Here is a 72089-nt window from a genome sequence, read left to right on the forward strand (position 1 = left end):
TCAATTCTTCTAGCCTTCAAGTTTTACAAAAAAGATCATCTTATGTGCATTATATCTTCGTGTGTGTGTGTGTGTGTGTGTGTGTGTGTGTGTGTGTGTGTGTTTTCAGACAATGTCTCCCTACATAGCCTTCCCTGGCATGGAGCTCACTATGAAGACCAGATTAACCTCAAACTCTTACAGATCCCCTTGACCCTGCCTCTGGAATACTGGGATTAATGGCATGCACCACTACATATACCCTACTATTTTTAAGTGTAAAATTAAGAAGTCTAATACTCCCATGACTTAAACTAAGTTAATTACTAACAGTAGTATGTTATGTATTTTTCCAGATTCATAAGTGTGTGTGTGTGTGTATGTGTGTGTGTGTGTGTGTGTGTGTGTGTGTGTGTGTAAAATGTAGTGGTGTTACCAATTATATTATGGACTCACACCAACAAATATTTACTGGAGAAGAGGTAAATATGTGTAACCACTAAAGGATTGCCTTGAAATAATTATTATTTATTTATTTGGGGCACTTTAGTGGGTCTTTTTGAATTGAACATCTAAGAACTAATGATTTCATGCAGAATATGGACTTTGTTTCAATTATAATTCAAACAAGCCAACAACAAGGGACATTTTGTAGAAAAGTGGAAGAGGCCAAACAGACTGAGTTATAAGTTATAACCAAAAATTGTGCCTAAATACATCGATTATGATAACAATATTGTAATTAAGTTTTTTAAAGGCCTTGCTAATTAGAAATAGTTAATGAATATTTAAAGATAAACATAGTCTGTGTGAAATTCGCTTTTAAATAATCTACATAGATATATTCACAAAATTTTAGGAGATAAATATTAAATGAAAAACTTCACAGAGACACATGGTGGCGCTATAGGATAACATGAAACAGTGCATAGCCAGCCCTGTGGGCTCCATTATCCAGAGGACCAGGGAACAGCCAATCCGTTGAGAAGGGAGGTATCACAGGAGCTTTACCGACAGAGCTGCCAAGGGATTTTCAATAGAAAAATCGGAAATTCCTCTATCAAAATTGGGGCCAAATTTAATTTTTGCAACAAAAGAGATTGCCTGAAGGAACTCTGGGAACCAGAAGGATGATGATTCTGCAGAAAAGGCAAGTCTTGGTTTTCTTTGTTTTGCTGGGATTGTCTAGGGCAAGTACTGAATCTTTGCACTATTCTGTAGCAGAGGAAACAGAAATTGGCTCTTTTGTGGCTAACCTGGCCAAGGATCTGGGGCTGGGAGTAGCGGAGCTGTCCTCCAGGGAGGCCAGAGTAGTGTCAGATGATAATAAAAAGCGTTTACACCTTAATTTGCTGACGGGAGATATGCTCGTGAGTGAGAGACTGGACCGGGAAGAGCTGTGTGGCTCCTCCCAGCCCTGTGTGCTGCCTTTTCAGGTGGTTCTGGAAAACCCTTTACAGTTTCATCGAGCTGAGCTGCATGTCAGAGATATAAATGATCACTCCCCCACATTCCTGGACAAGGAAATATCTATTAAAATACCGGAAAGTGCATTGATCGGAGCCACATTTTTAATTGAGAATGCACAAGATCTGGACGTAGGAAGCAAAGGTCTCCAGGACTACACCATTAGTCCCAATTCTCATTTCTATGTTAAAATTCACGACAGCAGTGATGGAAAGATGTATCCGGAGCTGGTTCTAGACAGAGCTTTAGATCATGAGGAGGAATCTGAGCTTAGACTGACACTTACAGCCTTGGATGGTGGGTCTCCACCCAGGTCTGGGACAACATCGGTTCTCATAAAGGTTATGGACATCAATGACAACGCTCCCGAGTTTGCTCAGAGTTTCTATGAGGTGCAGGTCCCAGAGGACACGCCCGTTGGTTCCAGTATTATTGCTATCTCTGCTACAGATTTAGATATGGGAAATTATGGGAAAATATCATATTCATTTTTGCATGCATCAGAAGGCATTAGAAAAACCTTTAAAATCAACCCAACATCTGGGGAAGTCAACTTGAGATCATTACTGGATTTTGAAGTAATACAATCCTACTCTGTAAATATCCAAGCAACAGATGGTGGAGGTCTTTCAGCAAAATGCACTCTTTCAGTTAAAGTATTGGATATAAACGACAATGCACCAGAAGTGACCATATCATCGATTACAAAGACAGTTCCAGAGAATGCTTCAGAGACCCTGGTCGCTCTTTTCAGTGTCCGAGATCAAGATTCTGGGGACAATGGAAGGATCCTTTGCTCTATTGAGGACGACCTTCCATTTATCCTGAAACCCACCTTCAAGAACTTTTTCACTCTACTCTCTGAAAAAGCACTGGACAGAGAGAGCAGATCTGAGTACAACATCACGATCACAGTCAGCGACATGGGCACACCCAGGCTCTCAACCCAGCACACCATAACAGTGGAGGTCTCTGACATCAACGACAATGCCCCCACCTTCACTCAAAGCTCCTACACCCTGTTTGTCCACGAGAACAACAGCCCCGCCCTGCACATAGGCACCATCAGCGCCACAGACTCAGACTCAGGCTCCAATGCCCACATCACCTACTCGCTGCTGCCCACCCACGACCCACAGCTGCCCCTCTCCTCGCTCATCTCCATCAATGCCGACAATGGGCAGCTGTTCGCGCTCAGGGCGCTGGACTACGAGACCCTGCAGAGCTTCGAGTTCCGAGTGAGCGCCAAAGACCAAGGCTCGCCTGCACTCAGTAGCCAGGCGCTGGTGCGCGTGCTGGTGCTGGACGCCAACGACAATGCGCCCTTCGTGCTCTACCCGCTGCAGAACGCCCTTCACAGAGCTGCTGCCCAGGGCGGCAGAGCCTGGCTACCTGGTCACCAAGGTGGTGGCTGTGGACCGCGACTCTGGCCAGAACGCCTGGCTGTCGTTCCAGTTGCTCAAGGCCACGGAGCCTGGACTGTTCAGCGTGTGGGCTCACAATGGCGAGGTGCGAACCTCCAGGCTGCTGAGCGAGCGCGATGCTTCCAAGCACAGGCTGCTGCTGCTGGTCAAGGACAATGGCGATCCTCCGCGGTCTGCCAGTGTCACTCTGCATGTGCTGGTGGTGGATGGCTTCTCTCAGCCCTTCCTGCCTCTGCCTGAGTTGGCGCGCGACTCCACCCAGGACGAGGATGCGCTCACGCTGTACCTGGTCATTGCCTTGGCGTCTGTGTCTTCGCTCTTCCTCTTGTCTGTGCTGTTGTTCGTGGGGGTGAGGCTGTGCAGGAGGGCCAGGGCGTCCACTCTAGGTGACTACTCTGTGCCTGAGGGACACTTTCCTGGCCACCTGGTGGACATCAGCGGCACGGGAACCCTGTCCCAGAGCTACCAGTATGAGGTGTGTCTGACGAGAGGTACTGGGACTAATGAGTTCAAATTCCTGAAGCCAGCTCTCCCCAGTCTTCAACTCCACGATGCTGGTTCTAATATGCAGGAAAAGGAGAACTTTCGGAATAGTCTTGGATTTAACATCCAATAAAATCTCCTTTAAACTCTGAATATTAGCCGGGCGGCGGTGGCGCACGCCTTTAATCCCAGCACTCGGGAGGCAGAGGCAGGCGGATCTCTGTGAGTTCGAGACCAGCCTGGTCTACAAGAGCTAGTTCCAGGACAGGCTCCAAAGCTACAGAGAAACCCTGTATCGAAAAAACCAAAAAAAAAAAAAAAAAAAAAAAAAAAAAAAAAAAAAAAAAAAAAAAAAAAAACTCTGAATATTTTACCTTCATTGTCAAATTGCAGGTGATTCTTTTCCTTGATCTGCAGTGGATTTTAGGGTTTTACTGATGTTGCATGCGTTTTCATTTCACATGTATCTCTCACAGTTGCTTTAAAAATCGCTATGGGGTTTAGGGTGTAAAGAAACAATCCTCACTTTTTGTTTATTTTGTCGGAGTTTTATGTTAATGGTTCTACTGTTTGTAAGACAGCGCAAGACAGAGAAATGGAAATGCTGACTAAAGTATTGAGGGTAAATGTGTTGCGCTGGTGGGTACTGTACCTGGTGGGGTCCAAGGCAGGCAGTTCTGGGTGGATCTACAACAAAAGAAAGCGGGGGAGGAAGTGGAGGAGGGAACTAAAAGGGGGCAAATGCCACCAAATAAGGGAGTTGTTCCAATATACTATTAAAATCCAGCAAGTAGGGATCTGGGTAGAAATTATATTGAATTATTAGTATTCTTTGTTAGATTATTTCATCATAAAATATTTTTTAATACTGCCCCTCCATATCCAGCTGTGGAGGACTTTGTGTCCTCGTGTTTTCATGAACTGATTTCTGTTCATGTGCCCTGCGTTAAATACTGATTGCTCAAGTAGTTTTTCTTTATCTATTTTCTAATCGTTCCTTCTAATTCTCAAAATATTCTAGGTCTTGATACTGCTGTTGCTTGTTTTTAAATACACATTTGCTTGGTCAAAATTCATGGTACTCCTTATCATTTATTGCTAAAGCAGAAAATAAGTTCATAATCTTATTCTAAGTAAAATAGTCTTTTACCAGAAGAAAACAGTATAAAAAGTTCCTAGGAGGACTGGAGAGATGGCTCAGAGGTCCTGAGTTCAATTCCCAGCAACCACATGGTGGCTCACAACCATTCGTAATAAGATCTGGTGCCCTCTTCTGACCTGCAGGCATACATGCAGGCAGAACGCTGTATACACAATAAATAAATAATTCTTAAAGGAAAAAAACCTCCTGGGAATTAAATATTTTAATGTAATTTTTTTCATTTTGTGTGAATTGGTGTTATGCCTGAATGTTTGTCTGTCTCTGTGAGGATGTCTGATCCCCTGCAACTGGAATTATAGACAGTTGCAAACGTTCAAATTGGTCCTGAGGATTGAATGTGGGTCCTCTTTAAGCGCAACCAGTCCTCTTAACTGCTGAGCTATCTTTCTGTCACCTGAAATTAAGGTTTTAAACCATTAAAATGACTTAGATTTACATTTCCTAACCATTAATAAAAGTAATATAAGCCAAATATGGAAGAACAAATCTGTAATCCCAGCACTCAAGCAACTAGGGGTGGAGAATAATCCATTCAAGATTATTTGGGGGCTACACAATAAGAATTTTCCTTAAAAATAAATAAAGAAGGAAACAGAACCTGATATATGGGTATATATCTATAATTGAGGCACGTAAGAGCCTGGAGTGTGAAGCCAGCCTGAGCTCTGTGAGACACAGTCTCAAAAATTACGAAGAGGCAGAATGGAGAATTGGGGTTGGAATCCTCACACTTGAGACTCTGAGGTAGGCGGCTGTCATAAGTTGGCAGGACTTATGACATGCTATGGACGTGACATAACAGAAACAACCATGCTATGCAGTGCCCTCAATACCAGCCTCTACTATACGGACTGAGACTCTATTTCTAAAGGACTCACTATGATCTTAAAGAATGAACTGTGAAGTACAGCGTCTAGTTGTGTGGGCCCAGCAGGTGGGTACAAAACTTTGGCTTCATTCTCAGCTCCTAGTTAAAAGAGTAAATATAGGTATGTGTGCACACTGAGCGCTTTGGGTGCCCAAAGATCAATTTTTGGCATGCACAAAAATGTAACTTTAAAATATTATTAATACTTTGTGATCTCTCTCAGATAGCTATGAAGAATAAATCTGTATTTATAATTGATAAATTCCTGAATATATTTTAAATTATAGGGTCTCAAATCTGTAGATGGAGAGTTCAGTGGAGGAGTATAGACAGAGCTGCTAATAGCTACTATGTAGCTATGTGGATATATGACCAACATTATTATGTCAGCCTCTGCATTCATAGGAAACGATTAGCTATTAAGAACTTGTATATGCCCTGGGCAGTGATGGTGCACACCTTTAATCCCAACACTAGGGAAGCAGGGGCAGGCAGATCTCTGTGATTCTGAGGCCAGTCTGGTACAGAACGAGTTCCAGGACAGCCAGGCCTACACAGAGAAGCCTGTCTTGAACCTCCCCCCAAAAAGACTTTAGTATATTATCAGTTCAAATTTATTGTTGAAATGTAGAGAAAGTGATAATTATGAAGTCTATATTTTCCTGGGACCACTTAGAATCTTGGAAAATTCAATGGTTTGTATAATGGAAACCAAATTCTAACAAACTTGAGAAATTCAAACCTTTCTATCAATGGTTTATATAATCGAAACCAAATTCTAACAAACTGAGCCATTTACTGTAGCCCTTCCTAATAGTCGGTATGGTTCCTTAAGAGCAACATTTGTGAGATAAGAGCAAACTGGAAATGCACCAGCCCTTGTGTGGAATTTTAGCCTTGAACTTGACTTTTTAGCCTTAAGTTTAATTAGCTATCACTGTAGCAGTAATCTTAGGTACCGATAAAATCAAATGCAGGTTTATATAAAATAAATTATTCCCTAAGCGTAGATTACTCACCCTATTGCTTGGATTTTTAATACTCTGCATACACTAGGAAACATGAAGCCAAGAATGAGAGTCAGCAAGAAACAAAACAATGGTGAGATAACTTAAAAGAATGTAAAATTAGTATCATTATCAGGCAATCTACAATACAATAAGCATGTTAATTGAAATAGAAGTTAAACGTGAAAATGTATGGGTAACAAAAAATCTGTAAAATATGACAGATGGGGGCTAGAGAGGTTGGCTCAGGCATTAGGAATGGGAATTCCATGCCCACCACCCATCTCTCGCTGCTCCCAGGAAACTGACTCCCTCTTCTGACCTCTGCCGGCCCCTGCACTCACACGTGCACATGTCCACATGCAGACAGACACGCCAACACTAAAATGGCATATTTAATAAGAACAAAATTAAGCTTCCATATGTAAAACACATTAATCAAAAATCAAATTTTGAAACAGAATAAGACAATAAAATCACAACAAAATATTTATTCACCAAAAAAGATATTCAAATACAATCATACATTATGTAACTCAAAAAGTTAATACAATGAAAATACAAGAGGAGATGATTAAAAACACAGGCAGGCATGCCAGCTGTGGTGGCACACAGTGGTAGGATTGTCTAAGGAGGCAGAGGCAGGAAGGGCACAAGTTTGAGGTCAGCCTGGGCTACACATTTTAAGAACTTCAACAAAAAAAGAAAAACCAAACACAGGACAGAGTAAAAGTTTTAACAGACATACAAAGAGAGAGATGAGATTTTCTTTTTCTCTTCTTCTTCTTCTTCTTCTTCTTCTTCTTCTTCTTCTTCTTCTTCTTCTTCTTCTTCCTCTCTCTCTCTCTCTCTCTCTCTCTCTCTCTCTCTCTCTCTCTCTCTCTCTCTCTCTCTCTCTCTCTCTCTCTCTCTCTCAGTTTTTTAGGACAGAGTTTCTCTGTGAAGACCTGGCCATCCTGGAACTTGTTCTATAGACCAGGCTAGCCTTGAACTCAGAGATCTGCTTCCATCAGATAAAGTTAAAAGTGTACACCACCACTGCCCAGCAAGACAGATGAGCAAATTTTAACCAGAGCAGAATCTGAAGAAATAAAGAAAGACTGAGGGATTTCTAGAATTAATGAAACATCAGCAAACAAATCTAAGAGATTGCTGTAAATATAAATGAAAATGTTACAGAGATGTTTGTCTATAAACATCATACTGGAATTTCAGAAAACCAAAGAAAAAGAGAAATTTTATTTTAAAAAATTGCAGGAAATGGGGGCTGGAGAGATGGCTCAGAAGTTAAGAACGCTGACTGCTCCTCCAGAGGACCTGAGTTCCATTCCCAGCAACCGCATGGTGGCTCACAACCATCTGTAGTAAGATCTGGTGCCCTCTTCTGGTGTGTAGGCATACATGCCAGCAGCAATACACTGTATGCATAATAAATAAATTTTTTAAAAAACTGCAGGAAATAGAAATTTAACTTCAACACATGATGATTACACTGTCCAATCTGATCTGTGTTTCTCAGGAGAAGCAATGGAAAATAAGAAACCTTCAATATACTGACAGAAGTTAGCAAGCCGTTCTATCCCGTCTTCTTATAGAGTCATCGAAGGAGAAAACTGAACAAAATTGACATCATTTTAGTTTTAATTAATAAAGATTACAGGGAAGAAACAGTATAGATTTTATCTTTATGGACCCATACCTTGCCACAGATGTGGTCTAGGAGTTTGGCATGTCTTTGTTTCTAGCAGAAAGCCACATTCTTTCTCTCCTCCTCTCCTGATAAAGTCTCAAAGTGTGGTCCAGACCCGGTTCAAATTGGTGATTCCCAGGCCTCGGCTTCTGGAGTGCAGGAATTATGAGCGTGTATCGTCAGGCCTGATTCTGTAGTCATTTTTACTCTAGGATATCAACATCGGACCACAAGTACTTTCTAGAAGTGGTAGTCTCCTATGACTGCAGAGTCTCTCCTCTCTTGCTTGCCCCCCAAACAGGACTCCCCAGAAATGAATGCAAAGACAGATAAAAGGCCTTTGTGCATTCAAAGGAAGCACTGTACCTCTGAACTACATCTCCCAAACACAGCATCCTTAAGCTGTGTTTTATTATTTTCTTGGAGGGTTTCAAACACCAATTATGTCAATAAATCCCAAATTCATCACTGAAGCTCAATTCTTTTCTCAGTTTCATTTATATGATGGAAGAGCATGTGTGTGGCTATAGGGATGTTCTGTGTTCACCTTAAACTTTTTTTTCAAGACAGGGTTTCTCTGTAGCTTTTTAGAGCCTGTCCTGGGACTTGCTCTGTAGACCATGCTGGCCTCAAACTCACAGAGACCCACCTGCCTCTGTCTCCCGAGTGCTGGGATTAGAGGTGTGTGCCACCACTGCCTGGCACACCTTAAACTTTGTTGTTGTTGTTGTTGTTGTTGTTGTTGTTTTCCAACTCACATTTTAAAAATTAAAAAAAAACCTTTTTTTATTTTACATACCAATCCCTGTTCTCCCTCCCTCACCTCCTGCTCCCACCACCTTCTCCCCACCTCACCCCCAGACACTCCTCAGAATGGGTAAGGCCTCCATGGGGAGTCAACAAAGTCTGTCATATCACATTGAGCCAGGACCAATGTATCTAGGGGTAGGAAGGAATCCCTCCATAGGGAATGGACTCCAAAAAGTCAGTTCATGTTCTAGAGATAAATCTTGAAAAAAATTTAATGTCCTACATGGGTTTAAAGTTAAAATTCTCCCTTCCCCTAAACTGAAAAATGTTCCCCTTCCAGCTCCATGTATATCCCTCTTCCTTATCTTCTTTCTATGTTTACACCACCAGTTAACATTGCTAACATCATATGATACTTAATTCTTGTAAATGGAGTAATTTTTCCTCACTAGAACACTCCCCGTATGACTGAACTATCACTTCATCCCGTATTATCCTACAGTGTGGGTGCAAATGCATTACTGCATTTTCAGTTGAGGCCCCATCATCTCCTACCTCTATTATTGCAACAAGCTCTTTTCTGTGTCCAGTTTCTTTTAAATATATAATTCCTTCCTAGTTTATTCTCAACTCTGAAACACGTTTATCTTTAAAAAAATAAAACCTGGATTATATTACTTTTCTGTTCAGAAAACTTCAGCGTTCTTGCATTTCCACTGACATGCCTTATAAATTCTTTGCTTGCTTTTCCAGTTTCAGCTTTTACCAGGCTCCTCTTGTTCTGTGCCGTTGCCACGGTCCTTACTTCAGTTCTTTCAAAACACACCTTTCATTTTATATTTGCAGCATGACGTTTTCGCCTTCCTGAAGACCAGGGATTCGCATGTGCTCTCTTAGCACTGAGCTAGGCCTCCAGCCCGGCCAAATGTAATTTTTTGTTTAGATTACTTCCACCTATTTCTCACGTATCAGTTTAAAATACACTTTCCCCAGGAAAGCCTTTTATCCACCTCCAAACTGTGGTTAGTTGATCCTCTTCTATGATCTTATATTAGCATGAGCCTCCTCATCAAGACAGTCGTTATGCTTCATGTTAAGTGTTCATTTCTTTCTCTCTCCCCTTTTCATAGCTGAAATAGCTTCTACCTGATTATCATTCACTCCCTAATACTTACCACATTACTAGCTCAAGTACGTACTTAATAAACAGTCACTGAGAAAATCAGGGAATAGATAAATAAAATACTTGGAACCATGCCTTTGGAAGCCCTGAATGTGCAAATTAGCGAAGTCCTGTTTCACGGTTTTTTTGATGTCAGAATCTGGACACATCATACCCTATTCTATTCTGAGAATGTACTTTCTACTGCAGCCAAGAAAGTCTCCTTTGAGAATTCCTATGGAAACGGTACCGTTTACCTGACCCAAAGTATCCAAGTTCCCCCACACAACCATTTAATTTTGCACATACCAACTTCAAGTGCATAAACACATCCTTCCAGCCTTTTCTGAGAGCATCTAATAATGACTGGGAGAGATCTCTAGGATGCCATTTTCAATTTTCCTAAGAATCTCTTGCTCATCTTTGTAAAGTCATTGACATGGGAGCCCTTTGTACTATCTTTAGTTTTACTGTTGCCTTTAAGGAGAGGGCAGGGACTGTTTGAAACAGGATTCTATTTTAAACCATTTCACCAGCACGGCTCTATCGGAGAGTGATTTTTTGTGTTACTCACAAAGGCTACAACTCGTAAATGGAAATGGGAATAAAGAAGAACATATAATTTAGGTTCGTTAACCAATACATTCGATAAATTAGTATATTGTCTCAAACTTACTCGGCTTTGTCAAATCCTGACATAGTCACATGGTGGCGCTGCAGGATAAGATGGGAGACAGTTTCCTAACTGCCGCTCAGTTTTCCCTTAACCAGCGGAAGTGAAAGCACCGGATGAAACAGTACACCGGCATTCTGAAAAGGTGGAGCACTGACAAGACCCTCCTGAAAGGACTGCACATCTACACATTCCCAAAGGTCTAGATGAGCAAAACCACCCTCTGAGCAGCCGGAGACTGAGCTGAAAGAGAACAGCAGAAAAGCATCTTGTCTAAGCGATGATGGAGCCAGGAGTGAGGAGGGCTGTTCAGCATATAAGGCAAGTGCTGCTTTATTTTGTTTTCCTGGAAGGGTCCTTGGTTCTTTCTGAGACCTGGAGCTATTCTGTGGCAGAAGAAATGGAGACCGGCTCCCCTATAGCCAATCTAATTAAAGATATGGGTGTGGGAGACCTGGCTGCACGGGGAGCCAGAGTTATATTTGATGACTATCAGCCTTATTTGCGGTTAGAACCTGAGACGGGCAACTTGCTCTTGAATGAAAAACTGGACAGGGAGGTACTCTGTGGTACCAGTGAACCCTGTATATTGCATTTCCAGGTGTTATTGGAAAATCCTTTGCAATTTTTTCAGGCTGAGCTTTTGGTTGAAGACATAAATGACCATACTCCCACATTCCTAGAGAAACACATATTTCTAAATATCTCAGAAGGTGCTAGTCCAGGAAGTTCATTCCAAATGGCTAGTGCTCAGGACTTAGATGTAGGAATGAATGGTGTCCAAAATTATACAATAAACGCTAACCCCTATTTCTACCTTAAGTTAAAAGACAATGGTAAGGGAAGAAAATACCCAGAGTTGGTACTGGATGGATCTCTGGACAGAGAAAAGGAGCCTTCAATTAGTTTAATACTAACAGCCCTGGATGGTGGGTCCCTGCCCAGGTCATCGACAGCACTGATTCAAGTTGTGGTTGTAGATGTCAATGACAATGCCCCTGAGTTTGAAAGAACGCTGTATGAGGTTCAAGTACCAGAGAACAGCCCTGTGGACTCACTGGTAACCAGAGTGTTGGCTACAGATCTGGACACAGGGGTAAATGGAGAAATATCTTATTCATTTTCTCATGTATCTAGAGAGGTATGGAAAACATTCAGAATCCATCCAGTTTCTGGTGAAGTCCATTTGAAAGCACCCCTAGATTTTGAGGTAATTCAGTCTTATACAATAAATGTTCAAGCTGTTGACGGTGGGAGTCTCTCAGGAAAATCAGCCATTATTGTTCAAGTTATAGACGTGAATGACAACCCGCCAGAAATAGTCCTTACGTCTCTTATGAGCCCCATTCCCGAAAACTGCCTGTCAGAAATGGTAGTCGCTGTTTTCAGTGTAAGAGACCAAGACTCGGGAGACAATGGCCGAATGTTGTGCTCAATTCAAGACAACCTTCCTTTTCTCTTGAAACCTACTTTCAAAAATTTCTATACTCTAGTAACAGAGAAAATACTAGATAGGGAAAGTAGAGCTGAGTACAACATCACCATCACAGTCACCGACATGGGCACACCCAGGCTCTCAACCCAGCACACCATAACAGTGCAGGTGTCTGACGTCAATGACAACGCCCCCGCCTTCACACAAAGCTCCTACACCCTGTTTGTCCAAGAGAACAACAGCCCCGCCCTGCACATAGGCACCATCAGCGCCACAGACTCAGACTCAGGCTCCAATGCCCACATCACCTACTCACTGCTGCCCAACCATGACCTGCAGCTGGATCTCTCCTCGCTCATCTCCATCAATGCTGACAATGGGCAGCTGTTCGCGCTCAGGGCGCTGGACTACGAGACCCTAAAGACCTTCGAGTTCCACGTGGGCGCCACAGACCAAGGCTTGCCCGCGCTCAGCAGCCAGGCGCTGGTGCGGGTCCACGTGCGGGACGCCAACGACAATGCGCCCTTCGTGCTCTACCCGCTGCAGAACGCCTCTGCGCCCTACACAGAGCTGCTGCCCAGGGCGGCTGAGCCTGGCTACCTGGTCACCAAGGTGGTGGCTGTGGACCGCGACTCGGGACAGAACGCCTGGCTGTCGTTCCAGCTGCTGAAGGCCACGGAACCCGGACTGTTCAGCGTGTGGGCTCACAGTGGCGAGGTGCGCACCTCCAGGCTGCTGAGTGAGCGCGATTCGCCCAAGCACAGGCTGCTGCTGCTGGTCAAGGACAATGGCGATCCTCCGCGGTCTACCGGCGTCACTCTTCATGTGCTGCTGGTGGATGGCTTCTCTCAGCCCTTCCTGCCTCTGCCTGAGGTGGCACGAGACCCCACGCACGACGATGACGACTTGCTTACGCTGTACCTGGTCATTGCCTTGGCGTCTGTGTCTTCGCTTTTCCTTTTGTCTGTGCTGCTGTTCGTGGGAATAAGGCTGTGCAGGAGGGCCCAGAAGGCTTCTCTGGGTGGCTGCTCTGTGCCTGAGGGACACTTTCCTAGACACCTGGTGGACGTGAGCGGAGCGGGTACCTTGTCCCAGAGCTACCAATATGAGGTATGTCTGACTGGAGTATCAGATACCAAAGATTTTCAGTTCCTAAAACCTGTGTCTCCCAACCATGAGGTTGTGAACTTCATGGAAGAGACCTCTACTTCTGTCAATGGTTTTGGATACAATTAAGAATCCGTTGACTTGCCAGGCGGTGGTGGCGCAGGCCTTTAATCCCAGCACTCGGGAGGCAGAGGCAGGCGGATCTCTGAGTTCGAGGCCAGCCTGGTCTACAAGAGCTAGTTCCAGGACAGGCTCTAGAAACTACAGGGAAACCCTGTCTCGAAAAAAACAAAACAAAAAAAAAAAAACAAAAAAAAAAACAAAAAAAAAAACAAAAACAAAAAAAAAGAATCCGTTGACTTTGCAGATGGTTCCAGATGGTTCACTCTTTCTAAACATTGTTGTTTCCCGTTGTTTTGTCTTCATAAGGAATCTCTAGCTCCTTGCATACTGTTCCAGGTTAGTCTGTTTTATAAAATCACTTCTGGTGCAGACAGAGAACTTGGCTCATTCCTGACAAGTCAGTGTTTCTTCAACTTGTCAGATATCAACATGAGTCATTATTGATTTGAAAATGCTCACTTTCATTTTATTTCATTTAATTTTGCACAGAAACATTCTCAAAAGTTTGAAATGCGATAGAGATGTCATGATATCAGTGTGTTTTCTGTCCAATATTATGCTTCCCTAACTAGAAAAGAGTATCTGAAAATGCATGATTTTGTTGTACAACAGTATTAATTGGGAACGACAATATGTCTGAAGTACAAAGGCTTTTATTGTCTTCATATATACATCCAATATATATAATACACATAAATATTGTTAAAATGTTTTTTAGATATTTCAAAATTTGTTAAATGCCAGATCCCTCTTAAGACATCTGGCTAGCCCACCTTATGTTTTCTGAAAATATCTCTCTCTTCAGCATAGGTATAGGACCAAAGCTGATTTCGTTTTGTACAACTCAGGTCCCTCTATGTTCAGACAATTGGATGGCGTGATGAGCACGGCTAATCTAAACTGAGCCAGGCTGATCCTGTTTACTTTCATAATCACTTTAGAAAACAAATGTATGCTAGTCTTTCTGTTAAGAATGAAACAAGAAAGTGATGTCATCTTTTGGGGACACACCAGAAGTCACACCTCTGAGAGAGGAAAGGACGGAAACAGACAAGTGGTCCTGTGGAAGACATTCTTGTCAGTAATCCCCAAGTCGGCTTTCACTGTTGGGTGGGACTGGGGACAGAGAACTAAGATGTGCTCCTTTAATAGATTTTTCTAGTCCGGCTGAGAAATTCTTGCCTGGATTGGTGAATTGTTCCTGTTAATTTTGTATTTTCTTTGAATCGTGCATGCTACTATAACACATCCAAAAGCTTTGTAAACTATTACAGAAACATGAAAGGGGACTGTGAAGTCTTTCTCAAAATGGGTAATTTTGAAGTCAGAAGTGGTGGTAATCTCAGGAAACTGAGGCAAGTTCTTGAGTACAGAGCCAGTAAAGACCTTCTTTAGTTAGGACAACTACGATGTTTTTCCTTTAAGGGAAAGATGGCTTAGATATGCTGTGTTATTTCAAATGACTACTGAAAGAATATAGAGTAGGAAGATGCTGTCTTGTTCCTTCAGCTTATTATAAAATGAGTTAGGTTCCCAACAAAGCAAGAGGCAACTGCAATGGGAGGAAAATCCACACAATTGTGTGCTTTATTCTATGATGAATTAAACATCTTCTCTGTCCCAAGGATTATTTTAGATGTTGGGATGCAGCAGTGAAGCAAACAATGCTGAAGTTCTTACAGGGTACCCAAAAGAAATACTCAAACATTCATCTACGGTACCTGTGATGAAAAACACCAGGGAGAAAGAAAGGGGTGAGAAGTGCTTTCATCTAGTTTTCCCCTAGGCGAAAAGTTTTACAAATTTTTAAGTTTCTGGAAATAAGTAGAGAGTGTATCATAAACTGGATCTAACATGTAGATTTTTTCCTTTATGAAAAATCAACCAATGTGAACCACAATTGTGTTACCTGGAAGACATAAACTTACAAAGAAGCCCCGAAGTACTGACCCCACTTTATGCTAAATTTGAAACTGCATGCCTATATGTTACAAATTTTACAAGATGACTGATCAATCATTTCTATGTCTTCTTTCATTTCTCAGTTTCCCCTAGAGTGTCCCAGCACAGTTGCAGGGTTTCTAGTAGGGAGGCAGCTCGTCTGGGTTGTTTACTCATGTATTTTTCAGACTCTGACACATTAATAACAAGAATTCCTTTTGCTTAGTGAAGGACTGCACAATCAAAATACCATTAATTTCTTGATTGAATTTATTTTCTAACTTCTGACAACCAAAATAGACTACATAAAAAGAATGGAACCATGTAGCGATTTGTTGAGAAGCAAAAATCAACGCATGGTGGCGCTGCAGGATAAGGTTTAAAAAAGGACGCCTGCGGAAGATGGAAAAATGCTTCTTCGGGTCTCTGGCTAAAAAAAGACCTTAGACAGAGCTCAAACCATTATGTCTCCAGAGAACGCTGCCGACCTACACTTAGGAACAGACTATAAACTGACAGACTGACCGCTGTCTGGGTGCCCTTGCACCCTGGGTGCCGAAGCAAAGATGAAGATTGGAAAGGAGCACAGACAAAGGCAAGTTCTGTTGATCTTTCTCTTATTGGGAATGGCTGAGGCGGGCTGGGAACCCCGCCATTACTTTGTATTGGAGGAGACACCCAGCGGCACGTTTTTGGCTGATCTGCTCAAGGACTTAGGGCTGGGAGTTGCAGAGCTAGCTGCTAGAGGAGCCCAGGTGGTCTCTGAGGATAACGAATCCCGCTTGCAGCTTGATCTACAGACTGGGAAGCTAATATTAAATGAAAAATTGGACCGGGAGGAGCTGTGCGGCCCCACTGAGCCCTGTGTCACACATTTCCAAGTGTTACTGAAAAAACCGCTGGAAATATTTCGAGCTGAGCTACGAGTGGGAGACATAAATGATCATTCTCCCAAGTTTCCTGACAGAGAAATGACCATGAAAATCCTGGAGAGTAGCTCTGTTGGTTCTGTGTTTCTACTTAAAAGCGCTCAGGATTTGGATGTGGGCAACAACAGCATTCAGAACTATAGCCTCAGTACCAATTCCCATTTCCATGTTTCTACCCGAGACCAAGGTGATGGGAGGAAATACCCAGAGCTGGTACTGGACAAAGAGCTTGACCGCGAGGAGCAGGCAGAGTTCAAATTAACTCTGACAGCGCTGGATGGAGGTTCTCCGCCCAGGACTGGCACCTCACAAATCCGGATTATTGTCTTGGATGTCAATGACAATGCCCCTGAGTGTGCGCAGGCTCTCTATCAGGTGCAGATCCTAGAGAGCAGCCCCGTGGGTTCCCTGGTTGCTAAGGTCTCAGCCGAGGATTTAGATGCTGGGACAAACGGAGAAGTATCATATTCCTTTTTTCATCGGTCTCAGGAGATGAGTAAAACTTTTGAGCTAAACGCCCTGTCAGGAGAAGTTCGAGTAATTAAAACACTGGACTTCGAGACAGCATCTTCGTATGAAATAGACATAGAGGCATCTGATGGCGGAGGGCTTTCTGGGAAGTGTTCTGTTTCTATTCAGGTGGTGGATGTCAATGATAATTACCCGGAACTAACTATTTCGTCGCTCACCAGCCCCATCCCAGAAAATTCACCAGAGACAGAAGTGGCTCTATTTAGGATCCGGGACCGAGACTCTGGGGAAAATGGAAAGACAGTTTGTTCCATCCAAGATGGTATTCCTTTTGCACTGGAACCTTCTGTTGAAAACTTCTATAGACTGATGACAGAGAGCGGGTTAGACAGAGAGAGCAGAGCTGAGTACAACATCACCATCACAGTCACCGACATGGGCACACCCAGGCTCACAACCCAGCACACCATAACAGTGCAGGTCTCTGACGTCAATGACAACGCCCCCGCCTTCACACAAAGCTCCTACACCCTGTTTGTCCAAGAGAACAACAGCCCCGCCCTGCACATAGGCACCATCAGCGCCACAGACTCAGACTCAGGCTCCAATGCCCACATCACCTACTCGCTGCTGCCCACCCACGACCCACAGCTGGATCTCGCCTCGCTCATCTCCATCAATGCCGACAACGGTCAGCTGTTCGCGCTCAGGGCGCTGGACTATGAGGCCCTGAAGACCTTCGAGTTCCACGTGGGCGCCACAGACCAAGGCTCGCCTGCGCTCAGCAGCCAGACGCTGGTGCGCGTGCAGGTGCTGGACGCCAACGACAATGCGCCCTTCGTGCTCTACCCGCTGCAGAACGCCTCTGCGCCCTACACAGAGCTGCTGCCCAGAGCGGCAGAACCCGGGTACCTGGTCACCAAGTTGGTGGCTGTGGACAGTGACTCAGGACAGAACGCCTGGCTGTCGTTCCAGCTACTGAAGGCCACGGAGCCCGGACTGTTCAGCGTGTGGGCTCACAGTGGCGAGGTGCGCACCTCCAGGCTGCTGAGCGAGCGCGATGCGCCCAAGCACAGGCTGCTGCTGCTGGTTAAGGACAATGGCGATCCTCCGCGGTCTGCCAGTGTCACTCTTCATGTGCTGCTGGTGGATGGCTTCTCTCAACCCTACCTGCCTCTGCCTGAGGTGGCGCGCGACACCATGGGCTACAATGAAGACCTGCTCACGCTGTACCTGGTCATTGCCTTGGCGTCTGTGTCTTCGCTCTTCCTCTTGTCTGTGCTGCTGTTTGTGGTGGTGAGGCTGTGCAGGAGGGCCAGGGCGACCTCGCTGGGTGGTTGCTCTGTGCCTGAGGGACACTTTCCTGGCCACCTGGTGGATGTCAGCGGCGCAGGGACCCTGTCCCAGAGCCTCCAGTATGAGGTTTGTCTGACCGGAGACTCTCAGAGTAATGAGTTCAGATTCATGAAGCCGGTGTTTACCAATATTCTAAACCAAAACTCTGATGGGCAATCAGAAGATTATCCACCCTTCTCGAGTATTTTAGGCATGTGAAACTTCACGTTTCATTTGCTGTGTAATTAATTCTCTTTTGATTTAGCATTTTCTTTTCAAATTTGGTGGTAATGTTTCATTGTATTTGTTTTTCATTTCTCTGCTAGTTTAAGGAATGTTATCGTTTGTTTACTAGCTTGTTAACTGTGTGAGTATTTTTCCAGTTCTGTTGTTACTGAGCGTTTTACATCAGGGCACTTTGTGTTCCTGATTGAATTTGCCATACTCTCTCTCAAAGGATGTGAATCTCTTCTAATGCACACAAGAGAACAGATTAGTTTATAGAGTGCTTGTGCAGTTTGTTAGAGACCCTAGGTTGGATCCCCCTGTAATTCCAGCCTTTGGAGGTGCAGGCAGGCTATCAGGAATTCAAGGTCATTTACTACAAAGAGAATTCAAGCTCAGCCTGGGCTATATGATGAACATGGCATATTAATTCTCAAAAAATAAAAATACATTCCTGGAGGTGTGGCACCACAGAAGAATATATGATTTCTTTTAAATCATACTTCATTTTAAAATTGGAAGTCCATAGGTTTTTGTTTGCTTGGTTTTTTTGGGGGGGAGGGGTGTTACTAAGAGTTCAGTCGCCTCCTTTATGTTATTTTTGGAAGAAGTTCATATTCATTAATACCAAGTGTCTTTCAGGTCCTCTGTTTATGTTTTCATTTCTCCAACAGGAAGGAGCAAGGTAATTTCAAGTTTTTTAATGTTCACTGTAAATATCTCATAAAAATGTATCCATATTGCCTCTTCTTTCTTGTCTAAATTAATACAGAAACGAATAAAAGCCTCCCTGTCATCTTTAGTTGATGGGAGCCCTTGGCATGCTGCTCCCGGAAGGTCTGTGGTAAGGAAGCTGCTGTGGAATCAATAGATTCCAGGAACAATGATGTATTTCTTGCTGTTATCACTTATAGTGGGGGATATCTTGATGTAAACCCCCAATTCTGGGCTCAGGTTACCTCCTGGTGGCATAACATTACCAATATCTACTTGATTTGGATGATGACAATGTTGGAATAACAAATCTTCTGGCCTGCCCTGTTACTTGAGTACCCTGTCCCTTTAAGAGACAAGCCCTGCCCACTCCCAATCTCCCCCTTCCTACAACTGAGGCGAGGGGATCTCAAGTCTTCTCTCCTTCCCCTCTCCTCTGTCCCTTCTTCTGAAAAGGCAGATTTTGCTTCTCCTTCCTCCCTTCTTTCCTCTCTCTTTTTCCTCCCTGCTTAACTCCTTATCTTTATACTCTTCCCAATACCTACTAAATAAACTCTATATCCAAGCTCTCTCTGCATGTTGTAACTGTCTGTCTCCCACCCACCTCAGTCTGCCGCCCACCAGGAGACCTGCCAGGGTTGTGCAGCCATGAATCATAACAGACATTGCTCTGACTGGTAAGGAATTTGGAACAAAATGTATTATAGAATTAACATTATTTTGTCAAACAATTTTTAGTAATGGATATGTTGATGATGTGTTGAATGATTTGGAGAAATAGTTAAAAAATAATAATGACCTCAAAGCTGTTCAGTACTGGTTCCTAGAACCTATGAATATTACTTTATATTGTAAAGATAAAATACAAATGAAATTAATGTTGTCAATAAACTAAACTTGAAATAGGGAGTGTATCCTAAATCATTTGGGTGGGTCTGATAGGACCAATGAAAGGTTTTAAAAGCAAAGATGAGTCTACTTTGAGATGAAGAATAGCCAGGCATTGTGGCACATGCCTTTAACCCCAGCACGTAAGAGGCAGAGTTAGGAAGAGTTCAAGGCCAGCCTTGACTAGTGAGGACCAGGATAGCCAGAGTTGCATAGTGAGACCCTGTTTTGAAAACATACATGCACGCCAAGAGAGAGGGAGGGGACAGAAGAAGAAATTTTCTAAGGACTGTAGATGTGGTTCACTATTTCAACCTGATTTTGAACTTCCTAGCAAATTCCCACATAGAATAAGTCACTTACTTGTGATATGTTTTTGGAAGTCTCTATTTCTCTGGTTGAAACCTGACTGATACAAATTTTGGTACCTGGACTAGGATGAAGTTGATAGAATGACTTAAAATATGGAAATGGGGCCAGCAGTGGTGGCACACACCTTTTAATCCCAGCACTTGTGAGGCAGAGACAGCAAGATCTCTAGGTAGCCTGTAGCCTGGTCTACGGGGTGGGTTCCAGGACAGTCAGGGCAACACAGAGAAACCCTGCCTCAAAAATAAACCATATGTATTTATAGAAGTGAATTTTAAACTGGGCTGTGGTCAGAGGACAGATGAAATTGCAGATACAGAATAGAAAAAGTTCAGATTGCTTTGTACAGACTTGGTAGAAATGTGATAGTAACGAGTGTGTTAGTGAAGGTGCAAAGGGAACTGAGGAGCATGGTGCTTATAGAACATGTTCGCACACAGAACTTATAAATCATTTAAAGGAAACTATGAAGAGAAATATAGACATTAAAGTTACTATTAGAAAGAGCCCAGGCAGGGAGAACATTTTGAAAGCCAAAGGAAAATTAATACTTTTATTCTTATATAGTAGCAGAACCCTTAGCTGAATTGTGACCTACATTATATGAAGAAAATCATATATTCATTTGGATGTTTGGCTAAGGAAATTTCCAGGAAAAGAGTTGGAAGTACATCCTGATTTCTTCTTGTTGTTTATAGTAAAATATGAGATGGTTGACTAGAGGAAATTTTCATTCTAATTGCTTTGTAACGTATGTTAAAATCAGGAGATTCACTGCCAGACATGCTTGCATTGGAGAGAAAGTTGTAGGTACAACTGGGAAAGCTTTCACTAGGGCTGGGAAATTCTAGCATAGTTAGTAACAGGGAAGCCTCTTTAAAGGGGCAAACAGGTTTTCTATTAACACGCTTTTAATGACTTTTCCCTCGTGTACCGAGACAGCTATGTGACACTGACTGCAGAGATCACATGTACCACACCCTCTGACTGATAGAACTTTCAGAAGTTGGTCTCATCTTTCTAGTCTCCAGTATGCCTGGTAATGGGTTAGAAAAAGAAAGTATTATTTTCTTCAGACTAATGTTATTAACAGCCAATGAGTAGGAATAGTTCCTGACACTTGGAAGCACTAATGACAAATTTCAAAATAATGTTGGTTTGAATACAAACTGGGAGAAAGAAGTTTATTACTGGTACATTTAGATTTGCTCTTGCTCTCGATTTTTCTAACTGGCATACTTGGGTTAATCCCAACAGTCTTCTCATATGTTTTGAAGTAGGCCCAGAGATTCAAACTTGTTAGGTCAGTTCATTCAAGTTTCCATTGTCTCACAAATTGTTTGGCAACTGTTTCTTCCTCTTCTATATAACGAAGTGTTGTGTGAAGTATTTGTGATACTTTGAATGAAAATTGTCTCCCATACGCTCGGATTGGTCTCTGGTTGGTGGAGCTCTTTGTGGGGCTGCTGGAGAAAGTACCCACTGGGTTGGGCTTGAGAGTTCATAGCACTGCACCCCATGAAGTTTTCTCTCTCCACTTGGTGTTTGTGGTTGAAGATGTGATCTGTCAGCTTTTTGCACTGGATCCCTGCTTCTATAGCACCCCCAACCATTATGGTCTCTCCCTCTCTCTCTGGAAACATAAACAAAAATAAACTTTCTTCCCACAGTCTCATTTGGTTATGGTCTTCTATCACAGCAACTGAAGAGTAACCCACAAAGTTTTTGTTATTTTCCTTTTATGTTTATGAACTTGATATAATTTAGTATTAAAATAATCCATGTGTGAATTTTTTCCTTAGCGAAGACTGCATTGCATTCTCCATTTTTTAATCTCAAAATTTATGCAAGTCATGGAATATTTGAAAGATATTATTTATTTATAATATTAATTTGATCTTTTGATCTATTTAGGCTATACAATGATGCTCTCCTTTTTATTATAGATATTGGTAATATGTGCTTTCTCCTCTCTTATCATAAGCATTAATATGAGAGTATCACTGTCTTTGATTTTTTTAAATAAGCCAGCATTCCCTTCGATACATTGCCTATTTCTTTTTATTTTCTGTTCCAACAGATTCTACTATTATGCTATAAATTCTCATATCTCCTTTGGGTTTAGCTTTCTCTTTTGCTAGCTTTCTTATTTACTCTATGCCTTACTTTTCAAATTTAAATCAAAACACATAAAATACAAATAAGTTGTATATTTTCTCTGTGTGGTGCTTATGTTTTAATGACCATTCTATTTGAATTTGTAGTTTCCATCTTATTTGACAGGTAGGTCAATTATGAGTGTATTACTTGATTTCAAAGTACTTTTGGAATACTATTTTAATACTCCCCAATATTTTTATTTGAGGATATATTCTGTGTAACTGCAGTCCTTGAAAAATGATTGAATTATTTTATTCAAAGTATTGTTTCCTCCAGACTATTGTCACTAACAGCCAAACATCAAGAGTGGTTCTGGAGCATATTAGCAAACCTCCCCATCTACATTTGGAAGAATGGATATTGTGTTGAGGTGATATTTTGTTTGTGCTATAACAAATAAAGCTTGCCTGAAGATCAGAGTGCAGAGTCACCTGCTAGTTAGCCACAGAAACCAGGCGGTGGTGCACACACCTTTAATCCTAGCACTCCTGAGGCAGAGGCAAATGGATCTCTGTGAGTTCAAGGCCACCTGGGCTACGTAGGATTGTTCCAGTCTAAAAAAGAAACACAGCCAGGACGGTGGTGGCTCACACCTTTAATCCTAGCACTTTGGAGTTGCACGCCTTTAATCCCAGCACCAGGGAGGTAGAGACAGGATGGGATAAGGCTGGGTGGAGAAAGGAATATAAGGCAGGAGACAGAAGCTCACTGCATTCAGTCTGAAGATTCCTAGAGACAGGCTCACCAATTTGGTCTGAGGATTCAGTAAGGTTAAGAGCTAGTGGCTGGCTGCTCTGCTTCTCTGATCTTCAGGCAAGCTTTATTTGTTATAGCACAAACAAAATATCACCTCATTGTGTAGTTTGTCAGGATGAAGATTTATTAGCTAAAAGTTGTTTCATGTGTTTCAGTATTATTTATGCATAATTTCCTATTATGCATAATTTACTAAGAGAATGTGTTAATTTCTTCAAGTATGATAGTGTATTTATTTGTCCATCTCTCTGTTCAAGTCTAGCATATTTTTAAGCCTTATCACTTTGAATCTGTTATTTGATTCACATGGGTAAGGGTTTTTTTCTTGTTGTTTGTTTTGTTTTAATGTGATGAGTTCACATTTGTCATTGTGAAATGTCTCTCTTTTGTATTATAGTAAACATTTGTCTGATGAAGACATCCCATAGTTATCTTTTTAAGTTATGATCATTTCTTTACTGAGCTATACAAAAGAAGGAAGATAATGAGCTAAACTGTCAGGCTTGCTGAACTATGGTCCAACCTTGCCCTGGCCCTATCTGAGATGAGGAGACCTGAGGGAGACTGAGTGCCGAACAAGAGACGGGTGGAGCCTTGGGTGGAGAGTGTGTGGTGGAAAGGCTGCTATAGGAGACCAGGACAAAAGGAAATGTGGAGCGAGGCAGGAAGGGAGCAAAGAAGTGGGAAGGGGAAGTTGAGGCAGTTGGGGAGCTCAGAGGAAGCAGGTCAGGAGTAGTAACATCGGCAATGAGGGTAATTGACAAGTCAGGAAGAAGCAAGAGACTAGCAACTCTGGGGCAGGTCGGGAGCAACATCTAGGGGAAGGCAACTGTATTCATCTGTTCCCAGCTTAACTCCAGACCCCAAGGGGCCCCACCGCTAGCACATTAGCAGAAACTCAAGCTAAAGCCCCACTGTCCTGCTTTGCTCTGCTGCTGTTGTGCTAAAACACTGGGCCGGAGCTGGACTAGGGCTGGTGGGGAAGTGGGCTCCTGGGACTGAGATGGAGAGATCCTAGATCGTGGATATTTGCCATGGTCGGAACCCAGCATGAGAGTTTCTAGGTAAGCTGGTTCTCCTGAAGATGTGGCAGGAGTAGAAGGGATAAGAGAAGAGTTACGCCAGATCAGAGACCCGCAGAGCTGAAGTCATATGAAGACCGAAAGGCAGTAGGGCAGTGGCTGAGTCCAGTTTACAGGTCCTAAGTCTTAGTCTTTCTGCCCTGGTGTCAACCACTCAGTTTCATAGTTCTTGTAATTTTAGTTTTTCATGATGTATCTTTCTCCGTAATTTCAGGCTTAACCTGCATTTACACTTAACGTAAATATTCTGTAAACAGCAGAATTGGGTTTTTGATTTTTTTTATCCAACTTTATTGGTTCTGTCTTAAAATTTAAAAGGTCATTCAATTGATATATAATATGTAATACTTCTATGGGTCTATCTGTTTAATTTTGTATTCAAACAGTCTGTTTTCAGTCCTCTGTTCATAATTTTCTGTTTCGTGAATTTTTAGTATTCATTTATATATCCAGTTGCCGTTAGCTGAAATTTTTTTCTTAAGAAATGATCAAATAGTCATTTCTTTGCAAAATTTACCTTAAGTTGGCATTAGATTGATTCACATAAAATACAAAATAGTTTTACGCATTTGATCTTCATCCATTTTGCTATGGCACAGAAGATTAACATAAGACAGAGGAGATATATTTGAGAATTCATATGGTAGTAAATCCCTGTATATAAAATCAAATTGGAAAACTCTCAAAAAATATTTTATATCTACTATATAGAGGATCTTTTAACTGGAAAGAAATAAAAGTGAAATTAATGAAAAGAAATAGGCCTGCACCCAGATTCCAAGCCAAAACGTTCTCTAGAGAACTCATACTGGAGAGAAATAATAGAAAATCAATGAATGTGAATGCATTTATTGACTTTTCAATTAAGACACATACGGGATAACACATTGGTCATAAACTCAATCAACATGAGGTTTGCATGTTTTAAATGTTTCTTGAATCTTTGGAGTCATATAGAGAACACATTGGAGACAAATACTATGAGGATACAAATGTCGAAAGCATTAATTCTTCATCAACCACTCTACATATAACAGCCACGGAGAAGAAAAGTCTTATTAATATAAGAATAGTGAAAATTCATTCCAACTTTTTTGATGACAATTAATTCTGAGTGTAAAAATTGGGGGAAAACCTTTATTTGTTAAATATCTATTAGGACGTAAGTGAGAACTCATATCAAATTTGTAACCTATGGATATAATAAAATGTGAGAAAGTCTTTATTTATTATATCCCTAATGTGCATGTAAAACTTGTCATTGAAGAGAAGACTTAAGGATATGAATGTGGGAAAACCTTTATTTAATCTTCCTTAAAATTTACACAAGTGAGAAAAATGGAAGCGTTCTACAACTATAAAAAATGTAGGTTCTGGTCTTCCATTTATAACTATGTGAGTACAAACATGAAATAGGTCTCTATGATTTGAACAATATGACAAATCTTCCAGTTATTTTTAATATTTTACTATATATTATATACTATACTTTTGTGTATAGTATATACAGAGAAAACTATACATAATGGATAGCTTTTAAAGCCAAGGTAACTGGATTAAGAACTGATAAAGCATTATTCCTGGGTGTGTCTACATTTCTGGAAGAAATGAGAATTTGAACCATTAGTCCAGATAGAGAAGATTCAATTTCACCCAAGCTGGTCCCAGCTGTCTTCTGCCTCTGGAACACCAGCTGTCTCCTGCCTCTGGAACACCAGCTGTCTCCTGAATCTGGAACACCAGCTGTCTCCTGCATCTGGAACACCAGCTGTCTCCTGCCTCCTCTGGAACACCAGCTGTCTCCTGCCTCCTCTGGAACACCAGCTGTCTCCTGCCTCCTCTGGAACACCAGCTGTCTCCTGCCTCTGGAACACCAGCTGTTTCCTGCCTCTGGAACACCAGCTGTCTCCTGCCTCTGGAACACTAGCTGTCTCCTGCCTCCTCTGGAACACCAGCTGTCTCCTGCCTCTGAATAGCAGAACTCCAGTATTTGGACTCCAGAACTTCCAGTAGTCAGCTCACATAGTCTCGGGCTTTTGGATTAGAACAGAGCTTTACTACTAGTTTAGCCGGTTTTCTAGATTACATGTAGCATATTGTGGGCTTCTCAATATCCATAAATAAATAAATAAATAAATAAATAAATAAATCCTCTTTTCTCTCTTTTATTTGAGTGTTTTTGCCCCCTATGTAGTTCTTTGCACCATATAAAGTAACTGCTGCCCACAGAAGCCAAAGAAGGGGCTGAGAACTCATGGACCTGAAGTTACAGATGATTGTGAGCTGCTATGTGGGTGCTAGGAATAGAACCCAGGTCCTCTGGAAGAGAAAAAAGTACACTTAACCGTTACTCAGCAATCTCCTCGGACCCTCTTTCTATTTCTTATAGAGGGGAAAAACCTGGAAAAATCATGTTCAGCTGCTCCTCATCCCTTATGAAATATAAGAACTCACACTAGATGGAAAGGATTTTAATATAAGGAACATTTATATATATATATATATATATTCTTTAAAATCTATATAAAGGTTTTTGCTAAAGAGAAATTATGTAACTATAAGAAATGTGATAAAGTGTATTTTATCTTTAGAACATAAGTAAGTACGTACACTAATGAGAACTCATACAAACAGAAACATGTAAGACTTAAAATATTTCTTACTCTTTAGTCAGAGAATTAGAATCAATAGTTAAATGCCTATCAAGATTATAAAAAGTCTGCCAGGCCAACCCAGGCCTGAATTAGTGATGGACACAGAGAGCGCTCCCCTGACACTCTCAGGGCTTTGGTGGCCACACTGAAGCAGGAGTTACCAGCCCAACCCGGGCCTGAATTAGCAATGGACACAGAGGGAACCCTCCAGACTCTCAGGTCTGGGAGGGCCACATTCAAGCTGGAGCCACCACCCATCCCAGGCAATGGACCTAACAGAAGAGCAGGGTCGGGGGATTCTAACACTGGCCTGTAGAGAATTTTAGCCAAGCATCCACTCCATGTCATGTGGCTGGGGTGCATGGAACCAAATGCACCAACCAGAATCCTGCAGTAAGTGCTGCTTGGTTGGCTGCTATAACAATCTCCTTGTGATGAAGAAACATGGCCCAGCCCTGTGTCACAGTGACCTGAGTGAGACAGGGAGATGCACACACAGGCCTGGGGTTGCCCACCCCAAGCTCCAAGGAGAAAACATAGGCCCACCCAGGCCCTTGCAGCACCATCCAGAAGGCCATTATTAGAATGAGCAGAGGTATAGTATGGTGCTTTATGGGAGAGGGAGAGAGAGAGAGAGAGAGAGAGAGAGAGAGAGAGAGAGAGAGAGAGAGAGAGGCACCTGTGGACAGAAGCAAATCTCAAGAGATGAGAGAGGAAGGGAGAGAACTGAGATGCTGAGGGAGCTGACCTCTTGACCAGCTGCAACACACAGGAAAGTAAGACCTGTACTTTGTCTGAGCAGCAAAGCAGAGATCACCTTGTTAATAAAAGCATAGATGAGCCAGCTCAGAGGATGGGAACATAAGAGACCTAGCCCCATTCCTCATCTGCCCTTTCCCATTAATGCCTGGAGCAGGTAGGAGAGCTGGTCCAGTGGTCATAAGAGTGGAAGAACTGCCACTGGCCCCTACCAGCTGCAACACTTGAGAAGCAGACCCTACACCTGACCAAGGCAGCACAATAGAGCAAACCCTGTTAGTGCATGTGTGGGTGAGCCAGACCCAAAGATGTAAGCAAAGGAGGGCTCTCCCCATTTCTCATCTGTCTTGTGACAGCATAGGCAATGGAAAGATGCCCTCTCCCAGCCCATCAACACCTGAGGCAGGTGGGAGAGCTGGTCCTAAGGTCACGAAAGCAGGAGTTGTCCCTGCTCCCTACCAGCTGCAGCAGCAGGGAGAGAATACCCTGCCTCTTCCTTGAACAACACAATAGAGCCAACTCTGTGGAGGTGTGGGTGAACCAGCCCCAAAGTAGTGAACAAGGGAGAGCTGTCTCCATTACTCATCTCTTATGAGACATCATGGGCAAGGGAGGGTTGCCCGCTCCCCCAGCACATCAAAGTCTGAGGCAGGTAGGAGAGCTGGCCTGTGATCATAAGAACAGGAAGGCCATCCCTAAATGTCCAACAGATTCAACATTCAGGAGAGCAGGCCCTGCACCTCAACAAAGCAGCAAAATGGAGCCAATCCTGTTAGTGTAGGTATGGGTGAGGCAACCCTGACATTGTCAGCATAGGAGAGACGTCTCTACTTCTCATCGTGGTATGAGTGTGGTGGTATGAGTGGGGCAATGATGCCCTCCCCCATCAATGTCAGAGGCGGATGGGAGAGCTGACCCTGTGTTCGTAAGAGAGGGAGAGCCATCCCTGAACCCCTCCAGCTGCAACATTCAAGAGAGCAGGCCCTGGGCAACACAATAGAGTCAATTGTGTTGGCAGAGGGTGAGCCAACCCTGAAACCATGAGCGTGGAACAGCTGTCTCCATTACCCATCTGCCTTGTGGTAGCATGCGTAGAGAAGAGATCTGCCTTCCATCAACGCCTGAAACAGGAGGGAGAGCCGGCTCTCTAGTCATAAGGATGGGAGATCCATCCCTGACCCCCACCAGCAGCAACACCTGGGAGAGAAGGCCCTGCACCTCGTCATGGCAGCACAATTAAGCCAATGCTGTTAGCACAGGTGTGGGAGAGCCAGCCTTGAAACTGACAATAATAAAATTGTTCCCATTATCTATTTTGTGGTGGCAGGGGTGGGAGAGAAGTGCCCTCCCCCATGTCCTTTAAGGCCAGAGACAGGTGAGAGAGATGGCCATGTGGTCATAAGAGTGAACTAGGCCTGAGCCAGGAACTCTGCCAGACTGGGCATGAATCTGGGACCTCCAAGGAAGTAGACAGGAACGAGAGATCTCTGTGGGGCCAGGCATGAGTCTGGGACCTCAGAGGGAGTAGGCCTGAGCCAGGACCTCTGTGGGTCCGGGCATTGGTGTGGGACATCAAAGGGATTATGCAGGAACCTGGAACCTCTGTGGGTCCAAGCATGAGTCTGGGACCTCTGAGGAAGTGATTCTGAGCCAGGTCCTCTGTGGTTCTGAGCTCACTTGAGCCTGGGAATTCTGAGGCAGTAGAATGGAGCAAGAAACCTTTGCAGAACAAACTCCAAGCCAGGGACTTCTGCAAGAGGGGATCCAGACCAGGATTTACAGGAAACAAGTCAAACCCAGTAACCTAGACCAAAGAAGGCCTGAGACAGCAAATTCCAAGAGAGCAGAGGAAAGCACAGGAACACTGAGCTGTCTCCAGGAACACAGAGTAACCAACGGGGTAACCAGAACTGTGGCACTGACTGTCTCACAAGGAACAACCATCTGAGCTTTGACCTATCAGAATTTTACACCTGACTTCTCATTAGAGACAATAAAAGCCAGAAGGTCATGGTCAAGCATTATGCAGACATTAAGAGACCACAAAAGCCAGCCCAGACTACTATACCCAGCAAAACTTTCAATCACCATAGAAGGACAAAACAAGGTATTTCATGACAAAACTAGATTTCACCAATACCTAGCCACAAACCCAGCCCTACACAAGATACTAGGAAAACTCCAACCCAAGGAAGTTGGCTACACCAACAAAAACACAAACAATTGATGGTCTCATAGCAGCAAATCCCAAAGAAGGGAAAAAGGAACGAATTAATATGACAAACAATGAAAACTAAATTAACAGGAGATAGCAATCACTTGTCATTAATATTCTTAAATGTAAATGGACTCAACTCACCTATAAAATGGCACAGGCTAACAGACTGGATGTGAAAACAAAATCCGTCCTTCTGCATACAAGAAACACATCTCAAAATCAAAGACAGACATTGTCTCAGAGTAAAGGGTTGGAAAAAAAATATACTAATCAAATGGACCTAAGAAACAAGCAGGTGTAGCTATCCTAATATATAACAAAATAGATCAAGCTAAAATCAGTCAAAAGAGACAAAGACAGTCATTTCATATTAGTCACAGGAAAAATCCATCAAGAGAAAATCTGAACATCTAATGCCCTAAATACAAGGACACCCTCATATGAAAAAAAACACTCCTAAAGCTTAAATCATGTATTAAACCCCACTAATAGTGGGAGACTTCAGCACTCCCCTCTCACCACTGAACAGGTCAGTCAGATAAAAAATGAACAGAAAAGTAAGAGAACTAACAGATGTTATGACTCAAATGAACTTAACAGACATCTATAAAATATTTCATCCAAAGAGTAAAGAATATTCATTCTTCTCAGCACCTCATGGAACCTTCTCAAAAATTGACCACATACTCAGTAACAAAACAAACCTCAACAAATACAAATAAATTGGAATAACCAAATGTACCTTATCAGATCACCATGCTTTAAAACTAGAAGCCAACAGCAATACTAATTCCAGAAAACCCACAAACACATGGAAATTAAACAATGCTCACCTGAATCATCATTGGGTCAAGGAAGAAATAAAGGGAGAAGTTAGAGACTTCCTTAAATTCAATGAAAATGACCAAACAACATACCCAAATTTATGGGGCACAATGAAAGCAGTGTTAAGAGGAAAGTTCACAGCACTAAATGCCTACATAAAGAATCTGGGAAAATACCACACTAGTGAATTAACAGAACATTTGAAAACTTTAGAACAAAAAGAAGCAAACTCACCTAAGAGAACTAGACAACAGGAAATAATCGAATTGAGAGGTGAAATCAACAAAATAGGAAAAGAAAACAATACAAAGAATCAATTAGACAAAGAGCTGGTTCTTTGAGAAAATCAACAAAACAGACAAACCTTTATCCAAACTAACCAAAAGGCAGAGAGAGAATATCCAAATTAACAAAAATCAGACATGAAAGGGGGGCATAACAACGGACATGGAGGAAATACAGAAAGTCATCAGGTCATATTTTGAAAACCTGTACTCCACAAAATTGGAAAATTTAAAGGACAACCTTCTGGATAAATATCACTTACCAAAATCAAATCAAGATCAGATAAGCAAATTAAACAGACCTATAACTGCTGAATAAATAGAAACAGTCATCAAAAGTTTCCCAACCAAAAAAAGCCCAGGACCAGATGGTTTCAGCTCAGAATTCTACAAGATTTTCAAAGAACTAATACCAATACTCCTCAAATTATTCCACACAATAGAAACAGAAGGACCATTGCAAAATTCTTTTTATGAGGTTACAATTACCCTGATACCCAAACCACAGAAAGACATTACTAAGAAAGAGAATTACCAGTCTCACTCATAAACATTAATGCAAAAATACTAAATAAAATACTGACAAATCGAATCCAAGAACACATCAGAACCATCATCCACCATGATCAAGTTGGCTTCATCTCAGAGATGCAGGGATGGTTCAACATACAAAAATCTGTAAGCGTAATCCACCAGATAAACAAGGAACATACCTAAACATAATAACGGCAATATATAGCAACATCAAACTAAATGGAGAGAAACTCCCAGCAATTCCACTGAAATCAGGAACAAGACAAGGTTGTCCACTTTCTCCATATCTATTCAACATAGTTCTTGAGATCCTAGCTACAGCAATAAGACACCAAAAGGAGATCAATGGGATTCAAATTGGAAAAGAAGTCAAACTCTCACTGTTTGCTGATGATATGATAGTTCACATAAGTGATCCCAAAAATTCCACCAAGGAACTTCTACAACTCATAAATACTTTCAGTAATGTAGCAATATACAAGATTAACTCAAAAAAATCATTAGCCCTCCTGCACACAGATGCTAAAAGGGCTGGGAAAGAAATCAGAGAAACAACATCCTTCACAATAGCCACAAATAGCATAAAATATCTCAGAGTAACTCTAACCAAAAAAAATGGAAGACTGGTATGACAAGAACTTTAAATCTTTAAAGAAAGAAATTGAAGACACCAGAAAGTGAAAAGATCTCTCATGCTATTGGATAGGCAGAATTAACATAGTAAAAATAGAAATCTTACCAAAAGCAGTCCACAGATTCTATACAATGTTCATCAAAATCCCAGCAAAATTCTTCACAGACCTCAAAAGAATAGTACTCAACTTCATATGGAAAAGCAGAAAACCCAGGAGAGCCAAAACAATTCTGTACAATAAAAGAATTTCTGGAGGCATCACAATCCCTGACTTCAAACTCTACTACAGAGCTACAGTACTGAAAACAGCCTGGTATTGATTGGCATAAGAACAGACAGCAGAGGCCGGGCAGTGGTAGCACACGCCTTTAATCCCAGAACTCCGGAGGCAGAGGCAGGCAGATCTCTGTGAGTTTGAGACCAGCCTGGTCTACAAGAGCTAGTTCCAGGACAGGCTCCAAAGCTACAGAGAAACCCTTGTAGAACTCTAAAATAACTCTAAAGCCATTTCTGACAACTCTGAGGCCTCTTAGCAGTAGTGTCCCCCTCCCCTGGGAACCAGGAATCTAACAATCACCCACACACATACTGAAATGTTGGGAATTTTCCATTTCCCTGAGTCTTTGTGAATGTTTTCCGGAAATTGGGGCAAGATAACCTTTAAGATGTTGACTCAGTTCCTGACGTATGTGCCAGGTGGGAGGCCTCCCAGAGACTTGATTTGGCTCAGCCCCTGGGAAAGGGGACAAAGTGACCCTCAGATGTTTCCTCTTACCTGGCAACCACTCTCCAGCCAATTATTAGTAATATCCCTCTTGAATAAGCCAATCATAATAGTCAAAGAACAGCCCCACCAGACATCCCCCCTTGCTTCTGTGGCTTTTTCCTTTAAAAGTAGCCTGTACCAGCTATTCAGGGTCTTTCTGGCCCCTCTAATGCTGAAAGACCCTGTCATGACAGAATTAATAAAATCCTCATGCTTTTACATCAGCTGTGGTGTGAGAGATGGTTTCTTGGTGCAACTCCTCCTTGCTGACTGGACTCTGGGGTCCAAAACCCTGTCTTGAAAAACAGAAGAAGAAGAAGAAGAAGAAGAGGAAGAAGAAGAAGAAGAAGAAGAAGAAGAAGAAGAAGAAGAAGAAGAAGAAGAAGAGGAGGAGGAAGAGGAGGAGGAAGAAGAGGAGGAGAGGAAGAAGAAGAGGAAGAAGAGGAAGAAGAGGAAGAAGAAGAGGAAGAAGAAGAGGAAGAAGAAGAGGAGGAAGAGGAGGAGAAAGAAAGATCCAGATATTAATTCACACTCCTTCGAACACCTGATTTTTCACAAAGAAGCAAAAAATATCAAATGGAAAAAAACTTATTTAACAAATGGTACTGGCATAACTGGATATCAACATGTAGAAGAATGATAGACCCATATATATCACCATACACAAAACTCAAGTTCAAACTGATCAAAGACGTCAACATAAAGCCAGCCACACTGAACCTCATAGAAGAGAAAGTGGGAAATACACTTGAACACATTGGCAAGGAGACCACTTCCTAAGTATAACCCCAGTAGCACAGACACTGAGAGAAATAATTAATAAATGGACCTCCTGAAACTGAAGAGATTCTGTAAAGCAAAGGACGTGGTCAACAAGACAAAACGACAGCCTACAGAATGGGAAAAGATCTTCACCAACCCCACATTGGGCAGAGATCTGATCTCCAAAATATACAAAGAGAGCAAGAAATTGGTCATCAAAAGAACAAATAAATAATCCAATTTAAAAAATGGAGTACAGACTTAAACAGAGAACTCTCAACAGAGGAATCTAAAATGGCTGAAAGACATTTAAGGAAATGCTCAATATCCTTAGTCATCAAGAAATGCAAATCAAAACTCTAAAATTCCATCTTACACCTGTAAAAATGGCCAAGATCAAAAACACTGATGACAACTTATGCTGGAGAGTCTATAAGGACTCTATTTTCAGAACCCACATGTAATTCTAGTTCAAGGGAACCCCGTGCCTTCTGACTTTTGCAGAATCGAGCACGTACATGGTGCACATACATACACTCAGGAAAAACATTTGTACATAAAATAAAAAGAATACATCCAAATCTTAAAAAAATTAAAGATCCTCTTCCAAGGGAATTCTAGGCTGTGTCAAACTGACAGTCAAAACTAACCAGTATAGACGCTAAACCCAAAAAGGAACTCCCTGATAACTACCCTATATGCTATCTCAGAATCTGCTTCCCTGAAATGTTAGCACTGTGACATAACCCCTCACCTAATATTGGGCTATGGTAGAAGTTGAATATCTGACTATGGAAAGCCAAATGATTGTATGATCTGAGCTGCCTGTAAGGTTCTAGATGTTCTATGACACATCTAAACTTGACTGTGTGTGACAGGCGCTCCATGTTCAACTAGAAATAACTGTGTTGAAAGTCTGAAAAACATAAGGATGCTATTATCTACATGAGTGGGTAGTTTACATGCTAGCAATGCACCTGCTGCTGATGCTTTGCTGTGACTCGAGTGTGGCTAGACTCATTGAAAGTTTCTTGTAAGCAGATAATGAAATAAAGAAAGCTAGATCCTGACTGAGAAATGGTGCCCCATGAAAACTCTGGCATAAATCACAAGGAGTCTGCTAGTTCATGTCTTCCAGGACTGGCACAGAACAGAAGAGGGACTCTTCCCTCTTACAGAAAATAACACTTTGTTCGTGTTTCCCGGAAGGAAAGAATGCCATGAGCGTTTATCTACTAAAACCGCCTTACAGAGCACCACCAACTGAGTTACTGCATTGAGTTAAACAACAGAAATCATCTCACAGATCTATAGTTAGCCGTCCAAAATCCAAGTGTTGGCACACTGGGTTCTTTCTGGAGGCCACAAAGAGGAATCTGTCCTGAGCTTCTGTCCTTGCGTTAAAGATAGCCATCATCTCCCTGCAGGCCTTCACACAATCCTTCCTCTGTGCACAGAGGTCTGGGTTCCCTAACTGCCTTTTGTAGTTTGTTATTTTAGACAGGGTTTCAATATGTAGCCCTCACTGGTCTGGAAGTCACTTTAACATACAGAAATGCTCTTACTTCTGCCTCCTGAGTGTTGGGTTAGGTATGTGCCGCCATCCATGCCTGGCTCCAAGTTTTCTTCTGAAAAGCAGTCAGATTAGACTAAGGCCTACCTTAACCATCTCAGTTTAATGTGGTTATTTCTAGTAAGGTTCTCTCCCCCCAATAACATCACATGCTGAAATACTGGGGATTGGAACACTCCATTGCTTATTTGAGGAGACCTAATTTCCATTCACAGGGTCATTTGTTCCTGACCAGTCACTAATAGTTTGTCCTATTTGTCATGTAATTAAAAGGTAAGACAAGGGCAGGTGTGGAGGCATAGGAATTTAATTCTAGCACTTCCAAGAGATAGAGGCAGGCTGGTCTCTGTGAGGTCAAGGCCAGCCTGATGAACATAGCCTAAAAGCAGCCAAGACTACATAGGAGACCCTGTCTCAGACAAACAAAAAACAAACAAGCAAAATAACTAAAAACTGTAAGTTGTCATGTATGGGAGACAAAGAAACACAAATCATTTAATAAGCCCTGGTTCACAGTAGTTGGGGCTTTATGTTCTCACACAGGAGTTTGCCTGAGCCTGTGCATTTACAATAAAGCTATTTTCCAGAAGCCTTTGTGTCCTGTCTCTTTGTTCAGAACCCTATAACAGGAAAAATGCTGACACCCTTTTCAGGGGCATGTCCCCTAATAACCTAACTTCTCCCCAAAAGACTCCCTTTGGAGATTCAACTCCAAATAACACTAACAGTGAATGACAGACTTCAGCACAAAACCTAAGCCATCAGACCATGTAAAACTTCAAGATGAAGGAGTGTGGTTGTTTAAACAAGATGTACCAAATATTATTGGGTATCTGAATGCTTGAACCATTTTTTGATAGGTTTAGGAGGTATGGTTTTCCTAGACCAAGTAGGCCCCTGGGTGTAGGCTTTGAGGTTTCAAAAGACTGAGCCATTTCCAGGTTTGCTGTTTCTGTTGTCCGCTTAAGATTTAAAACACTCTCATCCTGCATACTTCCCCACCATGACGGTAATGGACTCTTAACTCTCTGGATCTGTAAGATCAGATAAACCCTTCCTTCTGTAAGTTGCCTTGGTCATGGTGCTTCATTGCAGCAAGAGAAAGCTAGCCGGGCGGTGGTGGCGCACACCTTTAATCCCAGCACTCGGGAGGCAGAGGCAGGCGGATCTCTGAGTTCGAGGCCAGCCTGGTCTACAAGAGCTAGCTCCAGGACAGGCTCTAGAAACTACAGGGAAACCCTGTCTCGAAAAACCAAAAAAAAAAGAGAGAGAGAAAGCTAAATAAGGTGTAAGACTTTAAGACAATTCTGAAGCCATTTCTGACAATTCTGAACCCTCTCAGCCTCCGTGCCTTAATGCTTCCCCTCCTCCCCTGGGAACCAAGGACCTAACAGCTACACGTGCACATATGTTCTCCAGAAATTGGGGCAAGATAACCTTTAAGATGTTGACTCAGTTCCTGAACAATTACTCATACACGTATGTTTTGATTCAGTCCCCTGGGAAACGGAGTCAAAATGACCTCTTACCTTATCTGATCTGACAATAGCTCTCCAGCCAATTATTGGTAATAGCCCTTTCTTTTTTTTTAAGTTTTTTTTTTCAATAGCCCTTTCGAATAAGCCAATCATAATAGTCAAAGAACAACCCCCCTTTCTTCTGTGGCCTTCTCCTTTAAATTAGCCTGTACCAGCTATTCGAGGTCATGACAGAATTAATAAAATCCTCATGCTTTTGCATCAGCTATGGTGTGAGGGGTGGTCTCTGGGGGTGACTCCTCCTTGGTGTTTGGACGCTAGAGTCCAACAAAGGCAGGAAGGGTCCGTCAAAGAAGCTGTGCTCACTCCACCTAGTCACAGCAGACCAGAGTTTGCTGAGACAGATATCCACTTCTGGGAACTGAATAATTACCGGATTCTTGGCCTTCTTGTCAGGAGACAGCTTTGTTGGACTAGCTAGAAGACAGCTGTAACACAAACAATAAAAACCCAGAGTCAGATTTGGGGGTTCAACATGAAAACAAGAAAAGCAAAGCAGCCCAGCCACTAGAGAATTCTTACCTTCACCAAAGCTGGGTGATTGCAGACTAAGTGGACTGAGCCTTTCTCTCCTATCATTTTATATTCCCTCTAGTGCAGGGATTAAAGGCATATGACTAGTACTGGTATTAAATGTGTAGGCCACCATCACCTGGATATGTTTCTCCATTGATTTTGTGTAGCCCAGTGTGGCCTCGAACTCACAGAGATTCATTTCCCTCTGTCTCCAAAATCCTGGGATTAAAGGTGTGTGCCACCATTGCCTGAACCCTAGTGGCTTAGCTTTGCCATTTTAATATTTTAGACAAGCTTTATTTATTAAAACATAAATAAAATATCACTATAGACAACCTGTAAGTCATTCTAATAAATACAATTTTAATACATACGGATTCATTCTACCAGTTTTATTCCTCTAGAGAACTTTGACTAATACATCTTACCACATTAGATGCTTTTTCTAAACCACTTCCAACCTTTTTATTTCTTCTTTGAAACCAGTTCCATTAGCTCCTTTTGAGGTCTCCATATATAGTCTGAATCATAAGCTTTGAGGGTCTCAAAAGATGATTTAAGATGTACATATAGGTTATATGAAATATGCTTCAGGTTTCTTTCCCCTTCTATGGTATAGTTCCGATAAACTGGTAGAGAAATAACTACTTACTCTTTGGGTCACAAGCTCAAGATTTTAGATTTATTCTGATTGCCATTTAAATATAAACTAAAAGGTGTTTCTCATTAGGCCAAAAAACATCTCAGTCTAATCCATACCTGACTTTTTGGACAGAAGAAAAATGTACATGCTTCTAATCCAAATCTGTAGTTTTTGCTAAGATTCAAAGGTGTGAGTCTATTGCTGCTGTTTTATAATATGGATTGCAACATGGGCCTAAAGGTTTCAAATATACATTATCTTCCTTTAAGTACATAGAGTTTAACTTCTGTTTCTCGTTTAAATGTGTCTCAACAGATTTCTACTTAGCTGACAGACACATTCGAGCATCAGATTCTGACAACCTTTTCCAAAGGACTGTAATCCTTGGAGTTGCTGAAAGTTGATGTGGACCATTCCAGCCAATGTAAATGTTCCCTGACTCTTCAACAGAGTCTGCAAACCAGATGTTTCTAATAAATACCCTATTGCCTGAATTCCCTCTTTTCTTCTGACTAGCACTTCAGTCTTCCTGACCCTTTACAATAATGCCCCAAAGTTAACCTGAAATAGTTATGGAAAAAAATATTGTCCTGTGATCCCTGGTTGACATGCTAAGTCAAATGAAATCTCCCTTACATAGGGGGACTATGTGCAGCACTGGGTACAGAATGCTGTTTCTATGTTGACCATTCTGGGATAGTCAAAGACAAAGTGAGGGAAGGACTAGCAAAGTGAAAAAGAGAATGAGAGGCAAACCCGGGATGGCTTAACAGCTCCCCCGGCTGACTACCTTAGTCTCCAGGATAATGCCCCCCCTCTCCTCATATTACTTTTACTCCTAATCTTTGGCCCTCGCATTTTAAATAAGTTAGTAGAAATTATTCAGCTAATAGTTGCCAGATGAAATTGGGTAATTTAAAACAAGACCAAGACCCATTATTGGGCTCCCATAGGAACAAGAAGGAGGGGGGAATGAAGGAGCAGAACAACCTCCTTCTTTTGAGAAAGAACTCCATTTTACACAGGACCTAACTGTGGGGGTGAACGCGGCCCATAAAAGGCATAAGCATTCCCATCATAGTGAGGAAGTCGTGGCAGCAGTAACTTCAGCCAGCTGTTTACTGGTGCTTAGCAGTCTCTCTCATATTGTTCATCCCAGAACCCCAAGCCATGATTCCATGCCAACCACATTTAGAGTGGGTCTACCTACCACAATTAAACTCTCACAGACATTCTCAGATGTTTCCATAGTGGTTCAAATTCCCATAATTTGACAATCATTCTTAACCATCACATGATCTGATCACTGAAAAAAGTCCATAATCTGCCAAGCTAATTTTAAACACATGAAAGCTTTACGGAAGCATTGCCATCAAAGCCCCATAACAGGGATTGGAGAGATGCTTCAGAGGCGAAGAGCACTTTCTGCTCTTGCAAACAGACCAGTTTGGGTTCCCAGCTCCACATGATGGGTCACTGTTGTCTATAACTCCAGCTCCAGGTAACCTTTACCCTCTTCTTATCTCTACAGGCACCAGGCATGCATTTAGTGCATATGCACATAAATATCTCCACGATATTCATATATATGTATTTATACATACATATACACATACATACATATGTAAATAAATAGTTTGTAAAAGGCCCTTAACATGAGGGCTGGAGAGGTAGTCCAGCATTAAGAGCATTGACCAGTGGGTGAGTGACCTGCCTGCCAGATGGACTGCTGCCACTCCCTGGATTCTGTTTCCCCAAGACTTACTCTGCCAACCCCTTCCACAATATCATCCTCCCACAGCCAGCCCTTCCCCAAATCTCCAGTAGACTCCATAGGCCCAGGTTCAGACCACAACAGTCAGAAGAACAGGTAAGTGACCTGCCTCCCAGAAGAGTTGCCCTACTCTCCAGGTCCTCATCCTCAGGGCTCATCCCCTCCCTCTCATCTTAGCACCAGCCCCACGGCTGGGCCCCACCCTCAACTCCAGTGGAATCCCACTGCTCTCGTGCAGTTCTCAGAGTAGACACAAGAGGGTAAGTAACTTGCCTACCACAATCCTCTGGGTTCTGTTCCCCAAGACCCACTCTACTGCCCAATCCCTCCCATCTCATCATCTTCCTACAACCAGCCCTTCCCCCACAACTCCAGCAGACTCCATAGGCCCAGGGACAGTCCATATCAGTCAAAGGAACAGGTAAGTGACCTGCTTCCCGACTAAGCTGCCACACTCCACAGACCCTGATCCCCAGCACATATGCCATGGCCCTCCCCACTGCCCATAGCCCCAGCAGGCTGGTCTTAGGTACCCCAGGTAAGACACTACCCACTGCTGGCTAACACTCTTTAAATCCCACCCGACAACAGCAGGCTAGATCCACTCCTCTCGGCTCCATATTCTGCCTGCAACTTTGGAAGAAGACTCAGGCTTTAATAGCGGCAAGACAAGATCTAGATGCCCAAGGCCACCAAAACCCCAGCAGGGATACCTGAAAAAAATGAATGAAATGCCTGGCAGTGCTGAAGCATGCATGGGCAGCATGCATATGGCCGTTCTGTTGAACTTGTCCATACTGGGTATCAGGGTCTGAGTGGATGAAGACGATTTGACTTCCTCAAGAGGGCACCAGATCTCATTACAGATGGTTGTGAGCCATGTAGTTTCTGGGAATTGAATTCAGGACCTTTGAAAGAGCAGGCAGTGCTCGTAACCGCTGAGCCATCTCTCCAGCCCCACAGAGATACCTACTGAACCTGAAGATTCACCAGTCACAAGAACCCTTGGCCACTTAGGCCAGAAGACCAGAGAGGAAACAGAAACCAAGGAACAAAACACCCATCCAACAAAGACAAACACAGGGATTAATACCTAGACCTATAACTATCCAAAATCCAGATGCCTATATGCCAGTATAAGAACACCATCAATAACAGAAAGGGCAATATGGCACCACCAGAATCCTACGACAGCAAGACCTAAACATTCCATTGCAAATGGAGCACAACAAAATGATCTTAAAAATAACTTTATGAAGATGATAGATATTCTTAAAGAGGAAATTAAAAATCCCTTAAAGAAATTGAGGAAGGGGTTAGAGAGATGGCTCAAGTGTTAAGAGCATTCATTGTCGTTCCAGAGGACATGGGTTTAATTCCCAGTACCCACAACTCACTGTAACTCCAGTTCAGGGGACCCAACATTCTCACATAGATATACATGCAAACAAAACGTCAATGCACATAAAAATGAATAAAACCTTTTTAAAAAGAAATTTAGGAAAAGACAAAAAAAATGGAGAAAAATCAATAAATCCCTTTAAAAATGGGAAGAAGGTAAAGGGGAAAATAGAAAAAAAACAAAGAGGTAAAGGAACAATTCAAGACTTGAAAATACAGCTGGACTCTCATAGCTCAGCCTGGTGCTTGGCTGTGGATCTCTGCATCTGCTTCCATCAGTTACTGGATGAAGGTTCTATGATGGCAGTTAGAGTAGCCACCAATCAGATTACAGGAGAAGGCCAGTTTAGGCACCCAGTCCAGTATCGCTAGGGGATATCTGAGTCATCCTTGTGGATTCCTGGGAATTTCCCTAACATCAGGTTTCCCTAGTCCCATAATGGCTCTCTCTATTGAGATATCTCATTCCTTCCTCTCCCATCCCAATGCTTCCTGCAGGGACCCACAGATGTGAGCCTGTTCTACCTTGACTGGAGGTCAGAGAGTTTGAGCTTATTTTTGCTCTCTCAAAGTTGTTGATGACAGGTGTGGCTACAAACAAGAAATTTTGCCCCAGGGTGTGGATAATTAGTATTTTGGATATAGAGGTAGATCCACAGCACCTGGACCAAAGGTCAGAAAATTTAAGTCTATTCCTTATATCATGTTAATGAAATCTGTTGCCTATCCCTCCCGTTTTGGAGTGAAGTATTTAAGCATGTGGAAAATAAATGAGGCACATTCAGTATTCACTGAAGGTCGCTCTCGATGCTGTTCTGTGTTTCTGTCTCTTATTTCTCTTATATCTCTCTCCCTTGAGCTTAATAATTCTAACCTCACACTCCTACTCTGGAATGTATGAGTTTTGCCAAAGCAGGTTTTTGATGCCTCCCCCAACTCGGCCATCCCATTCCCTCATGTTCTCATCCCCCATCCCCTCCTTTTTCTGCCTCCCCATCCCCAGTTTACACCTGGGAGATTTTATTTATTCCCTCTTCCCAGGGTGATCCATGTGTCCCTCTTAACAAGGTTCTCATTGTTACCTGGCTTCTCTGAAGCTGTGGATCTGTCTTTTGCTTCACATCTAATATCCACTTATGAATGAGTACATACTGTGTTTGTCTTTCTGGGTCTGGGATACCTCACTCCCAGATGATTTTTTTCTAGTTTCATCCATTTACCTACAAATTTCATGATGTCATTATTTATGACAGCTGAGTAATTCTCTATTGTGTAAATATATGACATTTTCTTTATCCTTTCTTCAGTTAAGGGGTATTGAGGTTGTTTCCAGGTTCCTGCTATTACAAATATTGCTGCTATGAACATAGTTGAGCATGTGTCCTTGTGGTATGATTGCACATCCTTTGGGTATATGCGCATGAGTGGTATCACTGGGTCTTTTTTTAAATTTATTTATTTTTTTTGGTTTTTCGAGACAGGATTTCCCTGTAGTTTCTAGAGCCTGTCCTGGAACTAGCTCTTGTAGACCAGGGTGGCCTCGAACTCAGAGATCCACCTGCCTCTGCCTCCCGAGTGCTGAAATTTATTTATTTTTAATTAAAAATTTCCACCTCCTCTCCTCCTCCCATTTCCCTCCCCCTCCCCCAACTCTCCTCTCCCTCCCTCTCCAGTCCAAAGAACAGTCAAGGTTCCCTGCCCTGTGGGAAGTCCAAGGTCTTCCCCCCTCCATCCAGTTCTAGGAAGGTGAGCATCCAAACAGACTAGGCTCCCACAAAGCCAGAACATGCAGTAGGATCAAAACCCAGTGCCCTTGTCCTTGGCTTCTCAGTCAGCCCTCCTTGTCCGCCACGTTCAGAGAGTCCGGTTTGATCACTTGCTATATCAGTCCCAGTCCAGCTGGCCTTGGTGAGCTCCCAATAGATCAGCCCCACCATCTCAGTGGATGGGCACACCCCTCGCGGTCCTGACTTCCTTGCTCATGTTCTCCCTCTTTCTGCTCCTCATTTGGACCTTGGGAGCTCAGTCCAGTGCTCCAATGTGGGTCTCTGTCTCTAGCTTCATCCATCGCCAGATGAAGGTTCTATGGTGATATGCAAAATATTCATTAGTATGGCTATAGGATAGGGCCATTCTTGGGGTAGATTGATTCCAAATTTTCTGAGAAAATACCATATTGACCTCTAAAGTGGCTGTATGAGTTTGTGCTCCCACCAGCAGTGTTCCCCTTACACCACATCCTTTCCATCATGGGCCGTCATCAGTGGTTTTGATCTCTTCCATTCTGATGGGTGTAAGATGGCATCTCAGAGCCATTTTGATTTGCATTTTCCTGATGACTAGGGATATTGAGTAATACCTTAAATGTCTTTCAGCTATTTGATATTCTTCTGTTGAGAATCTCTGTTTAGATCTGTACCCCATTTTTAATTGGATTATTTGGTATTTTAATGTCTAGTTTCTTGAGCTCATATATTTTGGAGATCAGTCCTCTGTCAAATGTGGGGTTGGTGAAGATCTTTTCCCATTCTGTAGGTGAATAGAGGAAGGAGGGGATGTATGAGTAAGGGGGTCAAGATCATGACAGGGAAACCCACAGAGACAGTGGACCTGAACTTGTGGGAGCTCACAAACTCTAGACCAATAGCTGGGGAGCCTGAGTGGGACCAAATAAGGCCCTCTGCATTTTTGTAGTCTGGTCTTTTGTGGGACCCTTAGCAGTGGAACCAGGATCTATCCCTAGTGCATGAGCTGGCTTTTGAAGCCCATTTCATTTGGTGGCATGCCTTGCTTAGTCTTGATGTGGGCGGGGAGGTGGGGAGAGGCTTGGTCCCGCCTCAACTGAATGTACCAGGCTTTGGTGACTCCCATTGGGAGGCCTTATCCTTTCTGAGGAGTAGATGGGTATGAGTTGAGAAAAGGGAAGGCGGTAGAGGAGAAGGAGGGGACTGTGGGTGGTATATAAAATGAATTTTAAAAATGTGGATTTAAGTGAGTGGGGCGTTTGAGAGGATCTGGGAGGAGCTGGGGGAGGGGAGATTATAATCATAATATCTGAAAAATATATATTTTTAATAAAAAAAGAAAATTGAAAATTGAAATAGAAACAATAAAGAAAACATAAACCCATAAAATTCTGGAAAGGGAAAATCTGGATAAGCAAGGGAGGGGAGATTATAATCATAATGTATTGTATGGAAAATATATATTTTTAATAAGAAATAAAGAAGAATTGAAATAGAAGCAATAAAGAAAACATAAATCCATAAAATTCTGGAAAGGGAAAATGTGGATAAGCAAACAGTAGCTACAGATGCAAGCACCACCAAGAGAATACAAGATGGAAGAGAGAATCTCAGGTATTAAGGATATGATAAAGGAAATAGATTCATTAGTCAATTCATTAGTTAAATCTAAAACATTCCTAACAAAACATCCAGGAAATCTGGGACACTGTGAAAAGACTAAACCTGGGAATAATAGGAATAGAAGGAGAAAAATTCCAGCTCAAAGGCCCAGAAAATGTATTCAACAAAATCACAGAAGAAAAATTTCCCAACTTGAAGAAGGACATGCCAATAAAAGTACAAGAAACTTATATAACAACAAATATGCTGGGCCTGAATAAAGGTCCCTTGACATAAAAATAAACATGCAGAATAAAGAAAGAATATTCTAGAGGTTTTTTTTTAAAAAAAAAAAGGTCAAATAAAATATAAAGGCAGACATCAGAATTATACCCAACTTCTCAATGAAGACTCTAAAAGTTAAAGAGGCCTGGACAAACATCTGGCAGAATCTAAGAGACCACAGATGCCAGCACATACTACTATAACCAGCAAATCTTTCATCCCCCAAATGGAGAAAATAAGATATTTCACTACAAAGTCAAATGTAAACAATGCCTGTAAACAAATCCAGTCCTATAGAAAAGATACTAGGAGGAAAACATCAACCCAAGGAAACTACCTACATTCACAAAAACACAAGCAATAGATAATCTCAAACTTGCAAAACCCAAAGAAGAGAAGCACACACACACACACACACACACACTACCAGCAACAATAAAATAACGGAAATTAACAACCCACTAATAGCTCTCAATATCAATGGATTCGATTCCCAATTTAAAAAAAGACACAGGCTAACAGATGGATACAAAAACAGGATCCATCCTTCTCCTGCATACAAAAAACACATCTCAACATTACAGACAGACATTACCTAGAATAAAATGTTTGGAAAGGATTTTCCAATCAAATGGACCTATGAAGCAGGCTGATGGACCTATGAAGCAGGCTGATGTAGCTTTCCTAATATCTAACAAGATAGACTTATACCAAAGTTAATCAAAAAAGAGGTAGAAGGGCATTTCATATTCATCAAAGGACAAATCCACCAAGATGATGTCTCAAATCTGAATATCTATACTCATAGATTGATGACGACCCCAACTGTCATCAGAGAGCCTTCATCCAGTAATTGATGGAAAGAGATTCGGAGATTCACAGTCAAGCACTGAGATGAGCAAAGGAATCCTACTGTTGAAAGGAAGGAAGGATTATATAAGCCAGAAAGACAAGGACATCAATAGGGAACCCACAGAAGCAACTAACCTGAGCTCGTATCAGTTTCTTTTCCTGTTGCTGTGTTATAAATCCCTGACAAATACAACTCATGGGACTAAAGGCTCATTTGGGCTTGCAGTTTTTGTTAGTTGCAGTTTTTGTTATAGTTATTTTCCTATTGCGTGATAAAACATCATAACCAAGACAACTTATAGGCTTATTTATACCTTTAGGCAGCTGGCCCAAGACCTGCTGAACAGCCAGAGGTCAAGATCAGGGCATCATGTACTGGGAGCTTCTGTGGAAAACCACCAGCCAGAAAGAACACAAACATTTTTGTTGATTACAAGGAAGTTTAGCTGTCAGTCAGGGGGAGTGAGGGCAGCCAGATCACAACAATTTTGCTTTTATTTCCACAAAAACTGAGGCTGTGGGTTCATTCTTGGTTAAGAAAAATAAGGTTTGATGGACAAAGACCTGTAGGACCCTCACCCCTTATTCTCAAAGGGGTGAGAAGAAATTTCCTAGCAGAATGTTTTCCCAGGAAGATAATCGCCTTCCCCTCTCCCATCTGGGAGATTCCAAGCACAAGGTCACTTAGCTCAGCCCAGCCAGCCACCTGGTACAGGCTGATAAAGATGGCCTAACTCAGGAACAGTGGCCTTGCTCTAAGAACAAGAAAAAAAGCTGAGTTAGCAGGATGGGAGGGAGCAAAGTCTTGCACCTGTGCCAAAGCAGCTTCAAAGATTCTCTTTGTAGTTATGTCTTTAAAAGCTTACCCCACAGAGGAGATACAACTCCTCTCTCTACCTAGCAGTAACAGGGATGGTGATGAGTTCCAAACATGTTTGTGTTATGCTGATTAAACCTTGCTTATTACAGTCTGGGCCTCTCTGGTGGTCTCTCTCTGGGGATCGTAATCTGGACACAACATTTGGTGCGTTTGCCAGGAACCCCGGAGATTCCACCAGGATGATGAAAGTCCGGAGGTTTATTAGAATCTACCGGTGAGAAAGCGCTCTTTCTTTTTTCTCTTGTCTCTTTGTCTCTGTCATTTTGTCTTGTCTGTCTGACTATGGCTGCTTTGGTTTTGTACCGGTCGACTGATTTGGGATTTTGGTATTGACAAGTGTTCTCTGACGCACTTGTACAGTGACCCTGGAGAAGCAAGGGACTCCTTGTCTTCCATTTCTAGACAGGGGCCTTTCTGGCTCCTGGTCATTTTCAGACAGAGAGTGATGCTTCCAGGTCATTTCCAGTCAGGGAAGGGAATTCTCCCAGCCCCCTGGCTCATTTCCAGACAGGGGCCTTTCTGGCTCCGGGTCATTTTCAGACAGGGAGTGTTGCTCCCGGGTCATTTCCAGACAGGGTTGGGAATTCTCCCAGTCCCGAGTCATTTCTAGACAGGGGCATTACTGGCCCCGGGTCATTTTTAGACAGGGATGGGAATTCTCCCAGTCAGTCTACTGAATGCAGTCAGTAGACAGGAGCCTGCATTCTCCGGGCCCTGAGTCATTTGCAGCTACCTCAGAGACAGCTGTTTGGGTTTCTTCCACCCCGGAAGAAAATGTCACTACGTGTCTTGTCCCAGGAATTTGTCAAAGTCTTTTTGTGTTATGTTGTGGTAATTGTTGCTTTGTTTTCTTTCTCTCTGGACTTCTATCCTTGAGGATCCTAAGGCTCCTATGGAACCCCAGCCCCCTCCCCTCAGCCGTTAGGGATGGAGAGGAGAGAGGCAAAATCTTGGAGAGTGCCCAAAAGGAACTGGGCACAGAGAGGGTCAGGAGTCATGCCCATGACTTGGAATGTCTTTGGGGCCGCTACATTGGGTGGATGGTGATCCCCTGGAGTTCTGGAAAACTGTTGTCTCTTTATTATGTTTAAGACTGGACTGACAAGGACTAAAAAGAAAATGGAACAAAACTTAAATGTAAAAATGTAAATGATTTGACAACAGCCCATCTAGGGTCTGTATCCCTGGCCCTGAGCCAGGTCTGATGGCAGAGAATACACTGCCTGCGTGCTGAGAGCTAAGCCTTGAGACTATGGGAAATGCAGTGTGGCAGAGGATCTTTGGGGCCTGCAGGGCTCCAAGGCCAGGGAGAAATGGCACCTGGGATAGGGCAGATGGCAAAGTCATCATGCACCCGGTTGAGGGCAGAGGAATGCCTCTTCAGAAGGCAGGTGGTGGAGCTAATGACTGAGAGACTGGCTGCAGCAAAACAGGACAGCCCCCTCTCCCTTGTTCTCTCTCTGTATCTTGAGGGTCTTTGCCTTAGACAGGAGAGAGGGACCTGCACACAGGTGGCAGGAAATTGACTGCTTACAACTGAAAAACTGTGCAAATATAAAACAAAAAGTCTAAGATCATGGTCAGAAAAAAGTTAACAAAAAACTTTTTTTAAAAAAGCATTGACAGCCAAGGACACTCTCTGTGCCTCTTTTCTGAGCCAAGTTCATCAGTATGATAACACTCAAAGTCTCTTCTGCTGGCCAGCAGTTTCCAGTCTTAACCCTTTCCTGTCCTGATACTACTTGTAAAATGCCAATTAACCCAATTAAAAAATGGGGCGCTGAACTGAACAGAGAATTCTCAACAGAAGAAGTTCGAATGGCCAAAAGACACTTAAGGTCATGCTCAACCTCCCTAGCTATCAGGGAAATGCAAATCAAAACAACTTTGAGATATCATCTTACACCTGTCAGATTGGCTAAAATCCAAAACACCAATAATAACCTTTGCTGGAGAGGTTGTGGGGTAAGGGGTACACTCATCCATTGCTGGTGGGAATGCAAACTTGTGCAACCACTTTGGAAAGCAGTGTGGCGGTTTCTCAGGAAATTCGGGATCAACCTACCCCAGGACCCAGCAATTCCACTATTGGGAATCTACCCAAGAGATGCCCAATCATACAACAAAAGCATATGCTCATCTATGTTCATAGCAGCATTATTTGTAATAGCCAGATCCTGGAAAACAACCTAGATGCCCTTCAGTGGAAGAATGGATGAAGAAACTGTGGAATATATACATGCTAGAATACTACTCAGCGGTAAAAAACAATGACATCTTGAATTTTGCAGGCAAATGGATGGAAATAGAAAACACTATTCTGAGTGAGGTAACCCAGACCCAAAAAGATGAACATGGGATGTACTCACTCATAATCGGTTTCTAGCCATAATTAAAGAACATCGAGCCTATAAATTTGGGATCCTTGAGAAGATAATAAGAAGGTGAACTCCCAAAAAAAGATATAGTAATCCTCCTGGATATTGGAAGTAGACACGATCGCCAGGCAAAATTGGGAACTTGAGGGTTGGGCAAGACTGGGCCAAGGGAAGATGGGGAGAGAAAAGTGTGAAGGGGAGAACGGGGGGAGCTCGGAGGAATGGGGTGCTTGGGATATAGGAAGGGTGGATATGGGAGCAGGGAAGCATATATCTTAATTTAAGGAGCTACCTGAGGGTTGTCAAGAGACTTGACCCTAAAGGGGTTCCCAGGTTTCCAGGGAGATGCCCCCAGTTAGTTCCTTGGGCAGCTGAGGAGAGGGAGCCTGAGAAGGCCAGTTCCTATAGCCATACTGATGAATTTCTTGCATATCACCATAGAACCTCCACCTGACGATAGATGAAGAAAATGACAGAGCCCCACATTGGAGCACCGGACTGAGCTCCCAAGGTCCTGATGAGGAGCAGAAGGAGAGAGAACATGAGAAAGAAAGTCAGGACCGTGAGGGAACCTCCATCTGGCGACAGATGGGGAAGGTGACTGAGCCCCACATTGGAGCACTGGACTGAGCTCCCAAGGTCCTGATGAGGAGCAGAAGGAGCGAGAACATGAGGGAGAAAGTCAGGAACGAGAGGGGTGCGTTCACTCATGGAGACGGTGGGACAGAACTAATGGGAGATCACCAACTCCAGTTGGAATGGGACTGATGGATCAGGCGACCAAACCCGTCTCTCTGAATGTGGCCAACAGCGGGGGCTGACTGAGAAGCAAAGGACAATGGCTCTGGGCTCTGATTCTTCTGCATGGACGGGCTCTGTGGGAGCCTTCTCAGCTTGGTCGATCACCTTCCTGGACCTGGGGGGAGTTGGGAGGACCTTGGTCTTAGCATAGAGTGGGGAACCCTGATGGCTCCTTGGCCTTGAGAGGGAGGGAGGGGAGGTATGGGTGGAGGGGAGGGGAGGGAAGGGGGAGAAGGAGGGGAGGGAAGGGGGAGGAGGAGGGGAAGGAGGGGGGAGGAGGAGGGAAGAAGATGGAAATTTTTAAATATAAAAAAAATAAACCATGAGAAAAAAAAAAGAAGTTTTAAATTATACCAACCTGTAACTTTAAAAAATGTTGATTTTTAAATAAATATCAAAAATTCATTATGTTTAAAAATGCTTTTGTTTCCACAGGAGAAAAAATATATAGGTTATAAAAAGTCACAAAAGGTATAAAAAAATTATAAAAGGCCAAAAGATGTTTGTTGTAATTTCTTGTACCTACATGTTTAATGGTTAATTCTGGTTTTAGAAAGCTTTGTCTTGTTAAAGGGTCATGGTTATTTCTTTTAAAAATTATGTATGTTTGTTTTGTTAAAAAAATTAATCTTTGCCGGGCGGTGGTGGTGCACGCCTTTAATCCCAGCACTCGGGAGGCAGAGGCAGGCGGATCTCTGAGTTCGAGGCCAGCCTGGTCTACAAGAGCTAGTTCCAGGACAGGCTCTAGAAACTACAGGGAAACCCTGTCTCGAAAAACCAAAAAAAAAAAAATTAATCTTTGGTAATTATAAGTTTTGTACTTATAGTTTTTTCTCTGAGCTCTGGTCATTAGATTCGGGTTCACAAAAATTTAGATGTCTTTTTGATATAGATAATGTTAAAACTGTTTTATGTTGTTCTTTATTGATATACAAGAATGTCAGTTACCACCGGAAATAGCTGAGACTAGACTCCCGGGGGTGGGGGGGAACAGTTACAAGAAAAAACATCAAGGCCAGGTGATAGTCACCAAAAGCATCAGCTACAATAAAATAGGTTATAAAACATATATACTGCTAAAAATGTTTCATATTGTTAATATTTAGATTTTAACCTCATTGTCTTTGCTAAAATCATTAATTTAAAGGTTCAATCTGACAAAAATATGGTATATAGTTCTGGTCTGTTAAAAATACAAGTTAATAATCAGTCATCCTCAAAGTACTAATAGAAGTACAGGGATAAGCCTTATTTAGTCCCCTATATATGTTTTAAAACTTAAAACAAGTAATTTAAAATAAAGTCTGTCTAATAAGAGATACCTGGACAGCCCTAAATACTTCAGAGATCTATAGAAAATGGCATTTAAAATAGTGTTTAAAAAGCTTGTATCAGACAGAGACTCTGAGATTTTAACAATGACCCAAGGTCTCCAAAAAAGACTCTGGAACGCCACAATGTCTCCACCTGGATAATGATGACGCTGACCACAGGGCGAGATGAACCCCAGTGCAACACCTGCTGCCAGGACCCAGCCCAGACTGTGGACAAATAGTAGGACCTTGGAAAATTGATTGCACTACTTTTGCCTAGACAAAATAAGTTCAGCCTTTTCCATGTCCCTTTTCCACAGAAACCAGTTACCTTATGGGTCTGGCCTTCAATGCTATGGAGACCTGGGTATGACTGTGTATGTGCAGGGAGCCGATTTGCCGGCCACCATCACAAGATGGCGCTGAGCCCCTGCAGCGCCGTGTAAACAACTCCATATTAGGCAAGGCTCTAGACAGAACCTCCCGCAGGCACGCCCCATGTCCGCCCTCCCTATATAAGCAGCAGCTGCTTCATCCACGGGGGCCCCTCGCTTCCAGCTCTCCCTTTAACCAAGAGGCTCCAATAAAGCGTGATTTGAGAAGAATCCTCGAATCGGTGGTCGTTCTTCCCTGCTGGGCAGGGGGGTTCGCCGCATATATGGGCTGGTCTCTGCTATTTTTCTGTTTTGTCTGTACTTAAGTATAATTTATTTATCCTTCTAAGACCTCTGGTTGTATTATTAATGGCTAGGCCGGCTACAATATCAGTTTAAGAGCAAAAAGGATATCCAGAGCCTTACACAAAGCTATAGCCAGCCTGTTACCTCATTATATATAAAGGTCTGAGGATATAAAAGTTCATAAACATTAAGGGTTTGAAAAGTAATTTAAGATAATACTAATAGCCAGGCGGTTATTAAAAAAAAAAAAAACAAAAGAAGAAAATTTTAGGAACATTTGGTTTGTGGACTTTGTTGAAGAACCAGGAAGCATTCACATTGGCTAGACTGGTCTATATTAGTTTTTAGCAAGTCCATGGTCCACAGTCATTTGGAGCAGGTTGTAGTCAGCAATTGATGTTTGTTTGTGTCTGCCAACCAAGGGGAAAGCTGTTGAGACAAATTTAAGCTAGGAACAGAAGTTAATATATTTGAAACTTTTAGGCCCATATTAAAATCCGCATTATAGAAATAGCAACAACAGATATCTATAAAACAGTAAAAATAGATTTATACCTTTGAGTCCCACAGAAAATCCTGAGTTTGTAACCCAAACAGCAAGTAGCCATTGTTTTATTTTATTGTTTATTAGTATTATCTTTTTTTTTTGATTTTTCGAGACAGGGTTTCTCTGTGGCTTTGGAGCCTGTCCTGGAACTAGCTCTTATAGACCAGGCTGGTCTCGAACTCACAGAGATCCGCCTGCCTCTGCCTCCCGAGTGCTGGGATTAAAGGCGTGTGCCACCACCGCCCGGCTAAAATTTTCTCCTTTTGACTAGCACCCTTGACCCTTAACAATAACTCCCCAAAGTCAGCTGGAAGCAATTAAAAGAATACATCGTCCAATAATCCCTGGTTAAAATGCTAAATTAAAAGAAACATAAAAAGACTCTGTAATTGTAAAAAAAAACAATTTGGCCAAAGTTAGCAAAGCCAGCTCGATTGAGCTGACCCTTAGGACCAAGAGGAGTGGGGAAATGTAGGACCCTCACCCCTTATTCTCAAAGGGGTGAGAAGAAATTTCCTAGCAGAATGTTTTCCCAGGAAGATAATCGCCTTCCCCTCACCCATCTGGGAGATTCCAAGCACAAGGTCACTTAGCTCAGCCCAGACAGCCACCTGGTACAGGCTGATAAAGATGGCCTAACTCAGGAACAGTGGCCTTGCTCTAAGAACAAGAAAAAAAGCTGACTTAACAGGATGGGAGGGAGCAAAAGTCTTTGCACCTGTGCCAAAGCAGCTTCAAAGATTGTCTTTGTAGTTATGCCTTTAAAAGCTTACTCCACAGAGGAGATACAACTCCTCTCTCTACCTAGCAGTAACGGGGATGATGATGAGTTCCAAACATGTTTGTGTTATGCTGATTAAACCTTGCTTATTACAGTCTGGGCCTCTCTGGTGGTCTCTCTCTGGGGGGTCATAATCTAGGCACAACAAGACCCCCTGAAAAATCCCCAATGGGAATGGATGGCCCAGATGATCCAACATTTCAGAGCACTTCTGTTGCAGTTTGTTCTGGGTTCTACATCCAGAACAGCTTCAAGACTGCTGACTGAGATGATCCAGCCTCACAGACTACTCCAATCAGGATTTGACCATAATCCTAAATTTTCTTTGGGCCCCCATAAGATTATCAGTGCCTTCAATCATCAGGAAATAGCTTAGAAACCTATGTCCACAGTCCCTCTCCTCCAAAAAAAGGATTATGAATGTTTGTCTTTGTTTAGAGTGTTGGTTATAAGTTGTTATGGATAATGGTCAGGAGAAAAACTAAGCAAAGGAGATTATATTTAGAGTTTTGTGTTTTGTAAAGAGAAAATGCTGTGGGGTAATGTTTTCGTACACTGTAAAGATGTGTTACTCATATAAGTTTAATAAAATGCTGATTGACAAGTAGCCAGACAGGAAGTACAGGTGGGGCAACCAGACTAGGAGAATTCTGGGAAGAGGAAAGGCAGAGAGAGTTCATCACCATCCAGATGTAGAAGAAGCAAGATGAGAATGCCTTGGTGACAAAAGGTACCAAGCCATGTGGCTAAACATAGACAAGAATTATGGATTAATTTAAATTGCAAGAGCTAGTTAATAATAATCTTGAACTAAAAGACCACACAGTTTATAATTTTTAAAAAAAAAAGCCTCTGTGTGTTTCTGAATGGCTGTGGGACCGGGCAGGACAGAAACTTCTGTTTACAGGGCCCATTCTCATCAAAATTGGATGAGAGCAAGACTGAGGTGCAACAGGGCAATGCATGAAGTCTACATCTCTGTGTATGGCATCCAGAGCATGCCATGGTGTGATATACTCCATCTGGAGTCAGTGCTTTATTGCTATGAAGAGACACCATGACCATAGCAACTCTTTTTTATTTCATTTCTCCTTCTACTGAAAATAGAGGGAAAAAGAAAATAGATTCTTTTCTTTTTTTTTAGATTCTTTTCTTATACAATAAAAAAGCTCAAGCTTTTCTTTAATTCCTTTTTACAAGTTGGAAGCTTAGCAGGATAGGGTCTTGCCCTGAGGCCCCCACTCCCTTTATTTCATTTAGCCTCAGGCTTTTCTTTAAATTTTTTATATCCTTGAGCACAAGACTTATCCCCATTACACTTTCTTGTCTTTCTTTTCTCCTCAAACTGTACATTTGGCATTTTTCCTTGCTTATTTTGTTTCTTTTCATTATAGATTTTCATAGTAGTGACCACTAATAGCCACAGGACAGAGTCAGTACTAGGCTGTCTTGAAATCTCTTCTGTCAGCACCATTAATCCAAAACTATTCAATTTAGCCTCAAGCAGACTTTTTTGGGGGGGCAAGGGCAAAAAGCAATCACATTCTTCACCAAAAAAATCACAAAAACAGTCTCTAGGCCACTTAATAATATTCTTCTCTGAAACTTCTTGAGCCAAGCCACCATAGTCTACATGGCTCTCAGCACCACTGCCATCCATGTTCCTACTAACATAACCCATTAATCCCCACTAAAATTGTTTAACTTTTCTAAGCCAAAGCCCCAAAATCTGTATTCTGCCAACAACAGGCATAGTCAGGTCAGTCACAGCAATATCCCACTCCCTGGTAACAACTTCTGTTTTAGTCAGTGTGTTAATGATATGAAGAGGCGCCATGGCTGTGGCAACTCTTGTCAAGGAAAGCATTTAATTGAGGCTTACAGTTTCAGAGGTTTAGTACATTCTCATAATGGCAAGGTGAATAGGGGTATGTGGGCAGACATGAGACTGAAGTAGTTGAGTAGTTCTACACCCAGATCTACATCTGAATCCTATGGTCCTACCACACCTTAAAGTTACACACCTTAAAGGGCTCACTGCCTCCAGAAATAGCTGGTGAACAGGTATTCTTTAGATATTTGTGCTCACAGATAAGCACCAGGAGAACCTGGAATGTTACTAGCACAACAATAGGAAGAGAAAGCCACGGGGCCTGGTTTGAGCTTCTGAAACCTCAAAGCCCACTCCCAGTGACATTCCAACAAGGCCATACCACCCCCAACAAGGCTATACCACCCCCAACAAGGCCATACCACCCTCAACAAGGCCATACCTCCCAATCCTTCTAAGGAGTGACACTCCTGATGACAAAACATTCAAATATATGAGCCTGTGGGGGTCATTATTATTCCAACTACCGCAAGCTCCAATTGGTTTGAGTAGCCCTCCTTTTAGTTTTGATGGCTTCCAACTGTATGACTTCCCTCCTAGGATGACATTGCTTCCTTTCTGCAACTGTCCTTGAGAGATGATTCACTTTTCTAGTATGTTTAGCTCCCAGTTCTCACTATAAATCTGGTTAAAAGCAGCCAGCAATATCCAGGTGAAAATCTTAATGCTATTCTAAGTTGGAATTTCCTCTGCCAGAATAATTAGTTCATCAATTTAAACCTAGCCTCACACAAAGTCTCACAGAACATAGAGAAAATGTAGACTATTTTTGCCAAACACAACATAAATGGCCTCTAGTCTACTTCCCAATAGACAACTCATTTCCATCTGAGATCTCGGTATCACCCATTAATCTCCATTTACAGTAGTTTACGTGCATCTGACTTGTTTGAAATAAATCTTCCAAGTACTTACAAGAATTTTTGAGTCTGTGAAAGCATAAGTTTCAGACACATTAACATTCCCACATTTATAGTCTGTATTGGAACTTATATTGTAGAAATGGCAGTATATTCATACCAGAAATGACTGTGACAGATGTTTTGCACAATGAAAAGTATCTTTGAGGCTGGGTGGTGGTGGCATATGTCTTTAATCCCAGCACTCAAGAAGCAGAGCCAGATGAATCTCTGTGAATTCGAGGCCAGCCTAGTCTACAAGTCTAGTTCCCTAACAGCCTTAAAAGCTACAGAGAAACCCTGTCTCAAAAAAACAAAAAAAAAAACGTATTTTGAGGTCTATAGTTAGGAAACCAATGGGAATTTACAATCTTGAGCTTGCAGTTACAATAATGGTAGTACTCAGCCAGAGCTAGATTAATAGTTTATCAGAATTTATTGATTAATGTTAAGACTATGAACAGTAGCACAATGAGAGAGAAATCTTATAATTTGCATTTGTACACCTTAAAACAGTATTTTTTTCTTTCTGAAACATCTTTAATGTTACAATTTTCTCTGGCCTTCCTCTTTTTCAATACTGAATTCCCTTAAGTTCTACATCTATTTATTTGTTTGTTTAAAAAACTATCTTTCCTAATTTTACATATCAATCCCAGTTCCCACTCCCATCCACTCCTCAGAGAGTAAGACTCCCATGGGAGTCAACAAAGTCTAATACATTGCTTTGAGGCAGGACCAAGGCCTTCCCTACTATATCTAGGCTGAACAAGGTATCCTTCCAAAGAGAATGGGTTCAAGTCAGTACAAGTAGTAGGAATAAATCATGGCCTCACTGCCAGTGGCTTCAAAGTCTGCCCCAGCCATACAACTGCCACCCACATTCAGAGGAACTAGTTTGGTCCTATGCTGGTTCTCTCACTGTCAGGCTGGAGTTGGTGAGCTCCCATTAGATAAGGTAAGCGGTTTCAGTGGGTGTCCCCATCATGGTCTTGGCCTCTTTGCTCATATTCTCACTCCTCACATTCTATGACTGAACTTTGGGAGCTCAATCCAGGGCTCTGCTGTGGACCCCTGCCTCTATTTCTATGGTAACATTTAAGAGAGTCATAAATCTGACTACAGGGCAAGGCCAGTTTGGGCACCCTCTCCAGTATTGTTTAGGGTCTTAGCTGGGGTCAACGCTGTGAATTCCTGGGAACTGCTCTAGTGCCACGTTTCTTGATAGCCCCATAATGGTTCCCTTAATGAAGATATCTCTTTCCTTCATCTCAATCTCTGTCCTTTCCTCACCTCAACCATCCCATTCCCTCAAGTTCTCCTTCCCCTCCCCTTCTTCCCTCCTCCTCCCCTTCTGCTCTCCCTTCTCCCTCCACCCCCATGCTCCCAATTTTGTCAGGAGATCTTGTCTATTTCCCTTCCCCAAGAGAATCTATATATGTTTCTCTCAGGGTTTTGTTACTTAGCTTCTCTGGGGTTGTGGACTATAGGCCCATTATCCTTTGCTTTACAGCGAGCATGGAACATTCTCTAAAATTGACTACATACTCAGTAACAAAGCAAACCTCAACAGATACCAAAAAAAAAATGGAATAACCCCCTGTATCTTATCAGATCACCATGGTATAAAGTTAGAATTTAACAACAACACTAATTGCAGAAAGCCTACAAACTCATGGAAATTGAACAGTTTTCAGTTGAACCACCCCTGGATCAAGGAAAAAATGAATAAAATACTTCCTAGAATTTAATGAAAATGAAGGCACAACATACCCAAACTTATGGGACACTATAAAAGGAAAGTTCATAGCACTAAGTGCCTACATAAAGAAAGTGGAGAAATCTCACACTAGTGACTTAACAGCACACCTGAAATCTCTAGAACAAAAAGAAGCAGATTCACCCAGGAGGAGCAGTTGACAGAAAATAATCAAATTGGGGTCTAAAATCAATAAAATAGAAATAAGGAAAACAATACAAGGAATCAATGAAATAAAGAGCTGGTTCTTTGAGAAAATCAACAAGATGGACAAACCCTTATCCAAACTAATCAAAAGGCAGAGAGAGAATATCCAAATTAACAAAATCAGAAATGAAAAAAGACACATAACAACAAACACCAAGAACACACAGAGAATCATTAGATCATACTACAAAAACTTGTACTCCACAAAATAGAAAATGAAAAAGAAGTGGACAATTTTCTAGATAGGTATCACATACCAAAATTAAATCAAGACCAGGAGAACAATTTAAATAGATCTATAATCTGCAAGAAAATAGAAGCCGCCATCAAAAGTCTCCCAATCAATAAAAGCCCAAGGCCAGACAGTTTCAGTGTAGAATTCTACCAGAACTTCAAAGAAGAACTAATACCTATACTCCTCAAATTGTTCCACACAATAGAAACAGAAGGAACATTGCCAAAACCCTTTGTTATACCCTGAAACATTCTTAGATCCTCACATCTTATGCTTTTCTATCTTCAAAAAAAAGACCTTAAAGCGTCTGTTCCTTCCCATCATTATGACATCACCTTAGAATTTAGGAGAAATCTGTTTTGTGCGTTTGTCTCTTCTTGAGTCTGGTAGCAAGGTGAACTGTGTCTAGACTGAGCCTTGGTTCCGTCTGGTGAGCTGACACAGTTATCATCAAACTGCATCAGCGATTTTGAGAAGGATAAATTTTACCTGAGTTATTAATTTTAAATGACAGAGGCTTACTTGATTAGCTACCTAAACAGACAACCTGGGGTCCTCCATGATCACTGAGGGCAGGTTTTAGGGCAACATCCGTCTTTCAGCTGGAAGAAGTAGGCCTGCAAGGTCTCAGAAGAACCTGTGGATTAGGAGTTGTAGGAAGACCAGCCTACCTTGCCCTGAGCAATATGAGGCAGTCGATTCCAGTATCCCATCATCCATGGCCTGAAGAGGGTCTCAACAGCAGATGAGGTGAAAGGCAGTTTTTGCTCAGTAGCTAACACTTTCACTAGTGAAGCAAGTTATGGGTGGAAGTTCTTCTGTTCTCACCGTTCATCTTTGGAGGAAATGGAGGTGGTGCCAGGAGCTATCCTGTCTCTCTGTTACAAAAAGCCTTTAATAACTAAATATTTTAAATGCCATTCCTCCAGATCTTTGAGCATTTGAGGGCTGTCTCTTGGTTATATATGAGTAGATAAACTTTGTCTTTAGTTACTTGTCTTAAACACACAGGTGGCTATATCCTTGTAATTAATTGCATCTATACCCAGCATGACTACAATTAAAGAGTTTGATCATGTACAGGATAACTCTCAACGCGTGTTCCTCAACAGCCTACAGTAGGTCGGCAACTTCCACAAGATTAGGACTTTACACTACATTCCTGTCAGATTTATCCTTAAAAATAATGATTTTGAATTGAAGCTCATTTAGTATTAAAACCTTTTAATGAGCTCAGTAAAGAAATCAAGATAGCCATTCTATGGGTATCAAACATGCATGATTACTTATTTAAATTCTCTAGAAACTTAATGTTGAACCCTTGGCAAAGACATAAGTATTTTGCTTTTGTTAATCTGAAATAGATCTTTAAAGACTTAATTTTTTTCAGTATATAGAATATATTTTAAAGCAGAGTTGAATGACATAAACAGTATGCTGTAACAGATCTAGCCATATTTTAATCATCATTTAAAAGCACATACCAATTTAAAGTATTTGAGACTTGCTTTCTTATCTAGAAAGGGGTACAATGAACAGAGCTCATTAGAACTATTTAAAACATTTTTCTCTAACAGTAAGCACATGTACAGAGACACGCAGTTGAGTTTAAATTGCATACAGATATACACACACATACAGAGTTAAAGCTAGCTTACATTCACACCTAAAGTTAAATCAAAAGTTACATTGGTGTAGGAGGTTCTTCTGTATTTGTGTTGCTTTCATTGGTTGAATAAAGAAACTGCCTTGGCCTTTTGATAGGGCAAAACTTAGATAGGTGGAGTAGACCGAACTGAATGCTGGGAAGAAGAGAGGAGTCAGGCAGATGCCATGAAGCTCCTGTCTGAGACTGATGCTGGTTCTAATCTTTCCCGGTAAGCCACGACCTCATGGTGCTAAAGATTATTAGAAATGGGTTAGATCAAGATGTGAGAGTTAGACAATAAGAGGCTAGAGATAATGGGCCAGGCAGTAATTTAATTAATACAGTTTCTGTGTGGTTATTTTGGGGGTTAAGCTAGCCAGGCGGCGGGACGCAACCCACTCCTCCTACATTACATGAATACTGAGTGAGAGGAAGCTGACTTCCATCTCTGACTCATACTTTGTAGAAAGCAGACAGGGCATCTAAAGAAGGAGAGAGAAGAAAGAAAGTGGAGAATCAAAGCCACCAGTGAACAAGAAAGCAGATTCCTTGCAGGTGGAAGACAACAGATCTGTTAAAGGTGGGTAAAGTCCCTGCATCAAATGAATGCCTCAGCGGGCCCCACCAAGACGTACTACCATGCAAACACACCACATGCCACATAGTCAGTATAACAGGAAATTAGAGACAAAGACATAAGCAAAGTTTAGACAAGACAAAGTATAAATGCAGCTGGCAACAGGTCATGTAACTGTTCTAGCTATGGCATTTGGCCAGGGGCCTAACTACATGAGTCTGTGGCTCCTCCCTGCCCCAGTCATCACCTAGGGCTGAGTGGTACAAGGGCAGCTAGTCATGTGGCTACCCTTAGTTAAGATGGCGATTAAGACATCTTAGCCAAGATGGTACCTGCCAATGTGGGTTTTTTTCTTATGATTGAAGCTTTATTAGGGAGTAACACCGTTTTGTTTCTTCACCTTGTATCTAAGGTCACTGACATCCTTTTCTTTTTTTATTTTATTATTATTATTTTATTACTTTAAAGAAATACTGATCCAAATTCCATTCCCTCCTTTCCTCCCACTCCCTCCATATGCCCTCCCATCCCTCCCCACTCCAATCCTAAGAGAGGGCAGGGCAGCCTGCCCTGTGGAAAGTCCAAGGCCCTCCCTACTATATCTAGTTTGAGCAAGGTATACATCCAAAGAGAATAGGATCCCAAAAGGCCAGTACATGCAGTAGAGACAAATCCCAGTGCCACTGTCAGTGGCCCCTCAGTCTGCCCCAACTATCAACCACATTTAGAGGGACTAGTTTGATCCCATGCTAGTTCACTCCCAGTCCAGTTGGAGTTGGTGAGCTCCCATTAGGTCAAGCAAACTGTCTCAGTGAGTGAACCCCTCATGGTCTTTACCTCCTTGCTCATATTCTCCCTCCTTCCACTCTTCAACCGGACCTTGGGAACTCAGTCCAGTGCTCCAATGTGGTTCTCTGCCTCTGTTTCTATCTGTTGTTGTATGAAGTTTCTATGGTGATATTTAAGAAAATCATCAGTCTGACTACAGGGCAAGGCCAGTTCAAGGCACCCTCTCCTCTATTGCTTAGAGTCTTAGCTGGAGTCATCCTTGTGGATTCCTGGGAATTTTTCTAGAGCCTGGTTTCTTGCTAACCCCATAATGGCTCCCTCAATCAAGATATCTCTTTCCTCGGGAGGCAGAGGCAGGTGGATCTCTGTGAGTTCGAGACCAGCCTGGTCTACAAGAGCTAGTTCCAGGACAGGCTTTAAAGCTGCAGAGAAACCCTGTCTCGAAAAAAAAAAAAAGATATCTCTTTCCTTGCTCTCATATCTGTCCTTCCTCCATCTCGACTATCCCATTCCCTCAAGTTCTCCTCAACCCTCCCCTTCTCCCCTTCCTTCTACCTCCCGTCCCCATGCTCCCAATTTTGTCAGGTGATCTTGTCTGTTTCCAATTCCCAAGAGGATATATATATATATGCCGCACACCGCGCCCCCATGTCTGCGTTCGGTGCGCTGGCACCCAGTTGGCGAGCTTCAGGCAAGGGGCAGGAGGTTAAAATACACAAACACGCACAGACAGAGAGACAGCGACATGGGTCATCCTTGAATTCCCCAAGAATGTCCCCTTTATTGTGTTCTGGGGCAGATTATATAGAGATAGCCACGCCCCAGCCAAACCCACCAGAAACCACTCTCCTGCCTTCAGGAACTCCTGAAGGTCTCGTGCTCAGAGCAGCTGTAGGCACTCAGATCAGGGGATTACAAGAAATTCAGGATCTGGGGTCCCACTGCTCCCAACATGTTTTTCTTACGATTCACCTTATTACTTAGCTTCTCTAGGATCATGAACTATAGGCTCAATATCCTTTCTCTGTGGCTAGTATCCACTTATGAATGAGTACATACCATATTCATTTTTTGGGTCTGGGTTACCTCACTCAGGATAGTGTTATTTGGAGCTTTGTCTGCTTCTTCAAAACCCTCAGTGTAGCCGGGCAGTGGTGGCGCACGCCTTTAATCCCAGCACTCGGGAGGCAGAGGCAGGCGGATCTCTGTGAGTTCAAGACCAGCCTGGTCTACAAGAGCTAGCTCCAGGACAGGCTCTAAAGCTGCAGAGAAACCCTGTCTCAAAAAAACCAAAAAAAAAAACTCAGTGTTTCTTTTTAAACACTCTGAATCCAAAAGATTGCTAACTCTACCCTCACACATGAGTGAGTGCTGGTAATGAGACAGTTGAGGGACACATTCAGATGCACACACTCTTCAGATAGCTTATTTGATATCATTCTGAGAAAAACTGTTTGGAATTGACAGCTTCAGGAACTTTCTCTCAAACCAGTATTGAACTGATAAACTTCAAGTGAGCATTTCTACAGTGTGAGGCCACAGTAGGAACCTTTACACCATTATGACCTGTCTAAAGGATGTGGTCATTCTGTGTGTGTGTGTGTGTGTGTGTGTGTGTGTGTGTGTGTGTGTGTAGGCCAGGAGTCCACCTCAGGTCTTTATTGTTTTCTGTCTTATATTTTGAGACAAGGACTCTCGTCGACCTTGGTGTTCACTGACTGACTAAAGAGCTCCAGAGACCCACCCATCTCTACCCCACCCAACCCACAGCACTAGGGTTATAAACTTTTGCTTCCATACCCACATGTTGCTGTGGATCCAGAATCAGGTCCTCATGCTTGTGCCTTACTGACTGAGTCATCTGGCCAGCCTCTGCATGTTTCTTCCTAAGACTATTTTAAACTAGTTCTAGAAGTACCATGTGTGCCCTCTGGAGTTGGATTTCTTATTTAGGAGCTGTGGTGGGTTGAAAGAGAATGAACTTCACGCAGTCATGTATTTTTGTATTTAATTTCCAGTTGATAGGTTGTTTAGGAAGTACTAGAAGGTATGGCCTCTTTGGAGGTGTGTCACTGGAAGTGGGTTTTGATGGACAATGCATGCTGGTCAGCCGCGACTGAAGGCTGATCTGTGATTAGGAAGTCTTATGGGAAGTGTTTCCTGAGGGTTGGTACACAGAAGCTGTGGTTGTACCTTGTGTTCTCAGCCAAACTTGACAGTGTAAGAGTCACCCAGGTTGTACTGGTTTTGAAGTCATAAAAGGGTCATGGAGAGAAACTAAGGATTGGCTCTGTGTGACAGGGCTGGAGTTTCTGAAGACAGCATGGAAGACAATGTTGGTAGAAGTGCAACCCAGTTTCAGCAAGAGGCCCCAGCATTTTGGAGATGCCAGTACCATGGGATGACCACCAAAACAGTAACAGAAGTGAAGTGGAGCCAGGCAGGGTCTAGAAGGCTGTGTGTGCTTCAGAGGAGCGAACCAGAGAAGTGACCTCAGCCCTTTGGAGGAGCCCAGAAAATAGTGAGCGCATTCCAAACATTAAACACTGAGTTATTTTTGGAATTTTGTTTTGCTTTGAATTTGGTTTTGTTGTGACTGTCACATGGTTCTTTCCTCTTGAAATAAGAAAGTATTTAACTTATTTTATTTTTCAGGAGCCCACAGTTGAGAGAGTTGACCAAGGAACAGGATGCATCTATATCTGAGTCACCTACGCTGGTACCATGGCTGGGGTTCTGACCTGATGTCTGGGTCCTGCACTGCAACTAATGATCATAGAGGCCCAGGTTTGGGGCAACAACCTGAGACCTTGGTGGTGCCCAGTGACCACACAGTTGTCAGAACCTGAGTGACTATTCTCTCCACCCAGAGCCAGGATGTTGTCCAGGTCTAAGTTGCTGCCAAGGGCCATGTATGAGTCCATAGTTCAACCACAACTGGGGTCTCTGTTGATGTCTGTGATTCAGTCCTGTCCTTCACTGCCCTGGGAAAGCTGGCCTTATACCACTCTCTGCTCCCTACAGCAAGAGAACTGGCCCCTGTACTTGGAAGAGGGGGCTCCCACCCCTCACCACAGGCAAGCATGTAGGGGAGCTGACTCCGCAACCGCACCAGAGGTGAGTGGCCCCAGTGGCTTGATCTGACCTGACTGGCTAACACCCATGCCCACAACTGGGCCTTGGGTTGACCCACCCTAGCTTCTGCCCCATCTAGGTCCTGCTTGAGTTTGTGAAGAGATTGGTTCTGCAGAGCAATATCCTCAAGATCCCCAAGACTCAGGATACCCAAGAAGAACTCTGGCGAAGATTCAGTGAGGATGATGTACCAAAAACCAGAGGCCTTGAACCAGACCAATAACTCGTTGCAAGGGACAGTTGCCAGTCAAGCTGATGGGACAAAGGGGTATACTATATGACACACTGAAGCCTCCAATGCCATCAGGATGGAAGAAATGGTGAGGGAGAGGCAGGAGAGAAGGAGAAGCAGAGATTTTGCTGTTTCCTGTGTGGTTTTTTTGTTCTGTTTTGGTTTAATGAGTTTGTTGTTGTTGTTGTTGTTTGTGCTTTTGTTTGCTTGCTTCCTGTTTTTTTTTGTGGGGGATGCAACAAGAATGAGTGGGGAAGATATGGGACCCAGAGGTGGATAAAATTGGGGTGTATTATGTGAAACCCCTAAAGATTCATTAAAGAAGTTTTTTTAAAAGAGAGATCTGAAAATATAAAAGAAATTTTGTAGTTTTATAAAGACTTTTGATTTATAAGGATTTTGAATTAAATTTTAAAGCATTTGAATGTGTAGGGACTGTGGGACTTTTAAGGTTTGTAATATGTTTTATAATATATTATTAATATGGCACATTGGGGACAACAAGAAAGGAGAGGTTGGGCTTAAGAAATGATATGTTTAGCCGGACGGTGGTGGCGCACGCCTTTAATCCCAGCACACGGGAGGCAGAGGCAGGTGGATCTCTGTGAGTTCGAGGCCAGCCTGGTCTACAAGAGCTAGCTCCAGGACAGGCTCTAAAAAAGCTACAGAGAAACCCTGTCTCGAAAAACCAAAAAAAAAAAAAAAAAGAAGAAAGAAATGATATGTTTGTGTATCAGGTTGACAGGAGGTCAGTTGTGCTGGCTGCTTTTATATCAAGTTGACGCAAGCCAGAGTCATCTGAGAGGAGGAACATCAATTGAGAAATTGTATCTATGAGATCTGGCTGTAGACAAGTCTGTAGAGCATTTTGTTAATTGGCAATTGATGGGAGAGGGCCAAGCCCACGGTGAGTGGTGCCATCCCTTGACTTGGGGGCCTAGGTTCTATAACAGAGCAGGCTGAGCAAGCCTTGTGGAGAAGGAAAGTAAGCAGCATTCCTCTGTGGCCTCTCCTTCAGGTCCTGCCTCCAGCTTCCTTCCCTGCCTCCGAGTTCCTGTCCTGACTTCCTTCGTGATGAACAGTGATGTGGAGCCAAATAAACCCTTCCTTACCAGGTTGCTTTTAGTTATTTTGTTTCATCATAGCAGTAGAAACCCTAACTACTAGGGTGGGTTGTGCCTGTGCCTATGTTGTCCGTTCTTCCAACTGGTGTGCGTTTGTGCTTGTGCCTATGTAGTCTGCTGTAGTTGCGCTGGAGTGCTGGCCACAGGGAGGCTGGATGTTAAGGCATGTATGGTAGGGTAGAGGAGAGGGTCTTGGAGAGGCAGAGTCCAGTGGGTGGGTGAGGATTGATGTTGCAGCCTGGAGGCAGGTCTCTCAAGTGTGCCACACCAACCCCAGTAGATTCTGTGTGACAAGTTCCACAGACTGAGGCGTTAGACTCCAAAGGGAGGAGGTCTCCTGGAACCGGTTGTGGAGCTCTCTAGCCGGAGAGAAATTATTGAGCCGTAGTTCTCATGGCAGTCTGTCTGCTTCTAGTTCCTTTTAATATTTACGAGATGTTCCTGATAGCCTGGGCCGAGTAGAAGCCACCCCCTTGAAATGGGGTCACTGGCCATGACCTCTTCTCTAAGAGATTCAACTCTTTGCTTCATAATCATTTACATAATTACAAAATAATACTTTGATAAAATATCCTCCCAACAATATATGAATTTTTATGGCTGTGAGTGTATAGATGAGACTGGCTTTGACATTGTGGTATAGAAAGCATTGCTTAAGTATAGTTTTAAATTAAACTTTGGAGATCTCTAATAAGACAAAATGCTATATGTTAGATAAGGATTACACATAAAAATCGATTAACTTGATCTGGACCTAGGAGTCATCCGTTAACTATAAGTGATTTTTTGTATTTTGTTCTGTTTAGTGATTATGATGTTATTTGTTCCATCTGTAATTGATTCTTTAAACCCACCGTCTAGGAAATGTAATACCTGATTGATTTTCTTGTGACAGGTGATTATGATAATTGTTCTTTGTAACTGCTTCACTGAACACATCTTTTAAGAATTGTAATACCTGTTCTTCTTGTATAAAAACCCTTGTTTGAGAGCTGCAAAATGCACTCAGATTCACACAGCCTCTGTGTTTGTTTCTGTTTGTCATCGCCGAATCCTTACCCACCTGGTCTTCGAGAAACCACGTCCCACAAAAACCCCATACCCGGCTGGGGTGGTCAGCCGCACAAGTGCTTTCTGGCTGGTTGGGGCGGGGGGGGGGGGCAGCTGCATCAGGGAAGTGGAGTTCCACCAGACTTGGGGGCAGGGCCCAGCTGCCTTGCTGGTGCTGGGATGGGAGGAGAAAGGGCACAGGATGTGTCTGGACTTTGGGACAGTTCAGCTGTGAGGCCAGTCACTCACCCGTTCTTCAAACAGGTGTGGTTTGAGCCTGTGCCTGTGTAGTCTACTGGGGTTTCAAGGGAGGGCTGGCCATGGGCAGGATGTTCAGGTTGGGCAATATAGTGGGTCTTGGATGGAGAGAGACCTGTGGGTAGCAAGGGTGGTCGTGTAGCCTGGAGGCAGGTCTCTCAGCTGCTTGCCAACTGATGGTATTCTTGATGTTTTCTTATATACATTTTGAAAGAGGTACTTGTATTCATTTGCAAGAGCACAATGTTCATTGCTGCTCTATTCATAATAGCCTGAAATCAGAAACAACCTAGATGTCCCTCAACAGAAGAATGGATAAAAAAAAAGTGTGGTATATTTACACAATGGAGCATTACTCGGCCATTAAAAAATAATGAGATCATGAAATTCACAGGTATATGGATGGAACTAGAAAAACTTTCATCCTGAATAAGGTATCCCAGACCCAGAAAGACAAATATGGTATGTATTTGCTTGTTTGTGGGTAATTGCTGGTAAGTCAGTGAGAACCGGCCTACAATCCTTAGAACCACAGAGTATAGGTGTAGAGTAAGGGTCTAGATCTTGTTAGAAAAGGGAAATTGAATAGTTAGGGGTGGGGGGGGCTGGAATAGAAGGGTCAAGTGAGGAAGGGAAGAGGAGAGGAGGATGGAGGAGGAAATATTGGGAGAGGCAGCTAAAATTAGGGGCCATTTGAGGGGTATGGAAACCTAATACAATAGGAGCTGTCATATATATATATATGAAAGTCACCTATATGAAATAGTCAATAATGGGAGAGACAGAGAAAATGAGAAAGAGAACATTCTGGGCATTGGCATCTGAGGGTCCATTCTAGGGCAGACAAGGAAGAAAATGTGAAGTGGGAAGTACCCACAGGCATTGAGGGAGAGCACAGATGGTAGAGATGTTGTTCCTGTTACATTTTAGATCCAAACTTCCCTTGGAAACGAAAGGGAGATTGATGAAATTATAAAAAGGGAAAGAAGGATGAGAGAATGGAGAAAAGTTAAGTCAGGAGATGGTTCTTTAGACTGAAAGCTGTCAAACTCCCTTCCCCTTGGTCGTCATATCTTTGGCCCAGGAAGGAAGGTAGTTTACACTGGGGTGCCTGTAAAATAGCTTGGTGCTTTCATGCGGCGAGCGAACCCTGACCAGCAGGGAAAGATCACCACCGACACAGGATTCTTCTCTGATCACACTTTAATGAAGCGCTGCTTGGTTGAGGGAGAGCTGGAAGCAGGGGGCCCCCGAGCCGGGCTGGGTGGCGGCTTATATAGAGGAGGACGGGGCGTGTCTACTGATTAGGTGACGTGGCAGAAAAGGATTGGTGGAAACCTGTTGCCAGGCAGATGTGGCGCGAAAAGTTCGCGCCACATACTTGTTTACTTTAGCCCTCGGCGCCATCTTGTAATGGCGAATGTAAGTGCGGCCGCCACAGTTCCCCCCTTTTAATTTTATGAAATTTAAAAGACAGTCAAGGCTGAGGTCAGAGGACCTTACCCTGAAAATGTAGACATGTCCCGTTTTTCTCAGGGATGGGAAAAATAAGCGGGACTACCCATATGCATAAGGTCATGATCTCCTGAGTGGATCTACTCAGTGCACTCTTAGGTGCAAAACCTCCTGTCCAGGACAACACATCCCCAGATTCAGGGGAACCTCATCGATCCCTCTTTCCGAGTGCAATGGCTCAATGGCCTTCGGGTGCAAAAGCAGGGATTAGGGTCAGGAGTCCTGTAAGATGCTGATCCAAGCTTGGGGGGAGTTACCGGCCTCCAAGGCTGCGAGGGCACGAGCAATGGCCACCTTTTCCCGTTTCCTTACCCGAATCAGCCTTAGAATCAGAAACAACGCCAATATCACTCCCGAAGTTAATATTAATCCTAGCACGCCAACCCCTGCCCATTCCTTAATATATGAAAAGGTATCTACCAGCCAATCTGTAAATTCCCCCAGCGAAACCATAGTCGCCTGGGTTTGATTCAAAGCCAAAATCTTCAAACTAAAATTTGCTTGCAATTGTTCCAATTCCCTTGTCCAATTGCCATTTAGATATTGAGAAATCGCTCGGGATTCATTAAGGGTAGCAGTATAGGGGGTAACACACAAATGCTTAGTACGATCTACACAACCAAAGGTAACTATATCAAACATTTTTAACATATTTCTTTCCACCAAATCAACTCTCTTATTTAACAATAAAATACCTGACATTAATTGATGGTTAATCTTTTCTTGTATATACATAGCGTCCGAGGTTTTTTGAACCACGGAATTGATAAAAGTAACTGTCTGAACTTGATTGGCCATAGCTACTCCTGCAGTAACAGCTGCAGCAGCAGACACTGCAATAGCCGTCACAATAGTTGCTGTAATGCCAAAATCCCTTTTCCGGCGAACCAGGGTGGCTAATGGGAAGTTCTTAGGATTGGCTTTTACAGGCAAAAACACAAAGGTAGGGATGCGCATAACAATCGCACCTGAATGGTAGAAATTCCAACATTGTGACAGAGAGCAATTATCCTTCTTGCAATCAACTGCAGTATTATTTGAACTCCCTGTAGTATTAAACAAAAGCCAGACAAAGGGAGGATCCAGGCAAACTCTGGTTTGCCGTAGAGTAGTATTATGTTTTTTCTCTACACTAGTTATATTAATTTCTTTAGAAGTGTGATTCATAATCCCTGTATAATTATTTAACATAATTATTCCAGAGCGAACAAATGTAGCAAATGGAGACAACTCAGTTATAGCTCCTCTGGAATTCATAAGTATCCATGGTGTAAAGGGTGATCCAACCTTTATCATAAGTTTTCTTTTAACCTTAAAATGGTTAAGATTCCTAAGAACCCATCCAGAATTATTGTAAAACTTATCATATCGTCCTCTGCAATCCACAAATTCAGGGGGATAGCTCAAATCATTACCAGAGCATCTAGGGACAGACCAAGAAAAAATATTATTACTAGTATGATTACTATTGCCAACCTGTGAATCACTATTATTAACCTTGCTAACCTGTACCCAATTGGGCGTTGTAAGGTTGCAACTGATCCCATAAGTGGTAACATTAACAGTATCATTGGAACCGAAATAGGAGCCAGATCCAGATTTAGCTCCAGATCTGACCTGAGGCAGGGCTACGCTAATGGCCTTTCTCAAAAAATTAGGGGTATCTTCTAAAAATGGATCTCTAGCTACAGTAAGATTCATAGCATCTAGCAAGATGCAGTCTGAGATAGAAGTGCTCTGATTTGTGGTAAAACATAAAGTTCCTGCTAGGGGCACTACAGTTTGATTAAATTTCTGTTCCTGAGCATCCACCTTTTTGCAAACTAAGTTCAATTGGCAACTATCAACAAAAAATTGTGGCAATATTGTGGACTCATTGTGAACAGGAATTGGAATGGGCCATGTACGGGCCACAGCCCAGAAATAAGATTCTTCAGATTCAACTGGAACCGGCAGGTTCACCAACAGGATCAGGAGCAGCAACATCTCCTTGCTCTTCGTCAGGCTGTTCCAGTGTTGTCACGATCCTTGTCAGTCTGGTAGGGATCCACACCGGATCTGGCCGATTCTGAGGAAAGACACAAACAGCTCCCCTGGACCTCTGTATCACAGGGTCCGGTCCATACCATTTGTTATCAATTACATCCTTCCATTTTACTAATTCTGTATTTCTGTGTCTGTGGTCCATATGTCTTTCCGCGGCTGAACAGCCATTGGAATCCAAGGTCAAAAAATTAAATGTAAAGAGAGCGAGAGATATTCTATCTCGCGGGGATGCGCCCTCGGCTATTCCCCCTTTTTGTTTTTGAAGCAATTCCTTAATGGTGCGGTTAGCCCTTTCCACGATGCCTTGTCCTTGTGGATTATAGGGCAAACCAGTAGTATGATTAATTTCGAAAATAGAGCAGAACTGTTGAAAACTTTTAGAGGCATATGCCGGGCCATTATCAGTTTTTAAAGAATAAGGCTTGCCCCAAGCAGCCCAGGCTTCTAGGCAATGGGTCCTTACGTTAAGGACCTTTTCACCACATAACGGGGTGGCATGTATAACACCTGAACAAGTGTCCACGGAAACATGCAAATATTTTTGTTTACCAAATTCTGAAACATGAGTAACATCCATCTGCCAAAGGGTAAGTGGCTTTAACCCACGTGGATTAACCCCAATATGAGGCGGATGATGAAAGATCACACAGGAGGAACATTGTTTAACTATCTCACGCGCTTGGTCGCGAGTAATATTAAACTTAAGGCGAAGGGTATTTGCAGGCACATGAAACTTTCTATGAAATTGTTCAGCCGATTGCATAGGATCCAGGGCAACTAAAGCCATTTCCCTGGTAGCCCTATCAACCATATCATTAGCTTCAGTCATAGGTCCAGGAAGACCGGAATGAGCTCTAATATGACCGATAAAAAATGGTTTAGCACGTTGAATTATACAATTCTGAATTTGTAATAACAAAGATGCAACCATGCTACTAGGTTTAACATATGCAGCCACTTCCAGATGTTTTACAGCATTAACTACATAGCATGAATCAGAATACAAATTAAAAGGCTGATGGGGAAAGGCCTTAAAGACCTCCAACACTACTTGACACTCCACGACTTGGGGTGCTCCAGAGCGAAATTTCAGAGTAACAGGCGGGGAGCCATATACCATATAGGCTCCAATTCCAGTTTTGGACCCATCAGTAAAAATAGTCAAGCCATTATTCAAAGGAGAAGCACTGGTAATCTTTGGAAAATATACAACATTCTGTGCCATAAAGGACAGCAATTTATCAGACGGATAATGATTATCAATAACGCCTGAATATGAGGAAATCAATACGGCCCAATCATCAGTAGTCCCTGTCAAAACTTCAATTTGATCTTTGGTATAGGGCAATATTAACTTCTCTGGCATTTTTCCAAAGGTGGTCAAGCTGAACTTCACTCCCAATAATGCCTGTTGTGCCACTAAATCAGGATAATAGCTTAACGTGCGTGAACCAAGTGTATGACCATGTATCCACCAAATCGGGCCTGTCTGCCACAATACTCCAGTAGGATGACCAACAGTGCGCAGAATGCAAAGCAATAATGGTTGTTCTGGATCAAACCGAAGAACCTGCGCTTGTTCTATGGCCTTTTCCACTATCTTTAATGCTTCTTTTCCCTTGGGTGTAAGCTCTCTAGGTGACGTTACATCAGGATTTCCTTCTAATATTGAGAACAACGGCTGCAAAGCTTCACGGGTAATGGGGAGATATCCTCTCAGCCAATTTATATCTCCGAGCAATTTTTGAAAATCATTTAAAGTGCGTAAATGTGATGTGC

General features: G+C 42.5%; 3 protein-coding genes across 3 annotated transcripts; all 3 read left to right on the forward strand.

Moving 5' to 3' along the window:
- Positions 1 to 1066: 1066 nt before the first annotated feature.
- On the forward strand, positions 1067 to 3549 carry LOC119815560 (protocadherin beta-14-like). Its single transcript, XM_038331734.1, is given in 2 exon segments — positions 1067 to 2797; positions 2799 to 3549. Coding segments are annotated over 2 exon segments (2376 nt in total). The 5' UTR covers positions 1067 to 1109; the 3' UTR covers positions 3487 to 3549.
- Positions 3550 to 10948: 7399 nt separating this feature from the next.
- LOC119815338 (protocadherin beta-18-like) lies at positions 10949 to 13336 on the forward strand. Its single transcript, XM_038331470.1, has one exon. It carries the CDS (start codon positions 10949 to 10951, stop codon positions 13334 to 13336), a length of 2388 nt encoding a protein of 795 aa, XP_038187398.1.
- Positions 13337 to 15837: 2501 nt separating this feature from the next.
- LOC119814751 (protocadherin beta-15-like) lies at positions 15838 to 18225 on the forward strand. Its single transcript, XM_038330774.1, has one exon. It carries the CDS (start codon positions 15838 to 15840, stop codon positions 18223 to 18225), a length of 2388 nt encoding a protein of 795 aa, XP_038186702.1.
- Positions 18226 to 72089: the final 53864 nt, after the last annotated feature.

Source organism: Arvicola amphibius, chromosome 5 (genome assembly GCF_903992535.2).
Source record: "Arvicola amphibius chromosome 5, mArvAmp1.2, whole genome shotgun sequence".
In the NCBI taxonomy this organism is placed as follows: domain Eukaryota; kingdom Metazoa; phylum Chordata; class Mammalia; order Rodentia; family Cricetidae; genus Arvicola; species Arvicola amphibius.

Coding starts and splice junctions, on each gene's coding strand:
- LOC119814751 (XM_038330774.1), top strand. CDS start 15,838: ATGAAGATTGGAAAGGAGCACAGACAAAGGCAAGTTCTGTTGATCTTT.
- LOC119815338 (XM_038331470.1), top strand. CDS start 10,949: ATGGAGCCAGGAGTGAGGAGGGCTGTTCAGCATATAAGGCAAGTGCTG.